Here is a 70,691-nt window from a genome sequence, read left to right as displayed (position 1 = left end):
CAAACCCCGATTAATACTTCGACCATAAGACCCCAGCTTTCCACGAAAAGTGTTGTTTCAAATCAAGAAATACGCAGGGGCAAATTGTATGTCTCAGAAATAGATTTCATTGTGGTAGTGAGGGAGAAATGCTCTGTTTTCTCCTATGCATCTTCTATTTGATAAAACTATTGCATTCTTACCAGCCAGCGTGTGTGTTGCTGCTATTGTGCCAAACAATAATCTTCCAAGAGTTCAGAAAATAAATGAAAAGGTCAGAGAAGTATAGTTTCCTTGCACTTAAATCTTCAAAGGCAAGAGGCAGCTAATCACCAGGGATGTAGTCTAGCATAGTACAAAGAGCATGAAACAGCTTATTCTAAGAATGGTTTAATAATCAGAGCATTTAGAATGGGGGGACGGCAGCAGGCACACAATGGCAAGCTTTTGTCTAAGAGCATCAATCAGAGAATGTGGCATTTCCATATCCTGAACAACCGTTATACCACAAGGTCCAAAAACAAGAGTTAGCATTAGCATTGCCAGTCAAGCAGCTATAGATCTTGCACTGGAGCCTTTGGAAATAATTATTCCCAGTTTTTAAAAAATGTGCTGGTTTTCTCTGCACGATACAAAAGCATTTATGAGGACATTTCCTCACACCGCCACCACATTTGCAGCTCTCCAGGCAGGGCCGTAGCTAGGGGCGCAGGAGATTGGGGGGTGCAAAACTAGCTAAAATATATGTCCATAAATATAAATTATTGCCTTATAAGAAATTGTTTTAAATAGAGGGTGGATTGATTGATTGAATGGATGGATGGATGGATGGATGGAGGAGGGGGAGGGGGTGGAGGAGAGGCAGAAAGAAGAGCTAATTTGTTCATGGCTAGGGGGTGCAACCTGGACGGTTCTGCCAGGGGTGCAAGATCATCTAGCTATGGCTCTGTCTCCAAGTAACTTACAGGATTCTGCCTTTTAAAGAACAACTAAAATGACCTAGTATCATCACACGGATGCATGCTGTCTCAATATTTCTCCATCGTATTCTAAAGTGGGAGGCAGACAGTTCTGAACTGAAAAAAGATATTGAATGCCTTTGTGGCAGCAATAAATGGCAACAGGTTTAGGTAGGCTTTTTCAGCAATAACTGCTGTTTTATCTCTTGAGTAGCTATGCTTGCTTGCTTGCTTAAATGTATAACATTTTTCTATTACATTGAAGTGCATTGTGGCCCTGTTATTGGCTTATATGCTGCTGCAGAAGGGCATGGGATGGGCTAGAAAGTGGAATAGAAATTTTATAAACAAGCATCTTGGGATACATAGCTATGCAGAGTACTCCAGTCATGAGTCTAGTCCTTAGTATTTTATGCACAAGCAATCATTGGGGGTGGGGGTCAAAAGGGTTAATTGGCTGGAATTCTCCTCTGCTGTATGTCAAATTTAAACTAAAAATAAAGTCCACTTCTCTTATTTTGGGTCGGAGGGCCCCCTTTCTCCAAGTTGCCCTCAGTATTTGTTCACAAACTCTGGCATCTGACAGTTACACATTCATAATCCCTCCAGGACTTCCGTTACTCCTCTGTTTTCATGGTGAGATAAACTTCATTCCACAGCCCTTTGGTAACTATAATTAACTCTCCAAGATTAGTGGAAGAAAAAAAGGGCTGATGGAGAAGATCTGGAGTTTGCCTGTTCTGTAATGCGAACAAGCTTCTGTTCAGCGTTCCTCATTTGATTACTGTTGAGTGCAAAAATTCTGATGCAATTGAAAGAAGAGGGCTCTTCTGACTGTTATACACTGTCTTGCTGAGGCTCATCTGCCCTATAAAAATATTCAGCACTCCAGACATTACCATCACCCACATGAATGGACACAATGGCTAAGAACTGAAGTTGCACCTCTGCTTGCCTACCTAGGTAGATCTGTGTAGATCTGTACCCATAGCACCATATCCTTCGTGGTTCCCAAAGGGGCTGCAGAGGTAATGGAGTACTGGAAAGTCTGCTCCACAGGGTGGTGAAATTTTCCATAAGGGAATTGTCAGGGCCAGAGGCACCAGCATGTGAGGGCAGCGGTGTGGGCAATGTCGCATGTGAGCATTGCACCTCCCTTTCAGAAGGAGGCGTCAGGCCTCTGACAGGATGTTGGCTTGCTTCCCAAAGCTGGGCGAGCTTTGGGAAGATGTAAGAAGGGCTCTTGGACCCTGTTGGAGAATCATGCCTCCCTCCCTAAGCCAGGCAGAAGGTTCCCGGGCTTTGGGAAGGAGGCGCCAGGCTTTAAGAAGCATCTGAAACAGCGTCTCCACCCCCATTGTTCAGCCCGGACACTGACGTCCACCTCTGAGGGCATTCTGGCGGTTCCCTCACTGTCAGATGTGAGATTAGGGCCCACCCTGTGGAATGCCCTCCCATCAGATATCAAGGGAATAAACAACTATCTGACTTTTGGAAGACATCTGAAGGCAGCCCTGTTTAGGGAAGTTTTTAGCGTTTGGTGTTTTATCATGTTTTTAATAATCTGTTGGGAGTCGCCCAGAGTGGCTGGGGAAACCCAGCCAGATGGGCTGGGTATAAATAAATTATTGTTGCTGCTGCTGCTGCTGCTGCTGTTGTTGTTAAATACTTTCTCTAATTTGCCAGGAACATTTAGGGAACTAGCCTAGTTTCCCTGGTCCACTGACTGCATACCACTGCTGCTCCATAAATGTGAAGAAGAAATGCTGTTCCTTTCATGAAAGGAAAGTGAGGATTGGGATCCTGCCACCTGAGGTGGCTGCCTCACTCTGTCTCATGGCTGAGACGGCCTGCTGAGGTGGACAGGGCCCGATGCAACAGTGGGCAGAGGAGGAACAAATGGTAACTCTTACTTTTGTACCACAGATTTCATTCCAGTCATGCAAAAGTCAGAGGTTTGTATATACCACGTATCTCCTGTTAGAATTCCTGCTCCATGATTGCAGTCATGGGATTGTTGTCTATCGCATGGCGGTATATGTTTTGACTCCACAGAGTGGGAAGTGACGGAGACAGGATGTTTGTATTACTGTGTTCCATGAAGTGGGACTATTGTCTTTTGTTTGTTTTTCTCTTTGCTGTCTGTTGCTAGAGAGAGAGGAAGCCATGTCGCAGTGCTCCATGTGTGTTTATATGTAAATAAAGTAGATTAGCCAAAATGCTGAGTTGCTGAGGTCTGTTACACAAGCTGCGAAGACTCTGCGGATCCCTAAGTGTGCCGATGTCTGTTGGCATCGGTCGCTGTGATGTTCGGGCAGAAGAAAGCTTTTGAAGCTCCCGAATGATCAACCAGGAGGGAGATAACATGCCAGTTGGGCATGTGTCTTTGCCAAGGTCCTATTCGAGAGTAGGACGAGCTCCTGACATCTCCATCCTCTTTCCAGGCAACCAGCAGTCATGATCACAGGTCCAGCCAAGCAAAGACACTCGAGGGGTGTGTGGTGTGGGACAGGGGTGCCAATTTGAACAAAATATTGAGGGGGTCCAGCTAAGACCCAGCCTGCAGAATTGATCACAAGATGCAGTGCACACACACCATTTGAATGGCAATGCCCATCAACTGGGGGGGAGCCTCAAATAGGTTATTGGGGGGCCAAAGTGACCTTGGTCCCTAGGAGTTGGTTTCTATGGCCTGGGGAGAGTCCCAAGGGACAAATAAAGAAACTGGGGTCCCATTTGGCCTAGTCTAGTGCTTGATAAAATAATCCCAGAGATTTACTAGGTGGTGATCTAGCAATGGTTAATTACTATGGTCTTGAATGCTAAAATAGAAATGTCATTATTGTATACAATTAGTAAACTGTCCAGAATTTTTGTAAAGGGATTGTTTCATTTCCTTAAAAAGTAATCTTAAACATACTGCCCACTTATGTTAAAAAAAAACTAAAACCCAACAACGACCCCTATGTTTTTAATTCTATATGGAACCTTTTCCTTTTTTTCAGAGATAAAACGATTGATAGGAAATTAATACTGAAGAATAAAAGAATAAGACACCCAACCTGTTACAATCAGGTTGCAGAGAGGTTTCGCCTTAAAAGCTTAAGTGATAACATGGAATAAAAACTGCTAATGTTGTTGACATGAGGCACTCATATTAACATCATTGGTGGTACAAGTGTGTGGTCTTCTGTGTTTTTAAAAATTATGTAACAAAACATGGTGCTGTCAAGTGATTAATCTACCCTTGTTTATTATTTTTCTTTCCATCTCACTTCTTTTCATCCCTGTGGCTTTCTTTTATGTCAACTAATACCTTAATTGGCATTAAAAAAAAAGTAAAACAACACGGGCCTAGCAGACAAAAAGATTTAACATTGTTTTCATAAGCAGGGATTTTCCCCCCATCTGCTGCTTAATTAAGTATCTCCTACTTTCAATAGGTCCGGTGATCTTCTTTTACCACTCATGGTTCTGCTTGACCAGCCTATGGGTGTTGGTTCAGAAGATCATAAATCAACCCGTGGCCTAGAGAACATTACCTTCAAATGAAAATTGCTTCTGTTAGCCACTTTTCACTCGCCATTTGCCAGAGTGGACTACCAATAAAAACATTTATGATAGGAATATACATTCTATCTTGTGGGCTGGATGCTTTCATATGCAAGAAATGGAAGATACATATAACCACCCGTTACATGGACAGTGCTTTAAAACTGCCTCTGTGGCGGTTCTTACTCCATAATGCGATAAACCAAGGGTGGGGAATCTGCAGCCTGACCTTCAGCTGGACTCATCATCCTGACCATTGGCCTTTCTGGCCAGGCTGATGGTAGTCCAATGAAATCTGGTCCACAGGTTCCCCAGTTCTGCACCATTTCAAATTCTGAGTAGGCAAAGGACAAAGTGCAATGCAGGGAGTTGGACTAGATGACCCTTGAGGTCCCTTTACAGCTCTTCGATTCTGTGAAAGTGATGCATATATAGCTCACTGTACAACTGTAGCCCATGTATATTTCTTCACATGGGCATGGGACTTTTCAAGCAGGCACTATGCTGTAGGTGGAGATTGCGTCTGGAAAAATGACGCTATCCATTTTCAGTGGTTACACAGAGGAAAGTGCCTTATACGGAGCCAGAACATTGGTTTACCTGGCTCAATATTGTCCACATGAAGAGTGTGGAACCTCAAGTCAAAGGCCAACTGTTGCCCTCAGGTCTCTCTGTCTGGCACCTGGGACTCTCTCCATTCGGCCCCAGTGCTCCACCTCCTTAGCTACTGTCCCTTCCTCCAGGTCACACCCCTCACCAGTCTACTGTTGTTGTTTTTTACATTTACTCTACTCCTTTTTGAGTGTTTTTGCTTGGCTGGAACATGTTCTGGAACTCTGATCATGCCTCTTGCTTTCCAGGATGAAAGATAGAGAGGGGTGCATGAGTAAGTGTAAAACTAGCCTACTGTATGTTTGAATCGGGGGATGAAAAGCCAGCAGGCTCAGCCCCAGTGGAAGCGTCTCCCCTCTCAGCCTTGCTGCTGTGGAGATCCATCAGTCATCCTCCCTGACATGCATCTGTGACTCAAGCTGCCGTGCAGGCTTGAGCACACATTACTCAGCAGTGTAAACTGCACAACAGATCAGGCTTGAGGCGTGGATACAATACTAAACTACACATTTATTCTACATAAATCAGGACAAAGAAAACATAGCTTCTCTCCTTGCTGTTCTTCTTGGAGAGAGAGAAAACAAAAGCAATACAGAGTGGAAGTTCTGCTCACGCCAGCAATCTGTGCTGGAATGTAAAACAGACATGTGACATGTAACAATCCACATATCTGCAGCAAAGGGTGGAATGGAATTCCCAACACTGTACAACATTTTGTCTCCGCCCTCCAGCAGCTTGTGGTCCCAGGAAGCTTGCCTCGAAGGTAACATGTGTCTTGGTTTTAAAAACCCACCCCTGGTCCATACCCTCCAACATTTCTCTGATGAAATAGGGATGTCCTATTACATCATCACCATCATCATTTTATTTTTTTATATCCCGCCCACTGGACTGGGTTGCCCCAACCACTCTGAGTGGCTTCCAACAAATTTAAAAACATAATAAAACATTAAAAATTCAAAAAAACAACAACAAACCTTCCCTATACAAGGCTGCCTTCAGATGTCTTCTAAAGGTTGTATACTTTCTTATCTTCTTGGCTCAGGGGTTGCATAACTCCATATCCTCCAACATTTCTCCCATGGAAACAGGGACAGCCTACCATACCCTCCAACATTTCTCCATCCAAGGTGGATGCATTCTGATCTGAAAGGAGTAAACAAGCATTAGATGCATCTGATTGTCTTGGGAATTTCCATGGAAAGGGCGGGGTATTTTATATTTGAGTTAACAGTTTTACAAAGATCCTTGGATTTTGTCCTCAAGTATTATCAGCTGGTCCAAGACCCTAAAACAGGGTTTTAGCCATTTATTACATTATTGTTTACATTTCTCCCCACTCCCTTTTCAAGAACTTCAGCGCAGTGTTATGCCCTCCTCCCCCATCATATTATCACAACAATGGACAGTCCCGTGAATTATGTTAGGTAGAGAGATAGTGAGTAGACCGAGGTCACACCATGACCTTTATGGCTGAGCAGGGGTTTAAATATAAATTTCCCTATTTCAAATCCAATACTGTATCTTTTACGCCACTCTCGCTCAAAACTGCTCGGGGAATTCCTTAACCTCTGGTGGAATCGGGGCCCCTTCCCCTTGGTGTGTTGACATCATACCAGTCATTTGTCAAAGACATTTAGGCATGGATCATTTCCTGGTTGACAGCTCTCTGCCTGAGGTTGAATACTTAGAGCTGTGCAGGCCAGTCTTTTGTATCGTACTTCCTTTCTTATTAATACGCATTTTAGACTGCCCAGTGGGCAAAGCTCCCTCATGACTGCAAAACTATATCACTATACAAACGGTATCAGATAGATGTTTCATGTATATCATTCAAGCTGTCTGCATTTTATTTTACTTTGATATTTGATTTCCATATTTATATACTGCCCAATGACAAAGGAGGGTGGGGTTGTTTTAAATTGTTAAATATTACACGTTAATTTAGAGTTCTGTATTTGTGGGCTGGAGTATTGTTTAGGAGCTTTCATTGGGGAGTTTATTCTTTATTAGCGCATATACATTAGTATTGTTAATTGTTTTGATTATTTTGATTATGTTTTGATTATTTTTATTTTTTTTATGTATTGTGTTCTTTGACTACTTATGTATTTTGTGCTTCATATATTGCAATTTTTTGTTGTTATGAACTGCCAGAGACCTATGGGTATAGGGTGGTACACCAATTTAATAAATAGAAAATAGAAATAGAAAGGTTTCTCTGGGTGGCTTACAGAGAAAAATTAAAGCCATATGATGATAAAACATAGGTATGAAATCTAGAATCAGATAAAGCCAGCATCAGAGAACAGTATCAGTAAAATGATATGAAGAAAGATTGTAAGATTAAAAATCTTGGGGGAATAAAGCAGTCTTCATCTCATGCCAAAATGCTACAGTGTAGGTGTTAGGCAAGCCTCTCTGGGGAGGACACTCCACAGCCAGGGTGCCATCGTTGAGAAGGCCCTGTCTAGTGGTCACCTTCCCATTTGTCAGGGAACTCAAAGAAGGGCTTCAGAACCTGATCTTACCTTCCGGTAACTGGATCTAAGTTGTTTAGGGTTTTAAAGATTAACAACAGCACTTGAATTGGTCCCAGAGCTGACCAGTTTAATTTTCCGGCCATATGCATAACCTTTTGCAGTAATCCAAATGAGAGGTTACTACAGAACATGGATAACTGTAGCAATGCTATCTCTGTCCAGACAGGGTCACACTTTATCAACCTAAGCTAATAAAAGGCACTCTGAGCTACTGAGGCCACCTGTGCTTCCAGGGTGAATTCAAAAAACACCTCCAAACGATGAACCTGGTCCTTTATGGGGAATGCAGCCTCCTCCGGAACAGGTTGAATAACAGCTAGGTAGACAAAACACAGATCATTACCTGTCTTACCTAGATTGAGACTGAGTTTATTGGCCCACTTCCAGACCAGATCATTACCATGCCCAGACATGGATTCAGGCTACTACCTCACCTGAATTTGATAAAAATGAGAGATAGAGCTGGATGGGTAGAAACCTATTAGACAAAATACAAGCTATGAAAAAGAAAACTCCAGTGTTTTTCAATACCTTTTTGCCCCCTTCTCATGTCCGGTTTCAGAACATTAATCTAGCAGATGCTCTAACTTGTGCCAAGTACAGTGGTACCTCGGGTTACATACGCTTCAGGTTACATACACTTCAGGTTACAGACTCCACTAACCCAGAAATAGTACCTCGGGTTAAGAACTTTGCTTCAGGATGAGAACAGAAATCGTGCTCCAACTGTGCAGCGGCAACAGGAGGCCCCATTAGCTAAAGTGGTGCTTCAGGTTAAGAACAGTTTCAGGTTAAGAACAGACCTCCGGAACAAATTAAGTACTTTACCCGAGGTACCACTGTATCTGCTGTGAAACAATAGACAAGGATGGCACTGCTGTGACATTTAATTCCAGTGTTCATTAACAGGGTACCTTGAACACTTATGGTTCCAACCTTATATCCACTTTCCTGGGAACAAACCCCGTTGAACTCAATGGGGTTTTCCTGGAAGCGATTAACATGGAAATGAGCACTAAACATTCTACTATATTTCCACAAGTGGCTTTTATGGCATGTGAAAGCTAAAACAGAACGCAGAGATTAGCAGTTGCTGAAATGTCAGATTTAAATGGAATGAACTACCATGTGAATGCAGATTTACTGTCTTATTCATGGATTGGGAAAATCTGGATTAAATTGGGGACGGGGCATGCAGACTGCCAAGTGGACGAGGACAATGTCATGTGGGTGAAATTGCAGAGATCGGACACATCCACTCCACTTTCCCTGCGTACACAGGTCTAGAATATGGAAGAGGGATTGGAACCAAAATAAAAAACAGCCACCCTTAAGTCTCATCTGTAGACCAGCTGACTTGCCCCAGTCAAATACTCAACAGGTTTTTCAGCACAGCTGCCAATTCCTATCATTGTCAAGACCTGTGTAAACTCTACAGCAGACCTTCTTGCAGACCAGCAAGAAACCTCAAATGCTGGGTGCGTTTGCAGAACTGACCTCAGGAAACGTAATACTCTGTCTCAAAGTGAAAGCTGCTCTTGTCTATATGGCTGTACAGTGGTACCTCAGGTTAAGTACTTAATTCGTTCCAGAGGTCCATTCTTAACCTGAAACTGTTCTTAACCTGAAGCACCACTTTAGCTAATGGGGCCTCCTGCTGCTGCCGTGCCACCAGAGCACAATTTCTATTCTCATCCTGAAGCAAAGTTCTTAACCTGAGGTACTATTTCTGGGTTAGCGGAGTCTGTAACCAGAAGTGTATGTAACCTGAAGCGTATATAACCCAAGGTACCACCGTATAGGTCCTTTGGCCACTGTGAGAGGAAACACAAAGTCACACACACACCCCTTGTTTATGGGGATACTTTGCCAAAGAACCCCAACCTGAGCTATACCGCTTAATAGATGCAAGGAGAACTCAGGGGAAGTTCACACTGAAACCAGAGACGTCTGCAGTATGGAGGAGCGTGACAGGGAACGCGAAGCAGGATGGCCGACATTAAAGGTCACATTTTTTGCCTAGCAACCACAGTACTATTTACAGGCTCCTAAGGTGAGGGCACTGAAGGGTGTATAAGGAGATGGCTTTGAGGGAAAGGAGCAAAGCTGGAGTTAAACAAAACAGAAGGAAAAACTAATGCTTCATTCAGACAAACTTGTTTGGCTGAAAGAGGCCAAAGGGGAGGAAAAAAGCCAACACCTTCCTCTTTATAGAGTATGAACTGAAAATCCATGATATAAAGGCCAGAATGACATGCCACCACAAGATGGTCTTGCAGTAACAAGCCAAAGAGTTGAGGTCATTCTCTCCTCCCCTTTTTTCTTCTTCTCTCACTACCACGCTTGCTTTTCCTCTCATGGCAGCTTTTTCTAGGGGCTCCTCCACGTGACCCATTTATCGAGCATTGTCCTGATTTGCTTGCACAAAGCTTATGGTTAGACGACGGAAAGGTTAGACCAGTCTTTACTGAGCCTTTGTTCCAATTTGTTTATGGAGACGCTATATGACAATGGGCATTCATCCTGGTTTGCTTACTGAGTGTTTTAAGAATTCCCATTAATTCCCCCCACCCCTTTCAATGCAATTCTATGTGAGTCCCATAACCACAAAAGTCTGTTTTTTTGGTTTTTAAAGCAGATTTGTATTTTCCAGGGACACCCCTGATTTAGAGAAGCCATCCTGGTTTCAGATTTGATCCCAGAATGTCCCACTTTCCCTTAGGATGTCCCTATTTTCATTGAAAAAATGTTGGAGGGTATGGAGTTCTCTGACCCTCAGAGTAATTTTATATAAAAGTAATTTTATATAGGGAAGTTTTGGGGTTTTTTTAAAGTGTTTAATGTTTTATTATGTTTTTGTATATGTTGGAAGCTGCCCAGAGTGCTGGGGCAACCCAATAAGATGTGTGGGTATAAGTAGTAAAATTATCATTATGCAAAGGGATGTCACTATTTTCATCGGAGAAATGTTGGAGGGTATGGTACAGCTCTAGTGCCACTGTTAGATAAATAGGTACCACAGCATCGGGAAGGTAAACGGCGTTTCCGTGCGCTGCTCTGGTTTTGCCAGAAGCAGCTTAGTCATGCTGGCCACATGACCCGGAAAAACTGTCTGAGGACAAACACCGGCTCCCTTGGCCTGTAAAGCGAGATGAGCACCACAACCCCAGAGTTGTCTGCAACTGGACTTCACTGTCAGGGGTCCTTTACCTTTTTATGAAATATCACAAACTGAAACCAACCCCAATTTCTGCAGAAATGCATCCTGAAAATAAAATAAAATACTAGAATGGTTTTAGAGGCCTTTTCCTAAGTCAAGGCCCTTTTCCTCCTAAACAACATTTAACTAATGAAGAGAAAGAGATACTTTGTGGGGAAATTTAACTGAGTAGGCGACTTACGAAATCTTGCACAACAGTGGAAATCTTACTTGTCAGAGGCCCCTTTCACTTAAATGGCCTTTTTTGTAATTCCTATGCAAATAAAAGGATGAAGACAGTGAAGTCAAGAAAACGTATTTGCCATTTCTCTCTCACACTAGAGCAACAGTAATTCAAAAAGTGCAGCGTAATATGTAGTTGAATGAGTTCTGTCACTGGCAGACCTACTTTTGGGGGCCCTGAAGACTGAAGAGTTGTGAGGGGCCCTTCACAACCAGCAATGAGGTCTGGGTAGCCACAGTTATCTTCTTCAGTCGGCTTGTTCACAACACCCTTTACAACATCTGTGCTACTGTCTCTTAAACTTTGGGATCGTTGACATATATTATACAACAACAACACCAAAACGAATCAATTTGAGTTGTGCAACTCAACTTGCGTCGGCTCGTCCCTAATTCAATTTCATTAGTTTCTTAATTGCTGCTGAGAGCTCTGCTTAAGAAGGCTGAAGCCAGCTAGTTCTCATCAGCACCTTCTCCTCTGCCTCCTTGGAGCCTGATCAGCTGCAGATGGAGTCACTCCCCCTTCAGGCTGCTGTTCAACAGGCAAAGCTGACTCCTGACCCATGACACCCCATTCCTGATGTAGAACTTCCCTGACACCTTCTTCACTGAAGGGGAATGGGGGGGGGTGCTCTTTTGGGACCCGTCTCAAGTGCCAAAATGTATTCTGCTAGTCCTCCCCCCCTTTGTATTGGGAATTAGAAACTACCTTTCATTCCTTGACACCAACCTGAGAAGTGACACCTCTCATAGCACAGTGTGTGTGTGTGGCCAGATTTAGGTTTGAGGAGGCCCTAAGCTACTGAAGGTAATGGGGCCCTTTATATTTCCAGCTGTCCTTTGTCAACAACAAATTGTTGCTGTTTTTTGTGTTGAATATATGCTATATGGTAATTTATGGACCTACCGGTAATAGGTATCTAAAGCCATTTGCACGTGTTGCCATGCAATCAGTCCATGCAGAATGTAGGCACCCTATATATAGAAAGGGGCAAACCAGTGATATTTTAGGGAGCAGGTGGGGCCCATTACTTACATCATAGGAGCCTACACAACACAAAACACTGTTGCTGTATGTAGGTTTTATTTTATTTGTTTTTTATCTTATATTTTGGAAATGTACATCCAGGTTTTTTCCCCTTTAAATTTTTTTAGGGGCCCCAAGAGAGTGGGGCCCTAAGCTATAGCTTGTTTAGCTTATATGTAAATCCGGCACAGTGTTTGTGTGTGTGTGTGTGTGTGTGTGTGGAGGACCAGACTACTGGCAGTGGCCCAGAGGCGACCAATGGCCATACCTGCTTTAAATTATACTGACATAACCTCCCCAAATTCCACTTCCATTCTGTTTTCTTCTCTATTTTTGGATCTTTTAAAAATGTCCGCATTTTCAATATGCTTACACTATGCTAAATCACCGGAGGAAGAGCTTGTATTAACTCACATTCCAGGCTCATACTAAAATACAATACAGTCAATAGAAGCATCTCTTAGAAATATATATATTAAAAAATGGATACTCAGATGTGAATTCCTCTTGCCATTTTTGAAGGGGAGGGTTGGCACGTATGTCATTCCAAATTAAGTTTTCCTAGGTTGCTCTGAATTTCTCAGATATGACCTATGAACTTGAAGTCACAAGTTATTAATGGTTTCTACAGCAAAAAGAACTGAGGAAAGAGGCCGGGGTAGGGGTGGGAAAGAGTTATTTGCTGTCTTTATTTTTGAGTGCATTTTTTTAAAATGGCCATTAAGGAAATAAGGAGTAAAGGCATAATTCATGCCTTTGCTATTATTTAAGAACAAAGTCACTTGCTAGAAATAAATCTTTCATATGCAATGAATATTATAGTCAAATAGTACCACAGGGCAGTTGTGCTCCATATTTAAATGGGCATAAAGTATCTGTTTTAAAGATGATGGAACTGCATGAATCTGAACATGTTTTATTATTATTATTATTTGAATTTATATCCTGCCCTATACCCGGAGGTTACACACCAATAACATTTACTTGTTAATATTACTAACGTTATATTTATTTCATCAAGGAGATAATCATTAGCTGCATGTGCAAGTCTGGATTTGCAATCTGTATAGAAAAGGTTCACTAGATGCAAGCTGACTGCAATGTAGTTACACTAATTTAGGATCTAGCTGTAAATTACATATATATACCCTTAGCCTCTGAAAATCTGTAATGTATACCATATGTCACGATCAGAGGAATAGGAAGAGCAGGGAACAGCCAAATTGAACTAAATCTATCAACATGTGCAGGAGTAATCAGAACTTCAAGCTTGAGGTTGCCAAACAGAGGTTACATTCACAGCAAGGAATGGTCTATATAGTCAGTTTGTGAAAACAGTACTGGGCCATAAGTGAAAAAGCAGGCAGAGATTGAAGCAGGGTTAGCCTGGAGTAGCAAATCAATGGCTTAAAGACATCTCATCAGGTGCATTTCCCTGGTGGGTTATGTTCAACTTGCAATGGGCCAAGCTGAACTTAACCCACTAGGTGGATTTATAACCAACCCTGCTGGGGTAGCTCAGTCAGTAGAGCATGAGACTCTTAATCTCAGGGTCATTGGTTTGATCCCCACATGGGCAAAAGATTCCTGCATTTCAGGCGGTTGGACTAGATCACCCATGGTCACCTTCAACACCACAACCTGGAAAGATTCTTGGACAGAGGATTCAGAAGAATTGGGAGAGCCTCACACATGCATCCATTCTTCAGGCTGTTGTGCAGAAGGGAGCTGCACATATCTCCTGCTGTGAGCAATTTTATATTCCATGCAAGGAAGAACATCATTTACATGGAGATTTCTGTGTGATTCCCACTTCACGCAAGTGAAGCCACTATTGGGCAATGAGATTGTTCACACGTTATCTGTACATATGCTGAACTCTTCCTAAGAAAAAGTGTATCGAAGCTGATTTGTAGAATGACTAAGTGAAGTGGTTTCCGGAATACAGTTATGTTTTGCTCATGCGTACATGCAATCTGTCCACACAGCTGTGGTTGTGAGCACACAATGGGGAATGGAGAAGCTTGTAGACTCCAGAACATGTACCAGCGCCCATTGAGCTTTGGCTCAGACTAGCATAGCTTTAGCATTAGTATTTCCTGATCCGAAACTCAATAATGACTGATCTGAAGCTCAAGAATTGCAACTTTCACATATCACTACTATATGCTGAACAAGACAATTCAAGTTTAGGGTGGATTCATAGTTGCACAAGAATGGTGTAATAAAACAAGTAACAATGCCCTGGGAGATTTGCCTCGTCAAGGATTAAATAGCCTAGGATTGTATATAAAACAAACAGAATTTATTTTCCAGGACTTAATGCAATATATTTTTCATCTACAAAAAATGTTGTAATTCCCAAAGAATTAAACAAAAACTTCTGTAAGGCAATTCCTTTGACTGGACCAATTTCTTTTGCTGGTAAAAGGATGCAAGCTTTGTGAGTTCACAGATTGGTTTCATCGGGCTGAAGAGATTGGCAATTTAAATTCTCAGATGTATGATGAATAAAAAAATAAAAAAATTTTATGTAATACAAATAGCGGCATACCAACTCTTTTAGCCTAACACAAATGCCTATGATAAAATCTAAACAGCATCTGTATATAGACGGTTATTGTCCAAAGGCAAATGGTCAGCCATGGTTTATTATTTGATAGTTACAAACCTGCATTTCTGAAGGACTATTAAAATACAAAATGCTCCATCTCCATTCATCTTCTATCCAGAACCCCTCTGACACATTGTCCAGTACCGTAACTCAAATTTGGTGGGGATGTAATGGGTAAAGTCTGTGCTTCCAAAACTCACTTCTTGCTCTCAGGTAATCCTATAGCCTTTAGAAATAGAATCAGAGGCTGAACCCCTTAGAATAAGATGCATCAACCCAGGAAAAATCTTAAATAATACCAACAGCATTCTACACGTCATTTAAATAAATGGCTGGCGTTGCTTCCCTCCCCCATTAGTTCCTGCAAAGTTACAGCGCCACCTGCAGATGAAGCAGAATGCATGCAACTAATGTCTATATGCTGCCTTGCATCATATTTTTAATCTTTTTGCAACTGGTTAAGATTCCAAATCATCCTGCTTGTGATTTGTGGCTGCATCTCCCCCCATTTTTTTGCAGGGATTCATACACTGCACAATGACATCCTTCCCCTCTCTGATATGCTCTGAAACACTGGGAATGCAGCTAACTGTTGTGCCTTTTAAGAACAGGTTGTGTATTCCCATTTTTTATAAAAGAAAAGGTTCGCAATGAGTAGTCGTTTAAAAGGCTCATCTTTTTGGTTGCTGATTTAAGATAACTGTAAGGCAGCTCGCAGAGGGGGCCACAGTGTTGTTGTTGCTTCTTAAACTGTAATGGAGAATCCACTTGTGGGAATGAAGGAACTCAGTCTCCTCCCCATATAGGCGCTGACGCAGTAGGTTGAGTTAAGGATTGCTATAAGGCAAATTACGCAGTATTACGTAACTGGAGATCATGTTCTGCAAGTATGTGAACTCCATTCACTCTACTGCACTATAGTTTATATCAGAGGTGGGTGGATTTCAAGCTAGCGGGTTTTATTTTGATTTTTGTGTACAACAGCCCTAACGCCTACCAGCTGGAACCAAGTGCAATGCAGTGACTTTCATGGAATTGCATAATTAGAAGGGACCCTGAGGATCATCTAGTGCAAACCCCTGCAATGCAGGAATATGCAGTTGTCCCATACAGGGATCGAACCTGCAACCGTTGCATTATCAGCACCACGCTCTAGCCCACTGAGCTATCCAGCTCTTTGAAAGAGGGGTGAACATATACTTAGAATAAGGGGAAAGGGAACCTCAGAATACATCTCAACCCAGAAATTTCATTTTCAGTGGCAGACCTGACCTAGAAGTCCTTTAAACACAAAAACCCAGTCCTGGTTTAGATTATATTTTCATTCCATTATACAACAGTTTAGTATTCACATAGGCTAACATGGCAGCGCAGCCTGTGTTGAAGCGTCAGAGCCTATTAATATAACACAACTGCCCACTTGGAACAATGCAATTCTCTGATGTGTCATTCTGGAGCCAGGCCCCAAAGCCTTATCTTAATAGCTGTTACTCCAGTCCATATAGGGCTTCTTCATTTACTCGCACTAGAAGAATCTCAGGGCATAGCAACAGTTTGTGGATAAACAAACACAGGAGGTCTCTTAGGACGATATGCTGAACCGTAGTCAATTCAAACCCAACAACCCCACGTGTTCCCTGTGCCTTATGCAAAAAGAGCTGCATGATCTGGGGTCAAACCCAATGGCTCCATTTTCCTGACTTGCAGAAGGCGGTATTGAACTGGAAGTATAAAGGAAGGGCAGAGCAGGCAATGGAGTGAGGGGAGCAAAGACCTTAGCTATGGATGGAAGAACCAAAGACCTAAAAAAGAGAAAGAGAAGAGAAACAAGCAGCTGAGGAAAAGAGGAGCCAAAGGAAAGGGGGCTGGGAACAGGAAGGAGAGTGTGGTTTTGACAGGAAAGAGGGGGCTTGGTATATGAAGGATAGTTAGTTCTGACAGGCTGCAGCAGCAGGAAAGACTAGGGAACTTAAGTCCAAAAGGCAGAGGGTCAGGAGGACAATATGCTCCTACCTAATGATGCTATGTCAGAAGGTAGCGCTGAGTGACCACTGCATTTCCACCCCCATCGTTCTGCCAGGACACTGAGGTCCAGCTCCGAGGACCTTCTGGTGGTTCCCTCACTGCGAGAAGCCAAGTTACAGGGAACCAGGCAAGAAGGCCTTCTCGGTGATGGCGCCCGCCCTGTGGAATGCTCTCCCATCAGATGTCAAGGAGATAAACAACTATCTGACTTTTAGAAGGCATCTAAAGCCCTGTTTAGGGAAGTTTTTAATGTGTGATATTTTATTGTGTTTTTAATATTCTGTTGGGAGGTGCCCAGGGTGACCAGTCAGATGGGCGGGGTATAAATAATAAATTATTATTATTGTTATTATTTACCATGCGGGATTTGTCCAGGGTACTTCAAATATTTTTCCTAGCACTACGATGCAATGGCTGGGACAGAATAAGTTCAGAGTTAGTATAATCAACTTGCAGGTGACACACACAGTTCTGCTCAGGGCCATTTTACCCATAGGTGCTAGAGGTGTGGAGCACCCGGGCGCTGGACTCTCAGGGGTGCCAGGCCGAATGTCCAGGGCCTGAGAGTTGAGTTCGGGGAAGAGCCTGCTCGTCGGTCGGAGCGGCGCTGCGGGCTCTTCGGCTGTGGCTCTTCTTCTGCGAGTTGGGGGGCGACCGAGCCAGTGAGATGTTGAGGCGGCCGGCTGCCTCCGCCCTCCTGCGCACCTGGGACTGGGCAACCTGGGGGGGGTGTGCCGGGCGGATCTTTGCACCCCGGCGCCACATATGCTTAAGCCCTGGTTCTGTTTTTCATTCCATTTCATTATCTGCACTTTCACCCTGCTCTTCGGCCCCAAACAAGTCCCAAGACCAGGCTGCCATAATGGCCAATAAAAACAAAGCAATCTGAAAGCAGAGTGGAGCGGGGGGGGGGGGGGAATCAGTGTCAAAAGAACAGTGAAAGCCAGATTTCAAAAATCAGACACAAACGGTTTTCACCCAGTGCCAAAGAGAAATTGGAGAGCTCCAGAGAGTTGCATGAAATGTAGGGCCTGTGGTACGAATACCCGGATGCAGGCTAGGTGAGCAATAACAACCTGGAACTTAATGTGTGGATAAGGCAAAGAATTAGATGCAGGTTCAATTTAGGAGCACAGGGATGTTGGGTTTACCTGTTCGGGAAGCATAAGCCTGGCAGCTTGGCAGTACTCCTGCACTGTCTTGTTACAGTAGATCCAAGGTGGGATGATCTGGTCCAATACATTTTGCAGCCTGAGGAGCAGCCCCCACCTCCCCCAAGCCAAGGTACAGCACCATTTATTTTCTACGCAGCCCCATGCCATTTTTATTGAGCGTGTCGTATTTCTATACAGCGAAGCTCTGCCTTTTCTTTTTAAAGATTGCACTTCATTATTTCCCCCAAACAAACAGTTGCGTAACACGAAGGATCGAGCCAAAACGACAGCGAAAGAGAAGTTTCGGGATCTTTGGGGGAATTGTCCCCAGTTCCCACCGGTTCTTCGCCGCTTTTTAAAAAACTATACGACAGATCACGCGGATACTTCAGGAGATGTCGATAGCATCCAGGAACGTTCAGCTGTAACGAAGGAAGCCTAAACTGGTACAGCTGCAGTCCATCATGAGCAAGTCTTTTGCGATACCACTCCCCGACTTTGTTAGTGGGATAGCGGACGTTGTAGCCAGCCATTGGGATAATCACCTTTGGGAAGAAAAAAGTAAGGTGACCGTATCTGTGGAAGGGGAGCGGGTTTGTATAAAAGCACATGTATGAATGCCCAGGGACGTGGGTGGCGCTGTGGGTTAAACCACAGAGCCTAGGACTTGCCGATCAGAAGGTCGGTGGTTCGAATCCCCGCGACGGGGTGAGCTTCCGTTGCTCGGTCCCTGCTCCTGCCAACCTAGCAGTTCAAAAGCACGTCAAAGTGCAAGTAGATAAATAGGTACCACTCCGGCGAGAAGGTAAACGGCATTTCCGTGTGCTGCTCTGGTTCACCAGAAGCGGCTTAGTCATGTTGGCCACATGACCCGGAAGCTGTCTACAGACAAACGCCAGCTCCCTCGGCCTATAGAGCGAGATGAGCGCGCAACCCCAGAGTTGGTCACGACTGGACCTAATGGTCAGGGGTCCCTTTACCTATACGCATGCCCAGGAGATGTCATAACAAAGGAACACAAAGGAATTGCTGATCGCGGGGGGGGGGGGAGATGGAGGAAGTGTGGTAGCGAGAAAACCCTGCAAAATGCACAAAGATCTGGATTTTTGGTTTGGGTTGGCATTTCCTTCTACAGTCATACCTTGCATCTCAAACGCCTTGGCTCCCAAACAAATCGGCTCCCGAACGATCAAAACCCGGAAGTGAGTGTTTCAGTTTTCAAACGATTTCCGGAAGCCGAACGTCCGCCGTGGCTTCCGATTGGTTGCAGGAGCTTCCTGCAGCCAATCAGAAGCCATGCTTTGGTTTCCAAACGTTTTGGAAGCTGAACGGAATGCCAGAACGGATTCCGTTCAACTTCCAAGGTACGACTGTATTTATATTTTCCAGTGATCAAGCTATGCCTGTAACTTACAAGTGTATGTCATAAGCCTAGTGCTCCTTTAATACTTCAAAGAAATGCATTTTCCCCAAACGTACCTGATTTATTGCATATTCATTGGCCTCTTCTTCTGCAGCTGTTACTATGTGGACCTGGTATAAAAAATGGGGGAAGTATGTAACATGTTTTTATTGACTTATTCTAGAGATTTCTATTACCATCCTTCAAATAAGTCCCAGGCCAGTTTGCAATGCAGTATTGAAGGTTAAAAACATAAATGCAAGGATTCAGGCTGCAATCCTAACCCCAGCTACCAGGCATTAAGCCCCAGCGGGTCTTGCTCAGAGTAGACATGGCTAGGCTAGGCTTGTGCTGTTAGAACTCTGCTAGTAAAGGGAGGGAAGAGACTGTGTTAGCCATCAAGGTATAGCGGCTTCTACCTACTTGTTCCCCAAGAGGGAACAGCTGCCCAAAAAACTGTGTCTGGTCTTTAGATCTTATATTAGTTTTAGGGCTACTTTGGGATATTAACTGGCATGCTCGCTTCATTTTTTGTGATATATTTCTAAAGAAAAATGAATTGTTGAACTGTTAGTACTGCAGCGATGCTCTATCATTTTGATGGCAATTTTGATTACAGTGGTACCTCGGGTTAATTACTTAATTTGTTCCGGAGGTCTGTACTTAACCTGAAACTGTTCTTAACCTGAAGCACCACTTTAGCTAATGGGGCTTCCCGCTGCTGCCGTGCTGCCGGAGCACTATTTCTGTTCTCATCCTGAAGCAAAGTTCTTAACCCGAGGTAATCTTTCTGGGTTAGCGGAGTCTGTAACCCGAAGCGTATGTAACCTGAAGCGTATGTAACCTGAGGTACCACTGTAAAGGTAAAGGGACCCCTGACAATTAAGTCCAGTCGTGAATGACTCGGGTTGGGGCGCTCATCTCGCTTTACAGGCCGAGGGAGCCGGTGTTTGTCCGCTTCCACAGACAGTTTTTCCGGGTCATGTGGCCAGCCTGACTAAGCCGCTTCTGGTGAAACCAGAGCAGCACACGGAAATGCTGTTTATCTTTCCGCTGGAGAGGTACCTATTTATCTACCTGCACTGTGTGCATTCGAACTGCTAGGTGGGCAGGAGCTGGGACCAAACAACAGGAGCTCACCCCATTGCAGGGATTCGAACCGCCGACCTTTCAATCGGCAAGCCCAAGCGGCACAGTGGCTTAACCCATAGGAGCTTCTCGAGTGGAACTTCACTACTTGGACATTGCCACGAGTGAGAGGCAGTGGAATTTCTGTAGAATGTGAACCAATCATATACCTACTGTACGCCTACAATGCAGTTCTATGCACGCTTACTCAGAATTCAATTCCATTGATTCAATGGAGCTTACTTTCAGGTGAATTGGTATAAGATTGCAACCCTTGCCATCCTTTAAGAGAAAACATTTCCAAGTTATTTATTGCAAAGTCAAATGGTTGGCTTCAACCAACACAAAATTAGAAACAACTGTTTGACTTGGCTGTGTACTTATCTCATTCGTAATCACAGAACACACCACTTTAAATGGTAAAGAATGTGAAATTAATGTTAGCCATGCTGAAATAACTTCATGATTAAAGAGTACATGGGCTTCCAACTGGATGACGTCTTCTGATTTTTATTTTTCTGAAATAGCATTTTGAATAATCCAGAGTTTATGTTTTTAACCTATCTAAATATCTCTACCCTGCTTTTCAGCCCAGGTGAAATATAGCTGTGTTCTGGGCAGTGCTGTTTCTTCTGAGATGCCATCCACATACAATTTCATTGGCTCCCTAGCCATTATTTTTGAGAAGAACCTATTAAACTAAGCAACAACAACAAAACAAAACCAAAGACACAGTTCTAGTCCTCATAATAGCGATGAGTTTGAAAGCAAGCTGGTAGTATCTACAGAAGACATTATGTACATGGGTAAAGGTTTTTTATAGGTTTATTATTATTTTTTGCAAAATATATATATATAATTATAGGATGATCTGATTTATAAGGGGGTATGTTACCTGAACTTGCACCAATTAATTTCCTGAACTCATTGACATCATGAATTGACATCCATTCATCTTATTCCAAAAGGAGCACTATCCCATTTCATGCATGCGACATCCTGGACCACATTATAGTTCACACAAAAAAGGCTTGGTTCTCATAAACATGCATAGCAAAATAATCTATATCTGACTGGTTCTGCCAAACCAGACTGCACCTTTTGTAAACACAGCATGTTTATTTATGGAGTACCAGGAAGATGAAAGGCCTCGCTCGAATTTTAATGAAATTTAACAGACCCAGAGAGGATCAGATTTGCTATCCGTGCCTTTCAAGCTCCTGTTTACCTTGTCATTCAGCGAACAGCTTTCAGAACGTGTTGCCGAAAAGATGAGGTCGCCAGCCACAACTCTTGTCCCGTAGATCTTAATCCGGTAGTAAGCGGCTTCGTTCCAAATCTTACTGCAATATGCATGGACGTAGAAAATACGCATGGAGTGAGGAATACTGAGCCACCCTCGAGCACATCCCTCGTGATTTATACCGTAGCGGTTCAAGGCACGCAGTAGCATCGTCTCTCTGACTTTGAAGTCAGGCAGCATTGCGAGGGTACCTTTGGCGTCCTCTGAAAAACAGAGAAAACTGATCATGAGCTTCTTTCTACACATTCTGCTTCTAAGGTGCACCTTCGTAGCACAACTTCTGTTTCTCCTCCACATATCATATGAGAAGCAGTGGGTGGTTGAAAGGTGCTGGTCGCTTCTTTTGCCCACTGATTTCCCCCCTTTTGAGTCCTCTCCACCACGTGCATTATGCTCTGTGTTTGTTCCCGGTTGAGACTGTGCCCTCTTGGCTTCGCAAAGATGCTTGGACTTCCAAGAGTCAAGGAGCCCCAACTCTAAGCTGTCGGATTTATTCATTCATTAGTTTGAAAAAACTGAAAGGATCCCTTTTAAAAGCAAAGGAGGCTAATGTGCAGATTTGCTCTCCACTTTTCCATGTCAAAAATAGCACTTTTGGGGCAGATAAATATTTATCTCAACTACTATGATGATGATGATGATGATGATGATGATGATGTTTTACTTGTTTCATTTCCTCCTCCCCCCCGCCCAGTTTACTTAACAACAACAACAACAACAATTTATTATTTCTACCCTACCCATCCGGCTGGGTTTCTCCAGCCACTCTGGCATGCTCCCAACAGAATATTAAAAACCCGATAAATACATCAAACATTAAAAACTTCCCTAAACAGGGCTGCCTTCAGACGTTTTTTAAAAGTCAGATAGTTGTTTATTTCCTTGAAACCTGATGGGAGGGCGTTCCACAGGGCGGGTGCAGCCACCGAGAAGGCTCTCTGCCTGGTTCCCTGTAACCCTACTTTTCGCAGTGAGGGAACTGCCAGAAGACCCTCGGAGCTGGACCTCAGTGTTCGGGCTGAGCGGTGGGGGGTGGAGATGCTTCTTCAAGTATACTGGGCCAAGGCTGTTTAGGGCTTTAAACAGGCATAGGCAAACTCAGCCCTCCAGATGTTTTGGGACTACAACTCCCATCATCCCTAGCTAACAGGACCAGTGGTCAGGGATGATGAGAGTTGTAGTCCCAAAACATCTGGAGGACCGAGTTTGCCTATGCCTGGCTTTAAAGGTCAGCACCAACACTTTGAATTGTGCTCGGAAACGTATTGTGAGCCAATGTAGGTTTTCAGGACCGGTGTTATGTGGTCTTGGCAGCCACTCCCAGTCACCAGTCTACCTGCCTTGCTCTAGACAAACCATAAGTGGTAGCCAAGGTTTGTTCCTGGCTTGCTGTTCATGGTTGTCTGGGGAAGACAAACAATGAGCCTGGGTTAGGACACAATACTAACACAAACCATGGCTTAGCTTCAGGAGACCCAGGTGAGAAGCAAAGCGGCCATGATTTCTGCTGCAGCTACCTGCATGCAGATTCATTAGCTCAGCCATGGTTTAGCTTAGTGTCACGTACAAACTGGCTCACTGTTTCCTTTCCACTTTCTGCACTATTTCTTCCTGCTACTTCTTTCTTCTTATCCCATTAGCCACCTTGGCAATTTCAGGTGATCTGGGATCACACAGGGAATGGGGTATCATCCTGGCGCTATGCAGCCCATGTGATTTGACTACATCACGGCATCGTTAAGGACAAGCGAAGTCAATGGAAAGTGAGAGCCAGAGAAGGCAATGAGAATGAAAAGAATTGCATTTCCATAAGGAAAGCAGGAAAATCGTTAAGAAAAAGAAGTGGTCTTTTTGGCGTGGGTGGTAACATTTGTAGGAAAAGAGGGAGTATTTCAGATTTCAAACTTAGAGAAAACTAATATTTCTGTTTCCAATTCATCACCCACACACATCCCTTAATTCCTCTAACCAAGGAATGTTAGGTAAATGTGCTTTTGCTTCAAGTTAATGCTGAGAGAGTCCACTCTTCTGAATGTGTTAGAGGCAAGGGGAATACTAAATGTGTCCATCAACTCAGCTCAAAGGGGGAAATGATGTATCAAAAAATAGTTTTTCCTTATTTTGCTTGATTTTCATCGCTGAAGAACAGCATCTTTACAGCAGAATCTGAAACGACATTTTCAGAAAACCCCTTTCCCAGGAAAAAACAGCAACACTCGCACCTGCAAATCTTATCAGGCACGTCCATTCCCCTCAGTTACTCACTTCCTTTCTGCTAACCTCCTAACATGGGCAAATGTATAATCTTGTGAGGAGGGGGGGGTCCTTTCTGCAAATAGTGCCCCCCCCATTAAAAAGGTGCTGAAAATGATGTCATGCTGTGGTCTATATTCTGCAGCTCACTGCTCAATTAGGTGATGATTACTTCCCTTTTTCTATGTAGCTCTTCAGGGCATGGGAAAGCAATTAATTCCTGGCAGTTTGAAGAAAAGGTTAGTTACATCACTGAAGCAGCCAACTCTCTAGGGAGCTCCAGTTACACTGGAAGCGGCAAAGAAAAGCCCCGTGGAGGAAAGGGCAATATGGAAAGGAAACTTTGCAGCGAACGTTCAGAAATGAAAGCAAGAGTGTTTAAAATTACAGGAGAGATTTTCGTGGGCAAAGACCTAAGGTGGGTCACTGCAGGGTGACAGTAATCGCCGCAGTCACGTAAAAGGGCACCATGCCCATATAATAGCTTGTCAAAGCAACTAAGGCATATCTTGACATTGTAGCTCTACTACTTCAACTTGTAAAAGGCGAAAGGTTTATACGATCTGAGGTGAGACCAGGGTTTTAATAGGCCATAAGATTATACGGTAACTATATTTGCAATGTATTTTTGACGGTGTTTGTCCTTTGATGCTATGGCCTGTTGGCTACGCAAATAAAGTCCTTGTTGTTGATGTCCTTCAACTTGTATTTTTAAATAAATAAATAAGGTCTGGTGGAGACAGACGTGGGAGATGTGCTAACTCAAGACATGGGCCAAGTATTGTGTGATGTAACCCATTGTTCACAATGGAGAGCAGAAAAAGACACACAAACACACTGCCCTCCAAGGAACTTCAGACATCTAACAAAGACTTTCCTATTTCAACAGGCATTCTGAGGGAGTTTTCCGCCTTTAAATAAATGAATTGAATTGATCTTATTCCTTGTACCTTTAAATACAGTCGTACCTTGGTTGTCAAATGCCCTGGAACTCATACGTTTTGGCTCCCGAAGCGACTGTTCCGGTTTGCAAATGTTCTTTAGGAACCTGAATGTCCGACAGGGCTTCTACAGCCTCTGATTGGCTGCAGGAGCTTCCTGCAGCCAATCAGAAGCCACAGTTTGGTTTTCAAACATTTTGTAAGTCAATCAGACTTCTGGAACAGATTCTGTTCGACTTCCAAGGTACGACTGTATATATTTTATATATCTTTATATATACATTATGAAATGCTGAATGTTAAGCAGTACTGTATATCAATATCTTTTAAAAAGCAAATACTGAGAATCTTTTAAGATACACATACACACACGAGTGCATAACTATTTACTGACTTCCACTGATTTTAATATTGCTTCTGTTAATAAACCCAAACGTTTCTTCCTCACTACGCAGCAAGGTTTTCTTCCTGCGATATGTTTCATAGGAGATGGCATATTTACCGGTCTGAAGGAAGTATTTCTTCGCTTTATTTACAGGATCATCTGAATCTTCTGGCGTGAAAAACAATTTCACCGCCTTGACCTTTAAGGCAAGTAAACACAAATGCCATGTTGCTTTACGTGTTCTTAAAAGTTTCTTAAGTTAGCACCAGCTTTGATTCTGAATGATTGGACTTTTACAAGGGCGACCTATGTCCAAATGTGGCACACACTTAGCCCTCATGGACTGTTTCGGGTTCCTTCCCCTCCCACTTTACATTTTCTAAAGATTTTTATGTACTTCTGCAAACCTTGGGAGTCCCCCTAAGTCTGCACAGTGGGTGCTGTTTTGGCTACATAAGGAACAACACTCACAGTGTAAACAATGGAAATTGAGGGAATGATAATCCGATTTTTAAAAAAGACCCTGTTCTCACACGCACCGCCATAAAGCTCACTGAGTGATCATGGGCCAGTGCATCTCTTTCAGACTAACCTAGCTCACAAAATTGTTGCAATGTTAGAATAGGGAAGGAAAACTATGTGTAACCCCACCCCACCCCAATAGCTCTTAGGAGGAAGGGAAGTATAAAATTGTGTGTGTGCGTGTGTGTACCAGTTCTTCATTCAGCAAAGCCAATCCAATTTGATCTGTCTGTATAGTCTGCCTTTGTCCAAATCGCTGAGGTCCATAGAAATTTATAAAACCATTTTTCTGCAAAGCAGAAGAGGAAAAGTTAAACAGACGAAGAATCGTAGCATTTTAGAGTTAGAAGGGACCTAGGTGGCTGTGTAGCCCACCCCCATGTTCAATACAAGAATCTTGCAACTACGCCTGACCATTCTGCATCGGCTTGAATACCTTCAGTGAAGGAGACCCATCTGCTCTTACTGTTAGGAAGTTTCTGCTAAGGTTTCACTGGAATCTGCTTCCCTGCAATTTCTCTAGGTCCTGCCATCTGGAGCAACAGAGAAGAAGTCTGCTCCATCCTATTTATTACTATTCATTTTCTTACATTTATATATCACCTCTTCCTTCCATATATACAGCTCCCAGGTGGTTTCCCATCCAAGCACTGACCAGATCCATTGCTGCTTAGCTTCAGCAAGATGGTGGCCCCACGTGCCTTCTGGCCATCCCCTAGATAGCCCTTCAGATATCTGAAGAAAATGAATCATGGCTCCCTTTAACCTTCTCCAGCCTTCAACCATTCCTCATAGGGCTTGTTCTCTAGACCACTTGGCTACCCCTCTCTGGATATACTCCAATTTATCAATATCCTTCTTCAAATGTAGCACCCAGAACTGTACACACTGTTCCCCAGATGCAGAATAGCATGGAGCTATTACTTCTTGTGTTATTGTTACTATTACTACTACTACTACTACTACTACAGTAGTTTATTTCCCACCCTTCATCCTAAGGTTCTGGGACAGATTAGGACTATTAAAACACAACATTAATATTAATATACAATGTTAAAGGTAAAGGTAAAGGGACCCCTGACCATTAGGTCCAGTCGTGGCTGACTCTGGGGTTGAGGCGCTCATCTCGCTTTATTGGCCGAAGGAGCCGGCGTACAGCTTCCGGGTCATGTGGCCAGAATGACTAAGCCGCTTCTGGCGAACCAGAGCAGCACACTGAAACGCCGTTTACCTTCCCACTGGAGAGGTACCTATTTATCTACTTGCACTTTGACATGCTTTTGAACTGCTAGGTTGGCAGGAGCAGGGGCTGAGAAACAGGAGCTCACCCCGTTGCAGGGATTCGAACAACCGACCTTCTGATCGGCAAGTCCTAGGCTCTGTGGTTTAACCCACAGCGCCACCTGCGTCCAATATACAATGTTACATAGTATTAAACACAGTTTAGACTTACAAAAATAAGGTGGATCCAAAAATACACACCTCAGGTGCCCAAAGCTAAGGCAAAGAGGTGCATCTTTAGCTTGCAATGCTGATCTGGACACTATGTAGTATTTTAAAATCACAGAGGCATGAAAGCTAGAGGCAGCATCTTTTGAAATGTACTACTGCTTTACCTTGACGTTCTCAGTTGCTTCATATACTCTCTCCTTTAGGCTCGCAGAACAGTCATCGCTTTTAAGTTTTAAATCTCTTACAATTATATCAAAATGGTTTCCTTGCAACTGACCAAGTCTCAGTGGCTGACTGGCAGAGTGTACATTAGACACACCAATTCCTTTTTTCCCAATGGTGTTTCCAAGTTCTTTCAATCTGCAGAAAGCAAACGTTGGAAATGCCGTGTCATTTTCTAGACACTGAATATTTTAACAAGGAAGCAGTTTTCAAAAAATGAGCTTCCTATAGCATTTTACTGGCAATGGTTTTGCTGGGGCCGGGGGGAAGCATGCCCTTGCTTGGACCTTCAACTTTTGATATTTCGTTGCTACCACTTAACACTGCTGCAAAATATGCATTAGCAGAAATTCTGCAATAATGTGCTCTCGGCCCCACAATGTGCTAAGATTGTGGCCTGATTTTTGCAGGAGGGAGGCTAAACAAAAAGTACTTATTGATAAAAGCATTGCACACAAACCTTGCCACTTTTTAATGCACATACCATATGTGTCCATATGAAGACCACCCAACCATCAATTTTTAGAGTGATAATGTTGTATATGTATTACCCAGCTCATGATAAGTGCATAAAGGTCCAGTCGTGACCGACTCTGGGGTTGCGGCGCTCATCTCGCTTTATTGTCCGAGGGAGCCGGTGTACAGCTTCCAGGTCATGTGGCCAGCATGACTAAGCCACTTCTGGCGAACCAGAGCAGCGCACGGAAATGCCGTTTACCTTCCCGCTGGAGCGGTCCCTATTTATCTACTTGCACTTTGACATGCTTTCAAACTGCTAGGTTGGCAGGAGCAGGGACCGAGCAACGGGAGCTCACCCCGTCGCGGGGATTCGAACTGCCGACCTTCTGATCGGAAAGTCCTAAGCTCTGTGGTTTAACCCACAGCGCCACCCACGTCCCAATAAGTGCATAGGAGCATAGTTCATAGGAGATAAGTGCATAGGAGCAGGCAAAGCATGGGCGTAGTCAGGGAGCAGGCTGTGTGCGGTGGTCGAAACTACAGAACTCCATTTGGTTTCTCTCCCTGTTGACATTCCTATGCCACTTGAAAATATTACTGTTTTTGCTCTTTGGGCTGATTCTACTACCTATTTTTGTCTCTCAGCTCAAACTGTGTTTTTAATTGCTGTTGTATATTTGCACAGTCGTATCCTACTTTCCCATTTTTAATTTTTGCAAAATGTCCTGGACAACTAACAACCACAAAGAAGTAAAAACAACCAGTGTGCAGATTATTGGAAATGAGAGAGTAAGACTTTCTCAAGCTGTGGAAGACAAGCTAAAGAAGATACTGTATTCAAGTTTTGTTTGTTTATTTGTTCACTATATAGGGACATGCATTATAAGCAATATGCATGATGACTAAATAAAAGTAGTGCAACTGATACATAGAAAGATATCCTTGCGCTGAGGAATAAGAATTTAGCCAAGACTGGCGGGGCAAAGTTGGGGAGTGAGAACAGCGTAGTATTCAATAAAAAAGTATAAGCAGAAATGGCTTAAGAAAAAAAGGGAGGGCTAACTAGTAACAGACTCTACAGAATACTTCTGCGAGAGAGAGAGAAAGGGACTTAATCGACATTGCATTTTCAACGTGTTGCCCCAATCTCACACACAATTCTGTGGCAGTTCTACTTGGAAAAACATTTCCTCGGCTTGAATGGGGATTTCATGTGTGTTAGAAGTAAAAGATTAAATGAACACTTCAGGGTCAGATATTTGAACTGTCAGCTGTGTTTTCAATTACAAGCATGTACATTACACACCCAAGGAGAGAAATGGTCCTGCGAGTTTATTTTTGTAAGGCCGACAAGGAAAGAGTCATTATGCTTTAGAGAGCGTTGCAGACAAAGTTTCCCTTTGATGAACAACAGATTCTTGGGGATCAGAACGATGAGAAAGCAAGTGAAAGGTTCAGCCGATTAACCGTGAAAATTGCTTTAAGACAAGTAACATTACACCATTTTGCTACATGTGCAGCTGTAGAAATAAACACCCAAATCAACATGTTTCTCATGTACTAAATGAGCAATGCTTTGAAAAGAAGGGAAATTATTTCTATCTTAATGGTACTCAAGAACACAGCTTATTAATCAAGAGTCCAGAGAGCCGGACAGAAAAGCTGGGAGGATCACATTTGGCTCCTGGGTTCCTACCCCTGTTCTAGATGCGAAGCATACCAAAGGACTTTTAACTTTCCATATTGCTTCAAGTGTTAAGAACTCAAAACAAAATGGAGCTCCTTTCTAACCAGCAAAATTAAATACTAGATCTGAATTTAAAAAGAGTGCTAGAGTCTAATTCAAACCATGATGTTAAAGTGCGACCACAAATCTCTCATTACCTTTCAGGCGTCACCTTCTTCACAACCATAGCTTGGTACGTAATGGCCTTCTTGTCTTTAATGCCTGTGTAACTGAAGTCTGAAGGGAGCACGCCAAGTTCAGCAGACAAGAAGCTAATTGCTTCAAGCGTTTCCAGGTTCTCTTTCCGGAGAGTAAAAGCTGAAACCACATTATTGCAGAGTCAGTGCACCCAAGTGGATGGCGTTGCTCAGAAAACATGAATGGTGTCCCCCTCAAACGACTGAGCTAATGGAAGATCTGTTAATAGGATAGTGTAGGCATCGGCGAAGCAATTGAGAAAAATGGGTCTTTTACTGACTAATCCTTGTTCTACGGAAATCAGTAAAACTAAAACTAAGCTGGAGTAGAAATACCTAGCTTTAAGCCGTTTCTAAATGTTAGCAAATGCAGTATCAAAGTTATTTGATAAAAATCAATTTTTTTAAACTTTTATTTTTAAAAAATGATTTTTTAAATTTAAATCACTTTTTAATTTAAATTGGATTTTGAAAATAAAATGCTTTTGGAGGAAAATTCTTTCTAAAGATAGTTTTCTTTTTAAGTTACATTATAGTCCAAAGGCTATTCATCAGGAAATAAGGATTTGTTTTAAGTTTTTCGTGTTTGAGGAATGAAGTAATGTGGTTTTAGCAGAAATGCTATAAAGGATTAAGAAAAAACAAATTGTTAAATGGTGAAAGGAGGGAAAGTAAAGTTACATTATATTAAGACAAAATATAGGACAAAAACTGGAAAAGATGGAAAGGACTTGCTGAAATAGCTAACTGAACTAGAATACAAAAAAGGGAGGTGTGAGGAGGTCAAGGAAACAAGTAAACGAAAGATAAGTTATGGGAAGACTCATTGTATATATTTTTCTTTTTTCTTTTTCTTTTTTTTCTTCTTCTTTTTCTTATTGTGATGTGATGTTCTGTTTTTGCTTGATATGCTGTTCACTATTTTTTCTTTTTGTAACCTTTCAAATCTTAATAAATATTATTTAAAAAAAAAAATAAGTTTTTCATGTTTGCTAAAACTCAGTCTGTTGGGGTTTTTTTGAAAAAAAAAATTATTTAACCACATCAGTTAACAAACATGGATACATATGGATACATAATGTTATTGTTTTAGTTAAATAAATTGTTTAAATTGTTATTAAGGAAATGATTATTTTTCTCTTTCCAATAAAGTACAGCAGAAATGCTGTCCAAATATAAACAGGTAACTCATTAAACCTCACAATAATTTCATAATTACCTGTCTAGGTATTTCTAATAGTATATCCAAATCAGTAATTTCTGATATAATTGTAAAAACTACTCTGAAAATTTATTATTCCTAAAATGAAACCTTCATCTGGTTGTAAATATTAAGATTATACCAGAAAGAACGAGTCTTTCTGTAAAAAAAAGAAAAAAAGATTTAAATCAAGTCTTACTGACTAGTGCTTTAAATCAATTTGATTTAAATCAACTCCACCCTGTAGGTAAGCATACCTCTCACATAAACTAGTAACATATTTTACTCCATGCTACACGGCAATTATTTGCAGAAATTATATTCTTGCCTGTGCATCACTGGTTCTACCTAGTGCCCTCCCAATGCTGCTAGACTACAACTCTCATCAGTTCCAGCCTGGCTCACATGCAACATGAAACCATAGTTTAAAACAAACCATAGTTTAATCAAAACAAGGACTTTACTCCTCTCCCAGTTCATGACTTTGCCACTAGGGGGGCAGAAGCAAGCCAGGAACAAGCAGGTTTGATTTCTTGTGGCATGTGAACCTGGGCGCATTGTTTGTTTTCCTCCAAACAAACCTACAAGCGGAAGCCGAGGCGTCTGAGGCATGAGCCCGCTCAATTCCTGATTGTACACATCACAACAAACCAAACTCTGGCTTGTTTCCTCCCCGATACAGCACAGTCAGGCGTAGGGGAGGAGCAAAGTGCTTGTTAAACCATAGTTAATTTAAGCAATGGTTTAACCTTAAGAGTGAACCAGCTTATTGTGGTGTGGCTCTTTTTAACAAGTGCTGACTTCATTCAAGCAAGGCCGATCTTATACCTTAATAATGACTGACATTTACTATTGTTGTACTGTGTATTTTGGGTCTATGGACCGCAATAAAGCTGTCTCTGTGTGACTTCATTCATGTAGATTTCATTAAGACAGTGATAAAGGTAAAGGGTAAAGGGACCCCTGACCATTAGGTCCAGTCGTGACCGACTCTGGGGTTGCTGCGCTCATCTCACTTTACAAGCCGAGGGAGCCAGAGTACAGCTTCTGGCTCATGTGGCCAGCATGACTATGCCGCTTCTGGCGAACCAGAGCAGCGCACGGAAACGCCGTTTACCTTCCCGCCGGAGTGGTACCTATTTATCTACTTGCACTTTGACATGCTTTTGAACTGCTAGGTTGGCAGGAGCAGGGACCGAGCAACGGGAGCTCACCCTGTTGCGGGGATTTGAATCACCGACCTTCTGATCGGCAAGTCCTAGGCTCTGTGGTTTAACCCACAGCACCACCCATGTCCCATAAGACAGTGATACATTAGTCTATGATAGGCTGATGGATTTTCAAAGTACATATAAACCCTTCCAAGGAAGTGACAAAATTGTTGTTGCATACTTACCTGTGTAAATTTCTTTTCTCATCCCACTGTCAACAGCAGCCCTTTTCCTTGAACCACTTTTGTCACGAAACCTTACTATAATGACCACCTTTTGTTGAGCGTCGGTGAAAGACTTGGTTTCTACAAGCTTCCCAAATTTTTTACTGATAAAGTGGTGAACTATCTTCCGGTGTTCCTTATCTTCATCCGGGCTGAAAGCAAACTTTGATTTTTCTAGTTTGGCATCTAAAAATTTCATAAAGCCACATGCTTCCTCTTCAGACACCAGCTGGCAAAGATCTTGGTAGTCCTGATTTGCTTTTACAATAATCTCACCACATTTTGTCACCGTGGCTAAGAAAGGGTATTCCTGTCTGATGGCACCATGCAAGCTGGCTCGATTCTTCTTGTCAAGGACTGGACCAAGAGAAAATTCATCTGGAGGAACCCCTAGTTCAGATTTAGACTCCCACATGTCTTTCACACGGCAAGCAAACTGACCGAGTTGCTCCCTTAAGGGCTTATCTAATAAGGAGTCCAGGGGAACAGCTTTGGCAAGGTGGTTTTCAGGTACAATATCAGCTTTATATTCTTCACTTTGTCCAACAGAGAAAGAAAGAAATTTTGGGGAACAGTGAACATCATCATCCCGAATGTTGCAATATTCCTCATCTGTGCACAGTTCTGGACGACTCAGTCTCAGCCTTTTGGGATCCTGTTGACAGAACCCAGCTTGTTCTGACAGGCTCTCACAGGATTTATTAGAAGAATCTGCTATGATCTCATTAACTAACTGCCCAAATGCATTAATTTCTGTTACTACAAAGTCCTTTGGGAACGTTTTTAAGCTGCCGCAGAAGCCAATGTGATCATTCACGTAAGTGCAAGAGTGGCATGCCACTGCCCTGTCAGAATCTTCTTCCATTCCAATATTATACAGCCTGGAAAAATGAAGATAAGATGGAGCCAAGTCTTAGAAAATCATACACAATCACTCTCTATTAAATTAAATTTGGAGGAAGTAGCTTATATTCCTTTTCTTTTTTCTTTACACAAATCAGCACAATTTTAACATCTGTATACTGTACAAAGGCCAAAATCTTAAGCACATAACCGTTTCAAAGGATGGTCGAATAAACAGGATCTTTTGCTTAGCACTGAAGACTTGGTATTCATGCTCACTGTTGCCCTCTGCTGCAACATACCCATAATTCAGTGGGTATATAAGGAATGGATAGAAGGAAGTGCTTTGATCAGGGCTGACATCAGGGGTCAACAGCTTGGGGCAGCTGCTGATGGGCCAGGATCTCAGCAGAACCCATTAGTTCTGACCCATTAGTTCTATAGCAGTATCACCTCCTCCTTAGACAGCAGGTCCCCCAGAGCAGATGCTGCCCCTGTTGCCTGCAAAAGGAGACATAAATGAGTTGCAATTGCATGGAACAGCTACCACTGTCTTCGGTTGCTCACTTGCCATCTCACTTGCTATTGTGGTAAGGACTGGGTCCATCACGCTGTGTCCAGAGAGTAGAGGTGAATAGGCAGGAAAGCTTCTGCCTCCTCTTTCCACTTGCCTTCTCTCTTTGGGTGAAATACTGGGGAGCAGAGCTGGACTGGACCTACACAGACTGGTCAGACAGAAAGAGAGCAGTACAGTGGTACCTCAGGTTAAGTACTTAATTCGTTCCGGAGGTCTGTTCTTAACCTGAAGCACCACTTTAGCTAATGGGGCCTCCTGTTGCTGCCGCGCCGCCAGAGCACGATTTCTGTTCTCATCCTGAAGCAAAGTTCTTAACCCGAGGTAATATTTCTGGGTTAGCGGAGTCTGTAACCTGAAGCGTATGTAACCCGAGGTACCACTGTACTTTCCCCACTCCTTTGCTCCCTTTAGACATTTAAAGCACGCTGCTTCTCCCAAAGAATCCTGGGAACTGTATTTTACCCACCATGAAGCCAAAATCCCCAGCATCTGTAACTCTAGGTTGCTACCTTTCATGCAGCTCAGTTGGTAGAGCATGAGACTGATAATGTCAGGGCTCGAGCCCCACATTGGACAAAATATTCCTGCATTGCATATCCTATGCCCTTTTAAAATATGGCTCTTTATTTTGTGTGGGGAAGGGGGTGTTATTGGGTTGTTGTTTTTATTTTGATTACATATACTGTGGTTTTAAATTTTGATTTTGTTCTGTGAACCGCCCTGAGACCTCTGGGTATAGGACGGTGTATAAATTCAATCCACAACAACAACAATAATATCCTTGTGGTGCCTTCCAAATCTATGATTCCATATTTTCCAGCAGTGATGTATGGAAGTGAGAGCTGGACCATAAAGAAGGCTGATCGCCGAAGAATTGATGCTTTTGAATTACCGTATTTTTCGCACCATAGGACGCACCGGACAATAGGACGCACTTTGTTTTAGAGGGGGGAGAACAAGAAAAAAAAATTCTCCCCCTCTCTGCCCAGCGCCCCTTCAGCGAAGTGGCAGGAGGCGCTGCGCAGAGAGGGGGAGAACTTTCCCCCTCTTGTTTTCCCGCTCTAAAACAAGGTGCCGTTTAAGGTGCATTCAGGCGGCTACCTTGGAAGCCTGGAGAGCGAGAGGGGGCGGTGTGCACTGACCCCTCTCGCTCTCCAGGCTTCAGGTTCATTTCGACCTGCTCTTTGGGGCTGGCGGGGGGAAGCCCACCACCAGCCCCAAAGAGCAGGTCAGGGAGCAGCGGAAAGGCGCAGCAGAGAGGCTCCTGCCATAGCCGCCCGTCACCTCTCCAGCCGGGAGAGCGCGCGCGGGGCTAAAGCAGCCCCCCGCGACCCTCTCCCGGCTGGAGAGGTGACGGGCGGCTATGGCAGGAGCTTCTATAGCCGCCCATCACCTCTCCAGCAGCCCCACGCGCGCTCTCCCGGCTGGAGAGGTGACGGGCGGCTATGGCAGGAGCTTCTATAGCTGCCGGTCACCTCTCCAGCAGCCCCACGCGCGCTCTCCCGGCTGGAGAGGTGACGGGCGGCTATGGCAGGAGCTTCTATAGCCGCTGGTCACCTCTCCAGCAGCCCCGCGCGCGCTCTCCCGGCTGGAGAGGTGACGGGCGGCTATGGCAAGAGCCTCAATAGCCGCCCGTCACCTCTCCAGCCAGGAGAGCGCGCGCAGGGCTAAAGCAGCCCCCCGCGACCCTCTCCTGGCTGGAGAGGTGACGGGCGGCTATTGAGGCTCTTGCCATAGCCGCCCGTCACCTCTCCAGCCGGGAGAGCGTGCGCGGGGCTAAAGCAGCCCCCCACGACCCTCTCCCGGCTGGAGAGGTGACGGGCGGCTATGGCAGGAGCTTCTATAGCCGCCCATCACCTCTCCAGCAGCCCTGCGACCCTCTCCCGGCTGGAGAGGTGACGGGCGGCTATGGCAAGAGCCTCAATAGCCGCCCGTCACCTCTCCAGCCGGGAGAGGGTCGCGGGGTGCCCGCGCGCGCTCTCCCGGCTGGAGAGGTGACGGGCGGCTATAGAAGCTCCTGCCATAGCCGCCCGTCACCTCTCCAGCCGGGAGAGCGCGCGCAGGGCTAAAGCAGCCCCCCGCGACCCTCTCCCGGCTGGAGAGGTGACGGGCGGCTATTGAGGCTCTTGCCATAGCCGCCCGTCACCTCTCCAGCTGGGAGAGCGTGCGCGGGGCTAAAGCAGCCCCCCACGACCATCTCCCGGCTGGAGAGGTGACGGGCGGCTATTGAGGCTCTTGCCATAGCCGCCCGTCACCTCTCCAGCCGGGAGAGGGTCGCGGGGCTATGGCGTCTTCGCTCCATAGGACGCCCACACATTTTCCCTTCATTTTTGAAGGGAAAAAAGTGCGTCCTATAGAGCGAAAAATACGGTATGGTGCTGGAGGAGACTCTTGAGAGTCCCATGGACTGCAAGAAGATCAAACCTATCCATTCTTAAGGAAATCAGCCCTGAGTGCTCACTGGAAGGACAGATCCTGAAGCTGAGGCTCCAATACTTTGGCCACCTCATGAGAAGAGAAGACTCCCTGGAAAAAACCCTGATGTTGGGAAAGATGGAGGGCACAAGGAGAAGGGGACGACAGAGGACGAGATGGTTGGACAGTGTTCTCGAAGCTACAAACATGAGTCTGACCAAACTGTGGGAGGCAGTGGAAAACAGGAGTGCCTGGCGTGCTCTGGTCCATGGGGTCACGAAGAGTCGGACTCGACTAAACAACAACAAATGATCTCACAGTGATCAAGCCAGACCCACATTACTTCTCTTTCTCTGAGAAAGAGAGAGAGAAGGGGGCTCAGCGATCCTTGCAAGAGCAGCCCCATTTCCTACGGTTGCAGGAAGATGCTGCTAGTTGCTTCCTATTGCTAGCCAGGCTCTACTTCAGTTGTGGACTAATGCGTAGACCTCCAAATGCTACTGGAGAGCAGCTCGCATTAGCCACACTGGTTGGGATTTGCAGCACGAGAACATCTGGAGGACCACGTGTCTCCTTGATCTTAAGGTCTCTCTACCTTGCAGGCAGAAGCTCCCAGGTTCAATCCAGGTAGGCCTGGGAATGCCCCCCCCCCCGCTTTCTGACCCCCTTGGGGAGCCGCTGCCAGTCAGAGTAGGCAACACCAGCGGTCTCTGACCTGCTGTCAAGGCTCTTTTGCGGGCTCGCACAACGCCGACTCCCCACCGCCGGCGCAACGTCCCAATTGCAATTGTATCCAATTGCACGGAAATCCCCCTGCGAACACTTAGGACGATCCGCGCGGCGCAGGAGGACCCCTGGCGGCAATAGCGCTGGAGCGACTGGAAGGAATCTTCCATCTAGTAGAGGGGGGGAATAAAGAGGCGGAGCCAAGGAAGTCAGAGCATACCACTTTCATCAAAGTAGGGGTGGAGCCAGCGGCAAGGAAGGAGAAAGAGTAGAGGAGGAGGAGGAGATAGGATTGTCTAACCAAAGATAGACCAAAACCCCGCGCAGGGTAGCTGATTAAAACATTTGGGTCGGAGATAAAGCGTGCCGAAACGCCAAGCCACCCTCCCGCCCACCGCCTCCTTGGTACCTCCCGCATAGGTTTGTAGATCCTTTCTCGATGGGGCCCGAGCCTGTTTAACGGAGCGCATGCGCACAACTCCGAAGGCGAGATGGGCGGGGCTTGCTTCAAAGGAAGCGAGAGCGGTGGAAGTTCCCGGGTGACGTCGGTGGGCGGGGCGAGGGAAGGCGCGCGTCTGCATCTCCGGGCTCAGAAGCAGAGCCTTCGCTCGGCGGGTGAGAGATAGCTTGTTTTCTCGCTTTTCTCTTTCTTTCTTCTGAAGCGGTGCTGGGCTTATCTTTTATTCTTTAAAAATAGTTTTTATTGAGTTTTACATTTTTATATTCAATACGATCATCCTTATCACAGAAAAAAAGAGAGAGAGAAAAACAAATCCCCTGCTACCCCCCGGACTTCCCTCAACTTCCTCCTCTGGTTCTTTAAATATTTGTTTCTTCTGCTTATTCTACCTTAATTTGTAATCGTTTAGCTAAATATTATTGCATTTCTATCATTTTTATCCCCTGTTTCCCAAATAACATCTTACATTTTCTTATTTACCCAATTGGTACCTCTTAACCTTTATACTTGTTTTCTTAATCGTCAGTGTTTAGTCAAACCCTGCAAGCGAGTCTACTTCTTTACGGTGTTTCTGTATATACATCATATACGGTTCCCAGTCTTTTTAAAAGTCTCTGTTGTCTTTATGTGCTGGGCTTATTTGAGTCAGGTGCAATGCAGGGTAACTACCACTGTTTGGGTCTCTGACAGCTATGAACTCCCACCTAAAAACACTGATCCGGAAACGTCAAAAAGATAGGAACCTTCCTCGTTCTGTCCTCTCCTCACAACTTGCGCACAGGAAATGTTTTCTCATAATGCACCACAAGTTGGTAATGCCTTCATTCTACCACCTCTGCCCCCATTGCACACTTCCACAGGCTAGTTTATTATGGATGTGTGCACATCTAAAGCAGTGTCTCCCAAACTTGGGTCTCCAGCTGTTTCTGGACTACAGCTCCCATCATCCCTAGCTAGCAAGACCAGTGGTCAGGGATGATGGGAATCGCAGTCCGGGAGAACCCCAGCTTTGGGAAATGCCGAAGGAAAGCATGTCACTTCCCCACAAAAGAGTCCCGAGAACTGTAATTTAAGGGAGCTGAAGATGGTAGTTTTGTGAGTCTTTTTTAAAAAGTAACTGAGAGGGAAAAGAGTGTGATTTCATTGTCATAGGTGCCCAGCGAAGTTGGACACAAATATGACAGGTGGGTTTTAAACCCCCATGAAAACTCTACCATGCTGCCAGCTTTACATCTTCTAATAAGTCGTACGGTATTTGAAAGCAATCTCTTTCACATTTGTTAGGAATCGGAGATGAGCGACTGCCCTATAACGCCTTCAATGTGTGTGCGTTGCCTTGGCTATGGCATGATGAGGCAACTGGCTGATTTTATTGATCCGCAGGATGGATGGAAAAAATTAGCAGCAGATATAAAAGATCCCTCTGGCGCAAACATATACAGCCAACTGCACATAAGGTAGTGTACTGGTGACAAGGGTGTCTGTGTGTGCTTTTTTATCCTTATCTTGCAAAGCTAAGTAGGGTTTCAAATTGGATGGGGGACCGTGTGTTGAGATTCCTTCATTGCAGGGGGTTGGACTAGATGATCCTTGAGGTTCTTTTCAACTCTACAAGTTCTGTGATTGTATGGGTGTTGTCTTTTGACATGGAAAGTTTTAATATATGATATTGCACACTTTGCTGTTGACATATTTAGATTTTCTAACCCACCAGAAATTGGTTCAAGTGTCTACCAAGAGGGCCATTTTAGGGAGGGAAAGCTCCATTTGTGTAGCTTGTTCCAACTCCTTAAAAAATATTAGATATGCCGCATAAAGACAGATTAATATAGCTACAGAAAACAACTATATTAATCTGTCCATATATGCAATATCTAATACTTTAAGGAACCATTCTCTGGTAGTTAGGATTGAAGCATTCTTCAATGCTTTTGGCATTGAAGAATAACAATTCTAGCTGTTGAAATATTTCCCATCAAGTTTTTGCATTCTTTGTTTCATATATCTTTTGCTACAATTTAGCGTCATTATTTCATCACATCTTAAACTGATACTTGGTATATGCTATTTGTATAGCTTGAACCCAATAACTTTGACAGCTTACTTGATGGAGCATGTAACCATCATCTTTTAAGGCCAGCACCCTCACTGTAGTTAGAGTTTTTCATTGCAGTCACAGCTGAGTTCTTAATGTGGTGGCCCTGTTCATCCCATATACTGCCAGACATCCTTTTGGATGTCAGAGCATCCAGCTCTTCATGCACTAATGTGTCTATCAACTGAGCTATCCAGCTATCGTATCATAAGCTTGCACCAAAGCCATATTTGAAGTGAAATATATCATGCAAGCTACATTGCTGTTGACATATTAGCTTTTGAACTTTGTGGCTAAAAATTAATATTCTGTGTATCATTTTTTGCAATCTTTTTTCAAAATTAATTTGATTTTTCTCTTCTTTTTTAAAAAGGCGTTTCGAAGCATTAAAACAAGTAGGAAAGAGCCCCACTTGTGAATTGCTTTTTGACTGGGGGACACAAAATTGCACTGTTGGTGATCTAGTAGACTTGCTAATCAGGAATCACTTCTTCGCAGCAGCCAAACTTTTGATTCCAGGTAATTTTGGTCTTCACGGTGTCTCTGGCATGTATTCAAAGGGGAGGTATGGTGGTGTTCTTATGTCTTTTAGATGGTGGCTTTTAATAATTGTCTTTCAGGTGAGCATCTTTTCATGTAGCCATTTGTGAAATCCTTAATTTGGTTAATAGCTGAGAAAGACGTATAAAGCACTCCTCTTTTCTGAAAAGGATCTTCAACTTGGGTCAGGAGGAACTCTGGTAGAAATCCAAGTAGGCCTGTAGCCACACCAGAAACACAGTTGGAGCTATGGATATGTAGCACCACCAGAAAACTATTAAAAATCTGACAAACATATATCCCACTTATTTATATCATGCAAGCCAAATTGTGATGACTGGGCCCTGAAAGGCATTCTAAAATACGCTGAATCATGTCACAAAAACTTAGTCTCCTTGTGCTCCTGAAATGCAAGGTTTTTCTGGGATATTCCAACTTTTTACATATTGGCATAACCCTAGATTGTTTCACACGGGCAACCACCACAAGGGAAGGCACTTTTTATTGATGCACAACATTATTGCTGCAGGTGAAGCTGGAACATGGTGCATTGCCTTCCTTACTAGTCCAAAACTGATACAGAAATTGGATTCTGTGTTGTTTTTGGTGATGTCTCTGTGCCCCAAAGTGTGAACAGATGCAACCTTAAGACATTGTGGAGATAAAGGAGTCCAGTGCACTATTAAGCCGTGACTCTTCTGTTTGTTGGTACAGAACAGCTTTCAGCAAGCTGTTTCCCACCTAAAACCTGTTTTGACTGTTTTATATTTTATGGCAGATTCCATGAGGACAACAGACACTACAGTGCCCTTATCTTTACAAGAAACTACGTGTTTGAATGAAAAAGAAAATCAAGTGGCACCTGTATTGCCTCTCTTGGTTCCAGATAAAGGGAGCCTAACTTCAGTTTCTTGCAGCCCAAGTACAAAAGAGAGTTGCTTGCCTCTTAATGATTCAGGTAGGCAATTATTCCTTCTATCACTCCCCTCCTGCCTTTCAGTCCAGTCCATTATGTATTGTAGAACATGATATTAAAGGGACCCCTGACCATTAGGTCCAGTCGTGGCCGACTCTGGGGTTGTGGCGCTCATCTCGCTTTATTGGCCGAGGGAGCCAGCGTACAACTTCCAGGTCATGTGGCCAGCATGACTAAGCCGCTTCTGGTGAACCAGAGCAGCGCACGAAAACACCGTTTACCTTCCCGCTGGAGTGGTACCTATTTATCTACTTCCACTTGATGTGCTTTCGAACTGCTAGGTTGGCAGGAGCAGGGACTGAGCAACGGGAGCTCACCCCGTCGCGGGGATTTGAACCGCCGACCTTCTGATCGGCAAGTCCTAGGCTCTGTGGTTTAACCCACAGTGCCACCCGTGTCCCTGAACGCGATATTAGGGGACGTAACATCAACGACATGCAAAGCTGAGGTGAAGATTAGGGTTGCCATATGACCTGAATTTCCCAGACATAGCCGAGATTTAGCTGGAAACAGTGTCCTGGCAGAAATCACTGGAATGTTTGGGAAAATCTGGACGTATGGCAACCCATGTCGGAAGTGTAGATTTTGGTGAATTTCCTTAAAAATAGCTCCAAAAAACCCTTAAAAATAAAGCACAGCAATTGTTTTGTCCAGATTTTCACTTTTTGAAATATGGCAACCAATATTTAAACCAGATTAAGGGACATTGAAGAGTAAAACAACAAGTTATCTGTAAATAAAATTTTCTCCCCCAAGTTCTATGGTTTGAATACAACAGATAACAGGGTCATTTATATTTCAAAATTAATAATTCCAGTCCCACGCAGGGACTTTATGTTAGCCCGACTGAATGTTTTTTTCCTCATCTTTTGTCAAGGATAGATATTTAAACATCCCCAGAAACGATAGACACTGTGGATGTTCTTTGAATGTGCCAGAAACTGTAGAACATTCTTTACTACTGTCCATTGTACAACCAGCTATGCAAACCCTTTTTGGGTAGACTTAATATCACAGGACAATGAAAATATCAGATTCTATCTGTCTGACATTAACCCGGAAGTAACTGCAAGGGTGGCTGAGTTTTTGTCAATAGTATCTCTTAGAGTGGTGAATGGCACTATTTAGCAGAAAGAAACCCCAATGAAAATCCTCGTTATTGCGTATTTTACATGGCTGTTTTTGTATATAAAATTTTATATATGGATGTTTTATGATGGCCTATATAAACCAAATAAAGGTTTGGTGAAGTAAGTAAATATGGCAGCTGTAACAGACTAGGCAGGTATATAAATCCAGAGTAGTTTACTCAAGATGATTGCCTCCTAGGCAGTTCCAGGGAGGAGGGGCAAGGGGCAAGTGGTCTCTTTACCGGCTGGATCTTAACGTTTTAACTACTACTATAGCATTGTTTTAAGCAACCTGCTGTCAAAATATGCCAAATTTCCATTCTGAAATAAAATGTTGGAATTTTTTTTCCCCACCTTCCTTTGCTAACCAACCTATTTGCTTAAAGATATCTTTACTCATGGCCAGTGAGGTTGGGTGGCAAATCGCTCCCCCCCCCCCATGGAAAAGTTTTTGTTTCAGAAGCAAATTAGAAGCAGCAAGCAGAAGCGAGTTGCAAATTCAGTATTTGGCAAGCATGGCAGTTTTCAGGTGTTTATCTTTTGTTTACTAAATACAAGTAAAACAAACACATTAAACTAGATCACTTTCTGGGGCATCAGAAATTCTTCCAGTGTGAGCAGAAGAGTTTCCGATTTTAAAAAAACCCCTCTGGTCACTGCTTGTAGCTAGCGAGTTGCAAACTTTTTCTGGGGTGGAAAACTGTTTTTCTGTCGAGGAGCACATATGCCTGGGGCTAATCTGTTTGGGGCTGCATGCTGAAGCAGGTGGGGCACCTGTGGTCTCTCTGCTACTTTCTTTGCCGCCTATTTCTCCCTTGTTCCTACCTGCATGAAACCAGGCTGAGCGTTTCATAAAGCCCTGAGTCACAGATTGCTCTCCTTTGACTTATACAGCCTTGCATAAGAATAGCTAACTGATCTTCATCTTGCTTTCTCTCCACCTTTTGCTGGCATCTCCTGAAAAGCAAAGACAAATCTCTGTAAGGTAAATAAATCATGGCAAGATTTGTGGTGCTGGGATTTGAATTTTTTTCTTTTTTTAAAATCCTGCTGGGTCCCCACCCCCATAAAAATTTGAATTTGAGATCTCCACTCACATTTCTTCTCTTTCAGTATTGCAGAGCTTTTCGTTTGATAAACTGAGAAGTCTTACGAATAACTTTGATGATCGAACTGTGTCGGCTGGTGGCAACAAGATTGGCGAAGGAGGTTTTGGAGTGGTGTACAAAGGATGCATTAATGGCAGAACAGTGGCAGTGAAAAAACTTACTTCTGTAGGTTTCCTGTTACTATGTATATCATCATTTGCACTGTGAATTATCTTTTCTCTCTCTCTCTCAAAGTGTAAGCAAAATTGAGGCATGAAAATGGCCAGAAAACCATGCGATGAGGCACCCTATGTATCACACATCTATCATATAACATTTAAGAGCAGAGCAGAGGAAGTATTGCAAATTTGGGGGCTTATTATGCATTTTTTGTCATAAATCCGATAAAGAATAATATTTTACTGTGAAATCCTACTCACAAGCAAGCCCTATTGAATTCAGTGGGGCTTACTCATATGCAGTCTAAACATGCCCCTTCGTGTAAACTTGTTGTTATCACTTGCACCCCAGAGTATTTTTCTTTTCTTTTTTGGCCCCTTGGTGTCCTGGACTCATTTGGGAGGAAGGTGTGAGATAGAAATAGGAAACAAATAACTATTGCATAAAAGTGATGGTGGAATAACTCCCAGCACACTCTAGATCCTTGAGGGTAGGGAGATTGCTTGTGTATTTTCCCCCCATTGTGGCTCCTTGCTTGTGGAATTCTCCCACCGGTCAGTTAGCTTCTAGGTTGCTTGTTAACAAAGATGCTAATGAGTTCACTTGCAGTTGGGTTTCAAAGGCTCAGAGCTAGCTTTCCCTACTGCTGTATTTCTATTGATGCACCTCATTGAATATCTCTGAGCAATACCTGGAAGATACAGAAAACCTTGAGGGCCTGGCTCTGGATACCACCCTATTTGCCACTGTTAAGTACAAAGCTCATTATGTGGTTGGCCTAGAACCGGTCTGCTTCCCATTAACCTCCCATTATTTTAAATGTCATTATAGGTGACCGATGTAAGTATCGAAGACCTGAAAAAGCAGTTCGAACAAGAAATCAGCATTATGGCAGAGTAAGTTGTGAGCGGTTTCCCCCCCTCTATACAACCACAACCAAAATCTTAGCACAAGATCCAGCTCCCTACCATTCCCCAGTTCTGACTGCTTATTTTACAGAAAAAATAATAATGCATTCTGGGGTTAAAGATGTGCATAGCGCCTCGTGTACTTTGATCCTCACTATTTTGAGCACTGTCTGGCAGTGGCCCTCCAGGATTTTGGAAAGGAATTTTTCCCATCCGTGCGCGGAAATTCCAAGGATCAAACCCAGAAGCTTTTGCATGCCTGTGCTCTGCCACTGAATTGTGCATGAAAGCAAACTATTGGCATCAAATAAACTTACCGTATGTAGTTTGTGTTACTGAAATCGTTGATCAAGATTATGTCTAGGTTCATTGGAGCCCTCTAATTCCTAACCTTTCAGAACAGTAAATACGAAAACCCAGACTAATAAGGCCGTTGGTTTGTTTTTGTCACAGATGTCAGCACGAGAACCTAGTAGAATTGCTTGGATTCTCAAATGACTCCGATCAGCCTTGCCTTGTTTATGCTTATATGCCTAATGGCTCATTGCTTGACAGACTAGCTTGCCTGGTAAGTGAAATACTTGCTTATTGTCGATGCCTCTTTGAAACTGCTAAACTGAGAGGGGGAAACTGAAATATCTGGAATCTATTGTAGATGTGAAGTATCTGATCACAAGGACCTCTTTCCCTTGCAGGCCTCTCCTATTGATTGTGATGAAGGATAGCTCTGAATGTGCAAAGATATTTGTGTACAGAGCTACGTTTTAATACAGTGGCAAGGGCAGCCTTTGTAGACAGAAGCTTTGTAGACAGTATAAACTGGAGCACATGATATTTCACATTTTGCAAAGCTGGTTACTTGAAACAAGAACATCAGGCAAATATTATTTGGTGGCACTGATTGGTTTTCCTCTTATCACTGTGTATATCACTGGTATGATGTCAATCATCTTTTCATTGTTTACTTTGGCACAATATTATTCCATTTTGAGGGGCGATCAGCTTCATTTTCTTAAGAAGGTTATGGTGTTAGCTTTAAAGAGGAAAACTTCTGTGTTTTGGTCTGGTTTGGATAGTTTTATACTGCATTGGGTTCAGGGTTATGTGAATGAGCCTGCTTGGGCTTATGCTCCTCCTTTTCATCTGAGATGGCCACAGTGAGCAGGTCAGAAGCTTTGACTTCCTGTTTTAAACTAACCTAGAATTTATGGTTGTGTCCAAACTAAGGAGAAGTCTGATTAATTCAAACCATGGTTTGTTGAACAAAGCCATGGCTCAGTGAACCATAGTGCTAACTAGTCTGGTCACAATTCTAGTTTATTTAACACAAACCTTGAAAGTGTCCAATTTCCTTCCAGCAGTACTGAACAAGGATGAGAGAGGGAGGGGCATGGGAGCCCCATTAGGCTCTTTCATGCGATAGATGAATGCAAAGGCCCAGGAGATGAATGTGATATTATTATTATTATTATTATTATTATTATTATTATTTGTTGTTGTTGTTGTTCACTCGTAGCCGAGTAAGATTGTCTTCCATGAACACGGTCTTAACAGTGAGTCCATAAGTGACTGTGAAAGGCAATTCTGGATCCACACAACCTTCCACAGTGGGGACATAGGTTTCCGGGTGGGAGTCATTTTGCGGTGAGGGTTTGCCAAATGTGCCTTCCTCGTAGCACGTTTCTCCCTTTCATCCTGAGTTTGAGCGTCTTCAAAACCCATGCCACCTTTGGTAAAGGCTGTTCTCCAATTGGAGCGCTTGCAGGCCAGTGTTTCCCAATTGTTGGTGTTTATACTACATTTTTAAAGATTTGCCTTGAGAGAGTCCTTGAACCTCTTTTGTTGACCACCAGCATTAAGCTTGCCATTTTTAAGTTCAGAATAGAGTAGTTGCTTTGGAAGGCAATAATCAGGTATCCACATAACATGACCAGTCCAGCGAAGTTGAAGAATCATTGCTTCAACACTTCGATATTCTAGGCCTCTCTGCCTTGAAATATTGACTCACTTCCACTCTCCACTTGTTTTTAAGGATAACACGGCACCAATTCCTTGGGAAACAAGATGTAAGATTGCTTATGGGGCATCCAATGGAATCTGTTTTTTACATGAAAATAACCACATTCACCGGGATGTTAAAAGGTAAAATCTAAAAAAACTAATTATTGCACTAAGGACAGATAGTTCCATCTTTGTTTTGTCAGTATTCTTCAAACATGCTTTTTAAATTAAAAAAAAACACAAAAACATTTATGGTGATTTGCGGACAGGGCAATATTTGTGTTCTACATTTATCTTGACACTGAATAGAAGAAGGCAACAGTGTAAAGATAATTGTTGCTGGGTGTGTGGTTGTTTATGTCAGAGGCTTAGTGCTGTCCAGCTGGCCATAGATAAGACTCCGGGCTCCCAGCCAGTTCCAAACAATTGATTTATTTGACAAAGTTCAAACGTACATCTCCAGCGTTTCCATTAACCTCCTTCCCCTTGTGTGCAGTTGCTCCCTCTAATGTTACTTCCTCCTTTTCCGCACCCAGCATGCAAGTCTGCGAAAACTCCTCCCCTTACTTCCTCTGTGTACAGCATGACTTGTCCCAGGCTCATCCTCCTCCCCCTCTACGTCAGACTGACTCTCAGACGACAAGCTGCTGATAATCTCTTTAGGCTCTCTATAACTGCTGGTTTCTGTCCTTTCATCTTTTCCCGTTTGCCTCTTCCTGACAGTTTAGTAGAGAAAAGCGTTTTGGATGTGGCCATAATTCTCTTTTATCCCGCAAACTACAAGCATGGAATAACAATGAAACCTGGAGCATTAGCTAAAAATACAGCTCCCACCTTACTTTTCATTTGATTATTGCAGCACCATCTCCTTGAGAAGGAGTGTTGAAGAACCTAACAGAATTCAGTCCCCTTTTTCTGTTTATGTTTTTCAGTGCAAATATCTTACTTACTGAGAACTTTGTGGCGAAACTGTCTGACTTCGGACTTGCAAGGGCTTCAGTAAGGTTGACGCACACTATCCTAACGGACAGAATTGTCGGAACAGCAGCCTACATGGCCCCAGAAGCTTTGCGTGGGGAGATAACCCCGAAATCTGATATCTTCAGCTTTGGCGTGGTGAGTGAAAAAACACCGAAAAGTTATTTGGAAGCTAATATATATGAGAGTAGTGCTATTAATATATGCAAGGCTAGTAGTCTGATAATAGGCAGGTTCAGCAAAGGGAGTATCAGCTGCCTTGGGATCAATTGTTGAAGGAAGGCATAACAACCCTTTCTTTAAAACCTTTCCTTGCACAAGGTTTTTCATTGAGTGGTTCTGTGCACTGGTTTCTTATAGTAGTTCATGATGTGCATTTCACTTTTTTTGTTTTTTGTTCTTGTTTTCTGATTATCTTTCTTTTAGGTGTTACTTGAAATAATAACTGGACTTACTCCTGTGGACGAAAACCGGGACCCCCAATTATTGGTAATTTCTTCTTCTAGAAATACGTTTAGAATAAATACACATTGCATTTTTCAGCAAACTAGAAGTTAGCTGCTGTGTCAAGTCTGTCTACAGCATCAAAAGACCGTGACTTAGGTTAAAACAAGAATTCTGGCAGGAGCTGACATTGACTAGAATGTCAGTGAATCTACCACCATTGTCTTGTTGTAATTAAAGTGTGTTACTACAACATCTGCATGAGCATGCAACTAGAGCCAAGGACTACACGTTGGGATCTCTTTAACTAAAGTCATGTAGCACTAGGGCAAAACACTTGTTTTTTCCAGGAGAGGGATTAAGCAACAGAACAACAAGCCAGAGTTGGTTACAGAATATGGGCAGCATTCAGATCAAACTGATGGGAGGAGAAGTATATAAAGAGGAACCATTGATATGGGGCGGGGGGGGGGGGGCGGAATAAAAAGTGACTACCCTCTCTTTCTGTCTTGGCTTGTGTGAATGTGGCAGAGACTTTATGGTTCCTCCTCCTTGGGCTTATCTTCCCTCCCAGCCTTCATAGTCCTGCTCTTCCTCTGATGCTATTTCTGCTTCCAAACAGCTGTCTATCAAAGAGGAAATTGAAGATGAAGAAAAGACGATTCAAGATTACGTTGATGAAAAGATGAGCAGCTGGAATATTGCATCAATTGAACAGATGTATTCAGTTGCATGCCAGTGTCTGCACGAAAAAAAGAACAGGAGGCCAGATAGTAAGACGGTACCAGGATATTTTTATGCTCTTGTCCTTTGTATGGCTTTTGAGAGTGTGTTTACATTTGGCGAGTGTGAATTTATATTTCTGCTTCCCTTGCAGGTCAGACAACACTTGCAAGACCTGCTGGCTGAGTAAGGTCTCTCCTGTGCTGTGACTTAAAAGCAAGTCCATTGACGTACTGAGGCCTTGTGACCACTCTGTTCCCTAAGGTGTAAAAAACTAGACACAACACAGGATATTGGTTTGGGATCAAATAAGGCCACAACTTTATTGGTTACAGATGTGAGGTTTGTCCATAGGCATTGGGATAAGCAACTGCACGTCACTCCCACTCGCTGGGAGTGTTTCTAAGGGTGAAGCTGGGGGGGGTGCCCTAGGACCTAGGTCAAATCAGGGTACCCCCCAAGCACTTCCCGTTGGAGGAGTGGTATGACCTATGCCCCCGCCTGGGCATCGGGCAGGAGCTCTTCCTTCTGGATCCTTTTAACAGGATACCCTTACCTGTGGAGGGGTAGGCAGAGGCTACAGCCTCCCCTCCAAACAATACTAGGTTTACCCAATGCCTATCCGCCTTACGAAGTTGTGACGCTTCCTATGAGGTGGGCGAAAACCCAAATGGTGATGCCAATTAGCTAAGTGGGGGAAATTCCTGCCCGGCCCTTGAAAATTAGGCCACTGATATTGTCCATAGCAAGGTCAAACCATCCCTGAAAAACCCTAATCTGAGAGAGGGAGGGTGGGAGGACCGGTGCGGCAAGAGAAAGGCTGAAAGGCCCCACCAGCCAGACATTTAAACTTCCCCTGGGCACAGCACAAAGGGTCATGATTGGTCGGTTGGTCCTACGCCCAGGGGAATGCCCATTAACACCTACCGCCATGGGTCCATTTGGCAGGGATACGATCTGGCCTGCGATAGGCCAGTTTTCCAGGGCCTGCCTGCAAAGCCGCCCACCTGATAAGGGGGCAAATGGATTAGATGCTAATTTTACATTTGTGTTCCTGTGCCGTTGCTTACAATTCCATAGAATTCTTTAAAAAGGGAATGTTATTTTGAGGCCCGGTTACTTTGTCATGGATCTTGGACTGTACAAGAGGGACACCTTTTTGACAACCTTATGTGTATGCTGTTGTCCTTGCAAACTTATTGCCCTCAATTCTGCCTGCCTGCAGCTTGGAGAACACCACTGTAGGTTTGGCTCCTTCTCACTCGGTGGCCATACCCCATAGCAGAAATCCAGGAGTCGATACATTCCTTAAGCATCTCTGCTACAAATCTGAAATGTTTCTGTATGAGCAGCTTTCTGATCCACCTTGTTCTAAGCTCTTGTGTGACACTCCAATAACAAGAAGGTGCAAGAGCTGCACTATTACATGAAAATCCACGCTAGCAGTTTCCTGGTTTCCTGTTGGCCTCTATTTGACTAAAACTGCTTAAGAAAGTTGTCTGCAGCCAACTTGTCAATCTTGATTCCCCCCCCCCCCCTTGAAAACTATAGCTGTTGGAGCCCATCTTCCAGACTTGCCAGTGTGCCTAATCAAAAGTAAATGGAATCAAAGAGGAATTGGGTATACTTGCTGCTTCTGTAATTGATTTCTGAAATAATAGCTTAACACATGCAAACAACTAATAATAAAAATGAACAGCTGGGATGGTCAAACAGCTTGATGCTGGGATGGTACTGTAGCTTCCCAGTCCCCACTTTCAAACTATATAAAAACAATTGCTGATGGTTTTAATTGGGCAACTTATTCCGATTTGTGCCAGATGCAGAAACGAGGCCATTTTTAGCAGTTCTACCAATGGCAATTGCAGTCTGACTTTAAAAGGGAGCAAAGCAAACTTGGTGAGATGAAACAGAATAAGCAAAAGCTGCCTGTAGCGCGGGCAAGTAGATCTCTAAGCTGTTCTCCTGTGGAAAAAAGCAGCAGCTAATGAGGCTGCCGTTCGCATAGCTCAAGCCATATAAAAGCAAGTGAAACAGGGGTGCCTAGAGCAACAGTTTAGCGAGAGCTAGGACTGCATGGTCCAACACACTCGGCATCCCGTGCCAGGTGAAAAATCCATTTTGTAAGCTGCACAAATGTGCTTGAGCCTTTGCCAACCTTGTTAAGTGGAGGAAGTGGCAATGATACGTGTCTGCTATGAACAATCCAGATTTGTATATACCTGTGCTTCTGGTTCGGGGATTTTTACCAGGCTTGCAAGCATGCAGGCTATACTGAATTCATGGTCTAAAAGATATTTTTGAAAAGGCTATGCTAATATTCAGGAAGTGCTAAGCTCCTTGCCAAATTACGTGCTCCAGCTGTGACCTAAACGGCACTGTTGGCTCATGAAGCCAAAGCCAATCTTTCTCAAGAAGTATATTTTGCAGTTCTCATGGGAACCATGAAACTCTGAACCTGTTCCGCCATTGTATTTTTGCCAGCATAAAGCCACATAGGCATACAAAGATAACCGCAGAGTATGTGAATTGCCCTCTTTTTCTTCTTCTTCTTTTTTGCACCATTGTGCCTTCTGAAGAGTGCTAGAGAATCAATCCTACTTATGATGGCACGTCAACTTGGACTATCAAACAACCATTTTGTGCTGTCAAACAACGCTGCTACCCTTTTCTAAGATGGAAGACACCATCCGCACCATGGACATTGTATTTTCTTTTTCAGATCCTGTATTTTCTTTTTCAGCTCTTGTTTCTACTTAATGCATATGATGAGTTTGAGATACAGTATATTCATGAGACAATGACTCGAGAGCCTTTATAAATTCAAAGTAGGTGGTGAAATAATTCATTTATTCAGCCAGAAGATAACATCTAAAAGATGAACATAAGTACCTATAATCAAAATCAGTTTATTCAGTACATTAGTCTAACTGCATATATCTTTTTCCAAGTAAGTTTTTTTCATAAATTATTTTGCTAAATTTTTCTAATATATTCACTGCCCATCTCCTAGTATGTTAATATTTAATTAACAGACACTCAGGGTTGATCAGTGTAGAATAAATTTCATCCCTGGCATGCTTTCCTAGTAGATTTTATTTTGGTCTGGCGACTCATTGATTATAGCATGATGATGTGTCTGCCTATAACCCCACTTCTGAAGATACATCAGGTGAGAAATTACAGGGCAGAAACTCAACATTGCAGTGGGTGAAATGATGCACTTATCGTGCCTTTGTAAATACATGCAGGCAGTGGAGAACAGCACAGAGAAGAGCAGAAGCCTCATAAAGAGAACTGCAAGACCTCAAGGAACGACACTCTCCATATGAACCTACCTGGACCCTGAGATCATCTTCTGAGGCCCTTCTTCATGTGCCTCCTTCATAAGAGGTCCAGCGGGTGGCAACACAAGAACTGGCCTTCTCTGCAGTGGCTTCCTGTTTGTGGAATGATCTCCCCAAGGAGGTTTGCCTGTTGCCTTCGTTATACACCTTGAGATGCCAGGCAGAAACATTCCTTTTTATCCAGGTCTATCCTTTTAAATATGCTTGGGGGAGGGAAGATTGGGGAGTTATTGTTTTGTTTTTTTCTTGTTCTTGTTGTGTATTTTTGTCTTGTATTTCTGTGCTGTGCACTGCCCTGGGATCTACAGATGAAGGGTGGTATACAAGTTTAATAAATGATAATAATGTATTTGGGGCCAGAGAGGAAGGTGAGTTTTTTTCATCACTGGACTAGCCTAGAACACACGTCACAAGGGGTAGTGCAGCAGTGGGGAATCTGGGCCCATTTAGACCTGGCAGAAGTCCTGCATGAAGTGGCGCTGGTGTGGATTTTTGGGGCGAGGGCAAAGAGATGATCCTTTTCAGTAGTCAGGATCCACTGAAATGTTGTGCTTGGAAAGCAGTTCTCTTTGTTCCACTGTCACAGTGACAGGAAAGAGGAAAGGCCCTCACCCGACCCCTATCATATCGTGCAGTCACCTGGCCCTGCCCTTTGCAGTCTGACCCACTTGGCTATTTTCAGAATAACGTTTCCCTAATGGTTAACTGCAGCCACATTTCATGCACTCCATGCTCCTGCTAAAACAGCCTCTTAGATTCCTTGAATTACCCTTCTACAGCAGTTTTCTTGGTGCAAGAATGCTAACGCCTGCTTATCTTGAGAAGATAAGAACTAAGAACAATGTGCTATTTGTCACGGGCTGCAAAAGACAAAAGTATTAGGGTTCGACGTGGGATGCTCAGTTACAAATCATCTCCTTTGTACACCGTTTGTTCCATGGAAAAGATTAGCAATAGTTATGCAGTTAAAATATGTCTGCTTAATCTGCAGCAATACACTATGCAAAACTGTCTAGTGATGCATGTGTTAAAATATGCAATAGAAGGCACATTTCGGGGGTTTTCCCATTCTGTTTTAAACCAAGGAGCCTATGCCATTTTTCATTTGCGGCAGTTCCATGTTGCCGAAAGAGCATAGCCGCAATCTCATCGTTCCAGCCAATGCCATTTTAGGACAGGAAGTGAAGTTCTGAAGTCCTTCCACCAGCTCCCCTGGGTTCAAATTTATTGGAGCGTTTTGGAAGAAGCAAGCTACTGTAAAGAGGGAACTATTCCCCTAGCAGAACCAAAGTAAAATGCAGTGTCTTCATTTCAGGGAGTAACCAACATGGCATGCTCCATGTGTTGTTGGAGTACAGTTCCCATCATCTCTCACTATTGGCTGGGGCTGGTAGGAGTTGGAGTCCCAACATCTGGTGGGCTATTCCTGCACTGAACCTGGAACAACCTACAGCAGGAATGGGGAATCTGTGGTCCTCTAGATTTCATTGGATTCCAACGCCCTTCAGCCCCATACAGCTTGGCTATAGGTCAGGGATACCCCAGCAGCACCATTCTTGATCTACAGCAGTGATGGCAGGTTGCCATCCAAATTAGCTTACAACTCAGTCCTTTTGTTATTCCAGTAAGGAAGTGTTTAGCCATGATCACAGTAGAGCGGCATTAATATGCTGACATTACAAGAGAGCCAAACGTTTGTGATTAACAGTGATCTGCGAAAGTTCCATGGAAAGGTGAAACGCTTTCTTTTCAGCAACCTTTTAAATTTAAACAAATTGTTTCCTTTAAAACAAGCTCTCGCCTACCATTTATACTGGGAAGGAGAGACAAAAAGCCACGGAAGCAGTTTAGTGATCTGAAGGTTAAGAAAGATCAACTTAAGGCAGGGAATGTCGGTTACATAAAGCCCTAGTGAATTCAATAGAATTTACTTCCAAAACAAACTGCTAAAAATGGCTAGGAGATAAACATTTGGGGACCTCAGTAAGAAGCACAGATTATTTAACGTAGAAAGCTGGGATGGTGACCATATGTGTACTTTAACTGTTCACTTACTGGGAAGCAGTTGTTCATGGTTTGCATCAGCTGCGGCTGTTGTTCAACAGAAACAGATAGTTTTTGCTTAATCCGATTGCATTAAATCAGCTGGGAAAGGCTTGCTTCCTCAACCTAAACATATTAGTTTGTTTCAAACTACAACCATTTTATTATTTCATACCTGCTGCCTGGAGAACATCTTTACTTAGATACAAGAAACACATGAGGATACGCTTAATGGTTTGCTCATGAACCGGGCCAGAACTGAGAGTCAATCACATCACAGCAGTTTTCATAATTTAATTAGATCAGAATGATTTGGATGGTGAAAACTCTTATTTCATAGCACTTGGTGTTGCTTACAGAATCACATTTTTTAAACATGTAGTGCTTAACTTTATTGCCAAACATGATTTATGTAAAAAATAATAGTGTTATTCTCTCAGAAGACCAGAAATGTATTGTTAGAAGGCTACAAAGAATATAATTTTGGGTCCCTGTATCAAATGAGTCAGGTTTCAGTCTTGCGACAGCCAGATCTTAAACATCTAGTTGGAATAAAGGCCCATGAATCTCCGCGGAATTTGCTTCCAAATAAATGTTTAGGATCATGGTATGAAAACAGTGGAATAAAATATTGCACTGTTAGTTTGTAGAAGGACAGGGGAAGTACAATGGAGAAAAACAGGGCCCAGTCCTGCCAATTTTTATTCTAAAGCAGCAGCCCCCTAAAAAGTAGATAATGCGAGAGAAAAAAATTCAATATCTAGCTAATGATCCATTTTATGTTGTCACTAAACTGACTTCAGACCTATATATGTTACATATAGAGTAGTGTTGAACTGTAAGGCTATGATATTAATTCATATTAGAATTAACCTTATACAAGCTTCTAGTTTTAGTTTAACCCAAGTCATTACAACCACAGGCTGTGGACCTTGTAACATCTAAGGTGGCGTCTCAAGTGCAGCGAAAAATCACAGGTCACCTTATTCTCCTGGAAAAAGAGGGGTGTGGAATGCTTTCAGTTCATTTCTAAAGGCTAGGGTGGGTTCCCTACCCCACACCGTAACGCTTCTGTTCCCGGCGCTGCATTTAGTCAGTAGGTGTTTCGGCTTCTGCCGGGCCCCTGATCAGCCTTCGGATTCCCCTTTTGCCTGCGGGTCCTTTCGGCTTAGCAAAACTCTGCTTGTGTGCATGTTGCTTGGGATGAACTTCTTCATAAAGGAAGTCGGCAGTTAACTCTTCCCCATCGCCGATTTCAATCTAAGTGATTTGGAGAAGAAGCGTAAGGATAAATGCGAAGGATATGGTTCCTGCACTGCTGACAGTTTCATACGCCTTATGACTCTCATCCAAAGAAACACATGAGAGTCAGTATCAGTGTAACATCTTTGCATGGCTGAGTGTTTTATGAAGAATGGTTGCTTTTTCCAGACTATTTAAAGAAATATTATAGTATGATGAACTGGCAAGCAAGATTTGAGCTATGAGCAACCAAAGTACTTAGATTATAATCCAGTGGTACCTCGGGTTACATACGCTTCAGGTTACATACATTTCAGGTTACAGACTCTGCTAATCCAGAAATAGTGCTTCAGGTTAAGAACTTTGCTTCAGGATGAGAACAGAAATTGTGCTCTGGCGGCGCAGCAGCAGGAGGAGTCCCCATTAGCTAAAGTGGTGCTTCAGGTTAAGAACAGTTTCAGGTTAAGAACGGACCTCTGAAGCGAATTAAGTACTTAACCTGAGGTACCACTGTATTATGGTTATTATTTGATAGATAGAAGATAGGGTGCAGCAGAAGTAGAGAAACAACAACTCCATGGGAAAAGAGGTGGGAAGTCAACAAAAATGAGAGAAAATGCAAATGTGTGTTTTGACTGTATATGTTTAAAATGTTGAAATTTAATAAAATATAATCGATTTCCCCCCCCTGCATGGCTATAAAGCACCACGCACTCTGATGGCGCTGTATGAAATAGCATGCAGAACCATCTGTTGGTGGATCAGAGTTAACTAGTGGTTATTTTATATTGGTTAAACTTGGCTAACAGAATAGAAAGGATAATATTTTTTAAAAATGCAGTCCAATCCTCTGCAGGGTTAGGTACACCTAAGCATAATGAAATCAATGGACATAGGTCCACCTAGTTATCCATAGGAAAAATGGATCGCCTTGCATCATAGTGATGGCAGCTCATTGGCAGCTGAGGAGGCCCAGCCTGCTGGTGAAATGGTATGCCAAAAATGGGGGAACCCAAGATTTGGCAGGCCATCCAAATTTGCGTTCCAAACCCCTGCACTTCTGTACGTGCACAGTATTTTTGCAACAGTGCTCAGCACTGTCTGTTCCATCCATCTCTCAGGTAAAAATAAATGAGAAGAACAAGCATGCAGGGACCTACATCTGTGGGATGGTGCAGCACAAAAATTACGCAACCCCATTACCTTTCTGATGATCTGCATCCACAGTTGTCTTTCTACAATTTCTAGAAGAGGACTCTTGCAGCTAGAGTAGAGCATCCGTTCTCGTATACTGCACATATAGCCCGGCATGGAGTAGATAAAAACTGCAGAATGTTTCAAGCGGTGAGAGATTATTCCAAATATAATCCTTTAATAAGACTTGTTGCAAAGGTTGAATGATTAAGCACTTCCTTTCTAAGATTGGAAGACCATATATATATATATATATATATATATATATATATACACATACATATATATATATATATATATATACACGCACACACACACATACAGTCACACAGTGGTACCTCAGGTTACATACGCTTCAGGTTATAAACTCTGCTAACCCAGAAATAGTACCTCGGGTTGAGAATTTTGCTTCAGGATGAGAACAGAAATCGTGCTCCAGCGGTGCGGCAGCAGCAGGAGGCCCCATTAGCTAAAGTGGTGCTTCAGGTTAAGAACAGTTTCAGGTAAAGAACGGACCTCCAGAATGAATTAAGTACTTAACCTGAGGTACCACTGTGTGCATATATATATATATATATATATATAGGATAATAAGCTGGGAAAAAACCCTAAATCAATCTTGCTGCTATAAAGACCTAATCAAGTTCATACACAGAAATACTTGCATACCTATTGATTCCAAGTAGTCTCCTTCGTGGGAATGTTTGTAGAGGAAAAAATGGTACCGTGCTGAGTCCTTTGGAATTCTTTTCGGCAAGTCCTTCAGCTCCGTTGGGAGTGTACTAGCCAGTTCGATCGTTTCATTTTTCATATCAATTTGCTGTTAGCACACATAATATTGGTTGGAATTAAGATGCGTAGCAAAAGCCGTTCTGATTCAAGCAAAATACTACTAGAGCAGGAGCGGGGGAAATCTTGTTGGCCGATCGTGGCCCAAAGATTCTCTGAAGCAACCCACCTCCTCCTTCACTGAAAGAAGAAGTGGGGAATGCTTCAAATAGCGCTTTTGGAATCCACAGCTAGGCGGGATTCTACCCCTGGCTTCAGCAGATGAGAAGGGAGAGCTTTATTGCACAACTGAACTCAGCCCTAAGCAGGATTGCCCATCTTCCTCCACCCCCCAATCAGCTGATGAAAAGAGAGGCTGAACCTGCTTGCTGTGGATGTTTACAAGTGACAGCAATACAGTGGCACCTCAGGTTACACACGCTTCAGGTTACAGACTCCGCTAACCCAGAAATAGTGCTTCAGGTTAAGAACTTTGCTTCAGGATGAGAACAGAAATCATGCTCTAGCGGTGCGGCGGCAGCAGGAGGCCCCATTAGCTAAAGTGGTGCTTCAGGTTAAGAACAATTTCAGGTTAAGTACGGACCTCCGGAATGAATTAAGTGCTTAACCTGAGGTACCACTGTAGTGGGGCTTCTCTGCTGCTTTTGCTTTCAAAACGCAGGTTTTTCTCTCACCCCTGTCACACGGTGCGGAGGAGAGAAATAAAACTACATTTTGTATGCAAAAGCAGGAAAATGGAAGAGCCCAGCTTACTGCTGTCACTTGCAAACTCCAACCTTGTTTCCCCGCCCCCTCCATTTCCATGGGAGGGAGGAGAGAAGCAATTTGACAATAGGTCTCACAATGTGATTCCCAAGCGGGAATCGCACAAAGAGGAATTGTGGCAGGTGGGCAGCCCCGCCCACCTGTCAATTATGTGATGGCAAAATGACCCTCACCGGTGAAATTTGATCCTGATAAGGATCTGGCCCATTGAGGCAAACTGTTCACCACCCAGACTTGTAATAAGAAATCCGGCTTGTAATAAGATGTGGAATTTTAAGAACAGAGTCCCTTTTCTATTTCCACAAACAACAATGAGAAACCTGTACGCTCATAACGTTCAGGATTACCTTCAAAGGATGAAACTGCGTACTCACCAATTGCACATAGTTAAGCTGCTTGTTTTTCAGTTTTTCCAGTGCCTGAAGGGCTTCTTTAGCTATAGGGAATGCTACACCTTGTAGAGTCTGGTGCTTAGTGTCAACACTGACGTCAGTTTGTACCTGAAAAGAAAAACAAGAGAGCAACGCAGCTTGAAAAAGGTGACAGCTTAGAGAATCCTGTTTGTGCTCCACACAAAGTAGAGCCATGTGGAAAATTTATATGCAAAAGAGGAGGAGGATCCTCGTGGTAGAATTTCAAATCTTGAACTTTAAACTGTTCCGTACTCATCAAAACCTTTATTTCTTAATGAGGCTTTAAGAGGGTTTTCTTCACAAAAAGGAAACGGCAGCGTGCCAAATAAGGCTCACACAGGAGAGTGGAAAGTTTGTCTCTCTTTCTGTGTGAGAGTCAGACAGAAAAAAAGGGGATTTGTTTCAATGCAAATAATTTATGTGGAATAATAAGTGGATGGGCTGGTAAAAGGTAAAGGGACCCCTGACCATTAGGTCCAGTCGTGGCAGACTCTGGGGTTGCGGCGCTCATCTCGCTTTATTGGCCGAGGGAGCCGACGTACAGCTTCTGGGTCATGTGGCCAGCATGAATAAGCTGCTTCTGGCGAACCAGAGCAGTGTGCGGAAACACCATTTATCTTCCCGCTGGAGTGGTACCTATTTATCTACTTGCAATTTGACGTGCTTTTGAACTGCTAGGTTGGCAGGAGCAGGGACCGAGCAATGGGAGCTCACCCCGTCGCGGGGATTCGAACCGCCGACCTTCTGATCAGCAGGTCCTAGGCTCTGTGGTTTAACCCACAGCGCCACCCACGTCCCGGATGGGCTGGTAGACACCAGAAAAACATTTTAAAAAAACTTTTGGAGGAGAGATTCTAGAGCTACTGTAAGATCCTCATTTTGCTTTCTTCACCAACTAAACGAATGTATGCAGGATATAGTGTGGCAAATTTTAATTCCTGAAATTAGTGCTCGTGGCTACTGTTTTATAGCGGGCCTTGGAAGAAATTCTTCCCCTCAAAGCATAAACAGTCACAGATATTCAAAACCAAACCTGGGAGATGCATTATTTGTGCTGATGTTTATGCACAAGGTAATTAGGACTAGAAGCAGCCCCCACCCACCCTGGTAGGCTCTCGGAAGCTATTTCACAATTTGGCCTACAATATACTTCTGTCGTTCCTTCAGCGTTGCAGAAATGCCTGGCTCCCAAGCCTAAGTGCAATACCTCGTTAATCTTGATCTGTCGAAGTTCTTCTTCGGCTGCGGTCAGAGGGGCAGGCGAGGACTGAGTTACCAAGTACTTTCGGTAACCGTTCAGCGAAACATCCTCCTGTGAACACAAAAAACCCAGCCATTTCCCCCAAGTTTCCAAATTCTTCTCTGAAGCTTCCCAACTTGGGATCTTCTGACTATAAGAACACCTTCATGACAGTGCTATGTGGGCCTTTTGGCTCCTGTGTTAAGAATGTGGGATAAGCCTGCTGCATTAGACCAAGGACCCATTGAGTGCAACAGTTACTCCCTTACCTTTCTTGCCCTAATCTGGCCACAGTGATCCATGCGACGGTCACCTCCACGCTTGATTATTGTAACTTGCTGTATGTGGGGCTGCCCTTGAAGCTGACCCAGAAACTCCAGCGGGTGCAGAATGCCGTGACGAGACTCCTTATGGGGTCCTCGCCCCGGGACCACATTCATCCAGTGCTTTATGAGCTGTACTAGCTCCCGGTGAGGTACAGGGTCAGGTTTAAGGTGCTGGTTTTGACCTTTAAAGCCCTATGCAGCCTAGGACCCTTGTACCTATGGGACTGCCTCTCCTGGTATGCCCCGAGGAGGACCTTAAGGTCCATAAACACTTTGGAGGTCCCGAGCCGCAAGGAGGTTAGATTGGTCTCAACTAGGGCCAGGGCCTTTTCAGCACTGGCCCTGACTTGGTGGAATGCTCTGTCACAAGAGACCAGGGCCCTGTGGGATTTGACATCTTTCCGCAGGGCCTTCAAGACGGAGCTGTTCCGCCTGGCCTTCAGCTTGGACTCACTCTGACTCCTTATATGGGATTTGGTATATAAATTTTCCCTTGCCTTTTTTACTGGCCCATGTAGGACCATCATGGATAGCTGGCTCGGGTGAATATCTGATGTTTCCTCCCTTTATGGTCTTGATTTATGGGCTACTACTAAAATGAGGCTGCATTTTAAGATGTGTTTTAAGCCGTATTTTAATTAACTGGGTTTTTTTCCCTATTACGTTTTATTGGAATTTATATTCGATGTTAGCCGCCCTAAGCCCAGCCCTGGCCGGAGAGGGTGGGGTATAAATTTATTCTTATTCTTATTCTTATCATCATCCTGTTTTCACAGTGGGCAACCAGATACCCGCAGGAAGCTTAAAGGCTGGACCTGAGTGGAGCAGCATTTTGCCCACCTGTGGTTCCCAGAAACTGGCATTCCGACACATAATGCATCTGACCGTGGAGGCAGAACATAGTCATCATGGCTATTGATAACTTTGATCTCCATGAATTTATCTAATGCTCTTTTAAAGCTATCCTGTGGTGAACATAGGAGTGGCACTGTTACGGTGTAGTCCCAACACAACAGACTATTTTCCTGATGTCCATGCACGCAGCACAGACATCTGTAAGGAGGAGGCTTTGGTGCAACCAGCTGTATGTACAGCTAGAGATGCAAAGACCCCTTCCTGATGGACGTCCATGCTGCACACACCGATAGCTCAGTTGGCTAGAGCATGGTGCTGATAACGCCAAGGTTGCAGGTTCAATCCCAGTATGGGGCAGCTGCATATTCCTGCATTGCAGTGGGTTGGACTGGATGATCCTCAGGGTCCCCTCCAATGCTACAATTCTATGGTCTATGTCAGGGGGGCGCATGATGCTGAGAGCAGAGTTCTGCAGCACAGCCCTGCTTCTTAAAGGTAAAGGGAACTCTGACCATTAGGTGCAGTTGTGACTCACTCTGGGGTTGCGGCGCTCATCTCGCTTTATTGGCCGAGGGAGCCAGTGTACAGCTTCCGGGTCATGTGGCCAGCATGACTAAGCCGTTTCTGGCGAACCAGAGCAGCGCACGGAAACGCTGTTTACCTTCCCGCCAGAGTGGTACCTATTTATCGACTTGTACTTTGACGTGCTTTCGAACTGCTAGGTGGGCAGGAGCAGGGACCAAGAAATGGGAGCTCATCCCGTTGCAGGGATTCGAACCACCGACCTTCTGATGGGCAAATCCTAGGCTCTGTGGTTTAACCCACAGCGCCACCCGCGTCCCACCCTGCTTCTTACTCCCTTGTTAAACCAACAAGGGGCCTATAACGCCGGCACAGGACTTCAGTGGACTTCAGTTGCCACATAGAAATGGAAGAGAGATTGCTTCCAAGGTGTCGCTCAGAAGCAAATCCCTCTGCAGAATACGCACCTTGTTGGTTCCAAACACTTCGTCTTTAATATGTCCGCCTCCGAATTCTTTCTTCAGGGTTGCCCGGGTAGCTGCATACAACATTTTCTGACGAACCTGCCAAGAGTAGATTGAGTTTTTGCCTTGGAAGCCAGATAAGTGGATGTTTCAGGCAAAAGTGACTCCCCAAAGGCATAAAACCACTGGGCCTTGCTTTCTGCTATGACAAGCTACAGCCACAGCTCATGTAGAAGGTTTCAGATTCAATCCCTGGCATCTCCAAGTATAGCTGGGACTGCTCCGCCTGAAACCCTGGAGAACTACTGCCTGCCAGCGCACTGCAGAATCTGCTCAGCTGGCTCTGGGTACAACCCAGTGAACCTTCACCAACAAGCTCAGTTCACCATTTGTGACCGAAGTACTGGCCATCTTACTGCTCATAAAAGCTCTATGAGCACTGAACCCTGTATCACTGGAGGAACCAAACAGCAAAGGTTACCAGCTTCATTCCCTAGATGTATTTGTTGTGCTTTAAGATATCGTTCCTTCAACCACTAGCCCAATACAGCAGCCCCACATAGTGGCATAGAAGAAGTCATGGTAATAATAATAATAATAATAATAATAGTAAATTATTTATACCCCACCCATCTGGCTGGGCTTCTCCAGCCACTCTGGGCGGCTTCCAACAAAATATTAAAATACAGTAATGCATCAAACATTAAAAGCTTCCCTAAACAAGACTGCCTTCAGATCAGTAGCGTAGCGTGGGGGGTGCAGGGGGGGCCGGCCGCACCGGGCGCAACATCTGGGGGGGGGCGCGCTCGTGCTCGCAGCTCTCTGCCCCTACCTGGCTCACTCACTCTCTCTCACTTAGGGGGCGCAAATTACTTGCCTTGCCCCGGGTGCTGACAACCCACGCTACACCACTGCTTCAGATGTTTTCTAAAAGTCTGGTAGCTGTTGTTCTCTTTGACATCTGGTGGGAGGGCGTTCCACAGGGCTGGTGCCACTACCGAGAAGGCCCTCTGCCTGGTTCCCTGTAGCCTGGTGCCAGAATGTTATTCCACTGTAAGAGTTGTGGCTGCCACAATTACATTCAAGGGATTGACTGTGTTCTCCAACCTAATTGGTTGTCTCTTAGCCAGGACTTGTAAGTCTGGCTTCATTCATACAGTTAAAGTATTTCCATACTGGCCACAGCCATGTGAGAGAGCACTATGGGGCTACATGGGTGTGTAGGGGAAGGAGAGGCTCAAACACTTGCTGTGAGAGCAAATAACTGTTACAGATGTTGCCAGGCTACAACTCGCATCATCCCTAACCATTTATCATACTGGCTGGGGATGATGGGAGGTGGAAGCCAAACAATATCTGGAGGAGCACACATTGCCCAGTTCTCTATTAATATAATATAGTCGTACCTTGGAAGTTGAACAGAATCTGTTCCGCAAGTCCATTCGACTTCCAAAATGTTTGAAAACCAAATCACGGCTTCCGATTGGCTGCAGGAAGCTCCTGCAGCCAATCAGAAACCGCGGAAGCCCCGTCGGACATTTGCCTTCCAAAAATAGTTCACAAACCGGAACAGTCACTTCCAGGTTTGCGACGTTCAGGAGCCGATTTGTTCGGGAACTAGGCTGTTCACAAACCAAGGTACAGAGTTTGGTCAACATTGCTGGCTGACCTTTGATACCAGTTGGGTTTTTTAAGTTGCCCACCCCTGGATTAAAAGGAAGTCAATAGTTCGCTTAAAAACAAAACACAAAACCAGTCAATCATGGCTTGGAAGTTCAACTTGTGTTTTTAAGTCACTTGATATTTCATTCCATTACTTACAGGAGAATGGTCTGGTGACCATGCAATAAAGATCCACTCATATCCTTGGGCATTTTGAGAATCTAATCTATAAAGAATATAACATGGCTGCTTTTCTTCAAGGAGTGGGAGAACAAAGGAATCATAATCCGCTTCCCAGGATCCAACAGCTTGTCTTGCTGATCCCACAGTCAGCTGTTCTGTGAAGACAGAGTTGGTACATGGCAGGCAAAAACTGATACTGTACTTTGTTTTGAAATCTGCTGAATGTACACTAAGTCAGTGCTTAAGTACAAGAGGGTAAAGAAGTAGTACAAAGAGTAATTCACTCCATTAACAGAATGATAGGAAGCCAGAAGTTTAATCTTTTCATAAAAAATTACTCTGGAATGTTAGGTGTCTAAAGACAGAAGGCCAAGATTGTATATTTCTCTAATACATATGAATATTCATCATTTTTTAAAAAAGGGATATTTGAAATGCAATTTTGCATTTAGAAATTGAGAACGGATTGAAGAAGAAATCGAGCATTTATCCTTGGAGATATAAAACTTTTAAAAATAATTATAATAATCATAATCATGGAAACACTTTAAATTCTGAACCAGGGTTACCCATCAAAGAAACAAACTTCAGATTGACAGCTGAGGAAAACACAGGCCTATAAGGTCTCAATAATATTTTAAATTGCATTTTAACCTGTATTTTAAATTGGTTGTTTTTTTCCTATTATGTTTTTACTGTAATCTTACTGGTGTTAGCTGCCCTGAGCCCGGCTCTGGCCGGGGAGGGTGGGGTATAAATGAAATTTCTTCTTATTATTATTAATATGGCTATAGATTATTTATTATGTGGTATTGACCTGAGCAGCTCTGCAGAATTTCAGGTAGGGTTCTTTCCCAGCCTTGGACCTAGAGATATTGGTGGGGGGCTGAACCTGAGATCTTCTTCATGCAAAGCAGATGACTACCACTAAGCTACAGACCCTCCTCTTTCAGGTAAGAGGAGTAAGTGGTCCTTAATTAAGGTGGTCCTTAATTTCAGTGGATCTACTCTGAGTAGAACTTGCACTGGATACAACCCAAAGCAACCAGTATACTGGGAGATATTGGTCAATGCTGGTTTTCCTTGACTCTGATGGGAAGAACAATGAATCTTACATGAACCATTGTAAAAAAGTACTCTAAACCTGAAGTCCGATGCTCACTTACTTTGGAGTAAGCCGTACTGAACGCAGGGGGAATTGCTTCCGAGTAGACATGTGTTGGTTTACACTGTTAATTATGTTTATGATTTTATTTAATCACAAAATTAATATTAAGGTGGCGAACATTTAAGCAAATCTTATTGACAAGCAGCCCTTGGTTCAAGAAATGGTATATTCAAGATGGGAAGCGATGCTTCTTTGCAAATGAAAACCGAAGGTTAGGAAAGTAACCACTTACCATTTTCAATAACTATTTTCAAAAACCTGTATTGTCCGTTTCTGGCTCTAGCAAAGGTTTCTTGGACTTCGCCGCTAGCTGCAAAAATATAAAAGGAAAGAAGATTGACCCCATTCGCTTTGTACAAAGTGGTACAATAGAGCACAGTTGAACATTATGAAATGTTAAAGTAAGGGCATCATCTATATTACTCTTTTTTTGGCAAATGTTTGAAAGGAAATGCTCTCAGCTGTTCTATGTACCTTTACTGGCATCAGCAGAAGAGGGGGTTATCATAAATATTGACTTTTTTCTCGAGATATGTAAACCTCTTAGGAGGCGATAAATTGGTATACAAGTCAAAGAAATGTGGACTTCATTAGGTGTACATCAAGATAGTGGTTCAGGCAAGAAATTGTGCCACCTAAATTCCCTTTGGTGTTAGTAAGTTTCTTTTGCTGACATGCAACAAAGTTACATTGTTTTATATGATGTTACTCTAAGCCTGCTTTAACCTAAAGCTTTAACCACAATATCTGATGTGTTTGGACGATGTTTTTCTGGAGGATTTTTTTTAGCGTATTGGCTGTGGACACTGGTAAATCTACAATTCACAGCAGATTGGTGACAGGTGAATGCTTTCTATCAAACAGACTAATCAACAAAGGTCACAAGGGGACCTGCACAAATATGAGCAATTTTTACCGATATCCCCAGGATGGTTTTGTAACAGAGATCCCTGCAAGTAAACTAACTTTCCTGATGAAAAGCTCCATGTAATTAAAAGGTTTTATTTATTTTTAACACCAAGTGGTTTAACCAATAAAATATATTGTTCATTTTTTAAAATAAGCATCCTTTTGATCAACAAACTAAGTGGTATCTGCCTTAAAGTGTTCATCTGAACTTCAAACAATGCAACATTATACTTACAGTACAATCCTTTGCATGCTTACTCAGAAGTAAACCCCACTATCTTCAGTGCAGTTTATTCTCTAGTGTGCTGTGGATTGTGTCCAAGTAAGCAAGCACAGAATTGCAGCTGACAAACACTATCTTAACCATGTCTATTCAGAAGTAAATTCCCAGGTAAATAGGGTTAGGATTACAGTCTCAATTTCTGATGCCACAACCCATCACTTCAAATTTCCTAGGGGTTTTTAAATGTGTGTGTGTGTGTGTGTGTGTGTGTGTGTGTGTGTATAATGTGCTTTTAACTGCCCAGGTATGACAATCAATAGATGAGTCATGCATAGCAACTTAAAAACATTTTCCTACAGGAACTAACATACAAAAAGAGTCACGTGAATGTTACTGAGCTACAACCGCTGTAAATTGATCTTTTGCCTCCTTAGGCTAAGGAAAGCAAAAGCACTGAATTGTGTCAGCTCCACAAAGCCACTTTGGGCAGGGATAAGTCCTCCCCTTTTGAATGTTTTGAAGAACATTCTAGGAAGCGAAAGAATTTTTTCAGAAGACCCATTAAAAACCATGCCTAATCCTAATCACGCAGCCCAAATGACACGTCTTTATCTGATCACTGATACACAATAGCCTTTCAAAAGATGCAACTAGTCTCTTTTGCGCGTTTATACGGCAGTAATTTCCCCCGGCACTATTTAATTTTCCTATCTAAAAAAGGAGCAATTTAACTGGCAAAGCTTCTCTCCACACTGCAGCAAGACAATACACAGCAATTAATAACCAGCAGTTGCTGATTTTTTCTGCCTGTGCATCCAAACTCCATCTCACCCAGCTATGCTTTGATCTCACCACCACAACCTGGGAACTCCCTGATCCTGTTAGGTATTACGGGATTTCAAGGGGATTTGCATCAGGCTCCTCTTTGGGGGAAGTTAAGTCCCACAGTGGGTTTTCCTTCCAGTTTGACGTATGCATATACTGTACGCTGTACCAGGCTGTGATATATTCCTATACTGTATATGGTATTCTGGAGCGCAAAGCAAGCAGGAGAGAGTTGAAGAACTTTGCAGCACCGTCGCTCCTCGCTTTGCAGCACAGGCTTTTGCAACGCCAGTCGTCAAGTCTGCGGGCAGGTGCAGGTCGAAGGAGGCTAGCGGCAGCCTGCTCCGCCCCCTCCGGCTTTAACGGGAAGAGGACATCTGCTCACGTCGCCCGCGCGCCCTCGCCTCGGCGGCAACTGAGCACGTTGCACTGGGCAAAAACTCCGCTTTGCAGGATGGCTTTTGTGTGTGTGTGTGTGTGTGTGTGTGTGTGTTGACTTGTGATTTTCTAGCTCAAGAGGCCGCCTTAGATTTGGATCAAACTATCAGACTCAGTCGCCCGGACCTTGGAGTTGAGTCCGCAGCAAACAAACAATTAAAAAAAAAACAACAACTAAGGTGAATCAGGGATGCCAACTTAAATCTGATAAATTGGGTGGGCTGCGTAATGCATCACAAGACGCGGGGCATTTGAATGGCAATGCCCATCCACTTATGGGGGGGCAGCCCCTTCAAATATTTTACGGGGGGGGGGCAAAGCAACACCAGCCCCAGGAGTTGCTCCCATACGGTATCTTAAAAGAGGGAACGTGTGCATGCACAAGCCGGGGTTCAAATTTGACCGTCTGAAATCCACACCCACTGACTTGGACCCTCTTCCCCTAGTGGGTGGGTGGAGGGTGAATCACGGCTGTGGCTCAGTCTGTAGTCTCAGGGTCGCGGGTTCGAATCCCACGTTGGGTAGGATTCCCGCAGTGCTGGGGGTTGGGCTAGATGACCCTCGGGCCCTCTTGCCGCACTACAATTCTGGAGACGGTGAAAGGCATTCTGCGCGCGCTCAGAGGCTGAGCTGCCGCCGCCGCCCTTCCCCTTTCGGAACCGGCTTTAGGATGCCATGAAGTTGAGGGTGGAAAGGGAGAACCGGGTCCTTCCAAGTTACTTTTGCATTCAGACGCCGGAAGTTTGGCCCGATCTCCGTGCAGGGCAGAGAGAGAGAGAGAGAGAGAGGTGGGGAGCCATTCATTGGGAAGGATCCAGCGCCAAGGGAGGGGCGCCGGGGGAAGCCGCGGGTGCTGCTGCCCGAGAAGGGGGTCGGTACCTTGGATGCCGGTCTGGTGGGACATGACGCCGAGCAGCCGCCGCCGGGAACCGCCGCCTCTCGGGCCGGGGGCAAAGGCAGGAGGCGGCGCCGGGGAAAGAGAGCCAGCAGACCGGCCCGGGACGCGCACGTGACGCGCCGCCGCCACTCAGCGCCCAGCTCGCCTGGGCCCCGACGGAGGCTCCTTCCGGCGAAGCGGCAGCGCCGGGACTCGGGCTGGAGGCGCCGGGGAAGCGGCGGAGTCGCCGCTGCCATGTGCTCTTCCTGCGCCCCGGAGCTGCTGGAAACCGGCATCCCCCGGTCCCTGTGCAAGTTGCACCGCCAGCTGACGTATAGAAACCCACGTCGGATGTCTAGATTTTGGCGGATTTCCCTAAAAGTAGCTCGAAAACTTTAGATTTTGCATTAAAAAGCTCCACAACTTTGCCCCCCCTTCACTTTTTGAATTATGGCAACCCTAGCTCCTCCAACTTTTCTCCGATGAAAATAGGCACGTTCTTTTCCATCACCAGTTCTTTTCCATAATAATCATCACCAGTGGGGGTTTTGTTGTTTGAAAAAGGTGGAGAAACTCACCACGAAGTTTGTTTGTTGCAGACCTGTCACAGTGCCGCCATCCCCCCCCCAACTAAATGTAAAATGTGATTAATAAACTCAAGCAGACAATCACCATCATTTTATTTGTATGCCGCCTTTCCACAGTTAAAAACCATGCTCAAGGCGGCTTACAATATGACAAGGTTACAAAAATCATAAACAATAAACCACATCAAAAAAATACACAACCAAATGGAAAACAATTTCCACATAAAATCTAAAACTAAGAATACAGCATTAATATCACAGTTTAAAACGACATACGTAAAAAAAAACAGACTTTATGGAGTCTGTCAGCCCTGCCCTAGGCCAGGTAGTGAGTAGCAGGACCGGGGCCCTCAGGCGCTCGGCAGGGGAGTCCTCCTGGGTTAGGAATGACCACGACTTTATTGATTACAGATATAGGGGATTTTTTTGGCTCAAGCATTGGGTGTATATCCATTCCAGCCCCCCATGACAAAAAACTTATTATTATTTTAAAAAGAGTTCCTGCTACAACAACAACAACAACAAACAACAACAACTAATAATAATAAGAATAAATAATTTTACTCTGTCCATCTGACTGGGTTGCCTCAGCCACTCTGGACAGCTTTCAACATATATACAACATAATAAAATATTACACATTCAGAAACTGCCCTACACAGGGCTGCCTTCAGGTGTCTTCTAATGGTTGCACAGTTACTTATCTCCTTGGTTCAGGCGTAGCATAACTCCATATCCTCCAACATTTCTCTAATGAAAATGGACGTCCTAAGGAAAAGTGGGACATTCCAGGATCAAATCAGAACTGAGATGACTTCTGTAAATCCGGGATTGTCCCTGGAAAATAGGGACACTTGGAGGGTCTGCTTTTGTACAGGAGGCTAGTTTCTCCACAGCAGTGGTCCTCAAGCTTTTTTCTCTGGGCCACACTGTAAAAATAAAAATTTGCTTGCTCCACACTGAATTTTTTTATTGGTGAGAAATGCATTGGAAAACAAAAAGAAACAACTCCAAACAGTGCTTGATTTATAACATAGAACAAGATGACTTTATAATATGATCACGGGGCATCCAGAAAGTAAAACAATGCAACTACATAAGAAGTTGAATGATTCCCAAAATATAATAATAAACAAGCCTCTTACATATGTACCTTATGTACTGTATATACAAACTCAGTGAGAGTCATGAGCTTGCTTTTGCCAGGTACTCTCATTTATATTAACTCTAAATTGAGACAGACAAATTAGATTGAAAAGAGATCTATCCATATTCTGCAAATTAAAAAAATAATAATTATGCTGTACTACACTGAAATGTTTAGATGCTTCTTTTATTGTCCTGCCACACTTGCCACCCTCTTCTGCCACACAAGTGTGGTGCACCCATACCCTTTGAGAACCCACACCACAGGCTTACTCGCCCTTCTTCTGCATCCAGACATGCAAGAGGATTGGTTGAGGGCACATTTCAGGCTGACAAAAATGTTCAAGGACATAGGAAGGGGTTAATGGATCCAGCCAGCAGCCCATCTAGTCTAGCATCCTGCTTTTGCAGTGGCCAGGCAGGAGATTCCAACTAAAGGACTAAACAGAGTACTACAGGACCATACTTGGCTGAGGTTCCCCACCCTTGCACTACAGATTTACTCAGAAATAAGCCCTGTTGAATCAATGGGAATTACAGTGGTGCCTCGCAAGACGAAATTAATTCGTTCCGTGAATTTTTTCGTCTAGCGAATTTTTCGTCTTGCGAAGCACGAAATCCCATAGGAATGCATTGAAAATCAATTAATGCGTTCCTATGGTCAAAAAAAGTCCAAACAAAGCCAAATTTGGTACAACAAGAGTTTATAAAGTGCTCTTTAAAGTCACACATACTGTAAAGAGCATTTCAAAATTCAAACCCAGAATTTTTTTAAAAAAACAGCAGAGTTGCCCAATGGTCACAGAAAATCATAAAAATGCAGAAAAACACACACAAGCTTCCAGATTCTTGCAAA

At 43.7% G+C, this 70,691-nt stretch overlaps 3 protein-coding genes across 12 annotated transcripts; 1 reads left to right on the top strand and 2 right to left on the bottom strand.

The window, feature by feature from the left end:
• Positions 1 to 18,117: 18,117 nt before the first annotated feature.
• PUS7L (pseudouridine synthase 7 like) lies at positions 18,118 to 37,587 on the bottom strand. Of its 4 annotated transcripts, none has more exons than XM_081022341.1 (9): positions 37,504 to 37,587; positions 32,495 to 33,414; positions 29,859 to 30,018; positions 27,458 to 27,653; positions 26,032 to 26,130; positions 25,437 to 25,518; positions 21,666 to 21,943; positions 19,387 to 19,440; positions 18,118 to 18,452 (listed from the first exon to the last, which is right to left on the bottom strand). In XM_081022341.1, the coding sequence occupies exons 2-9, from the start codon at positions 33,396 to 33,398 to the stop codon at positions 18,126 to 18,128; spliced, it is 2,100 nt and encodes a 699-aa protein (XP_080878467.1). In that variant the 5' UTR covers positions 33,399 to 33,414; positions 37,504 to 37,587; the 3' UTR covers positions 18,118 to 18,125. The 4 variants fall into 4 exon arrangements, with proteins under 4 accessions (XP_080878467.1, XP_080878466.1, XP_080878468.1 ...); XM_081022340.1 differs by lacking the exon at positions 37,504 to 37,587 and adding an exon at positions 37,084 to 37,264; XM_081022342.1 differs by lacking the exon at positions 37,504 to 37,587 and adding an exon at positions 36,964 to 36,985.
• Positions 37,588 to 37,626: 39 nt separating this feature from the next.
• On the top strand, positions 37,627 to 52,313 carry IRAK4 (interleukin 1 receptor associated kinase 4). Of its 6 annotated transcripts, XM_081022365.1 has the most exons (14): positions 37,627 to 37,709; positions 38,839 to 39,011; positions 40,023 to 40,168; positions 40,968 to 41,147; positions 43,409 to 43,569; positions 44,395 to 44,459; positions 44,925 to 45,039; positions 46,504 to 46,613; positions 47,405 to 47,588; positions 47,877 to 47,939; positions 48,517 to 48,675; positions 48,772 to 48,803; positions 50,169 to 50,213; positions 51,869 to 52,313. In XM_081022365.1, exons 2-14 carry the CDS (start codon positions 38,848 to 38,850, stop codon positions 51,906 to 51,908), a joined length of 1,464 nt encoding a protein of 487 aa, XP_080878491.1. In that variant the 5' UTR covers positions 37,627 to 37,709; positions 38,839 to 38,847; the 3' UTR covers positions 51,909 to 52,313. The 6 variants fall into 6 exon arrangements, 2 of the variants coding, with proteins under 2 accessions (XP_080878491.1, XP_080878492.1); XR_013990913.1 differs by having other exon boundaries at positions 48,517 to 48,881; XM_081022366.1 differs by lacking the exon at positions 50,169 to 50,213.
• Positions 52,314 to 54,286: 1,973 nt separating this feature from the next.
• Positions 54,287 to 68,232, bottom strand: TWF1 (twinfilin actin binding protein 1). 2 transcript variants are annotated; one of them, XM_081022406.1, is made up of 9 exons: positions 68,105 to 68,232; positions 65,063 to 65,140; positions 63,639 to 63,817; positions 61,821 to 61,916; positions 59,618 to 59,722; positions 58,372 to 58,497; positions 57,113 to 57,263; positions 56,453 to 56,574; positions 54,287 to 55,267 (listed from the first exon to the last, which is right to left on the bottom strand). In XM_081022406.1, the coding sequence occupies exons 1-9, from the start codon at positions 68,127 to 68,129 to the stop codon at positions 55,097 to 55,099; spliced, it is 1,053 nt and encodes a 350-aa protein (XP_080878532.1). In that variant the 5' UTR covers positions 68,130 to 68,232; the 3' UTR covers positions 54,287 to 55,096. The 2 variants fall into 2 exon arrangements, with proteins under 2 accessions (XP_080878532.1, XP_080878533.1); XM_081022407.1 differs by lacking the exon at positions 68,105 to 68,232 and having other exon boundaries at positions 63,639 to 63,812.
• Positions 68,233 to 70,691: the final 2,459 nt, after the last annotated feature.

This window comes from Podarcis pityusensis (genome assembly GCF_964106645.2).
Source record: "Podarcis pityusensis genome assembly, chromosome: 10".
NCBI lineage: Eukaryota > Metazoa > Chordata > Lepidosauria > Squamata > Lacertidae > Podarcis > Podarcis pityusensis.
This window is presented reverse-complemented; position numbering and strand designations above follow the sequence as displayed.

Bases quoted from the DNA above. Each gene is read 5' to 3' on its own strand.
- PUS7L (XM_081022339.1), bottom strand. From the start codon at position 34,523: ATGTGGGGCTCGAGCCCTGACATTATCAGTCTCATGCTCTACCAACTG. The intron at 27,654-29,858 runs GTAATGAGAGAT...TGCTTTCTGCAG, and splicing joins AAGAAGGTGACGCCTGAAAG to ATTGAAAGAACTTGGAAACA. The intron at 21,944-25,436 runs GTAAATATGCCA...TCTGTTTTTCAG, and splicing joins GAAATACTTCCTTCAGACCG to AGGACGCCAAAGGTACCCTC.
- IRAK4 (XM_081022365.1), top strand. From the start codon at position 38,848: ATGAGCGACTGCCCTATAACGCCTTCAATGTGTGTGCGTTGCCTTGGC. The intron at 45,040-46,503 runs GTAAGTGAAATA...CTTGTTTTTAAG, and splicing joins TTGACAGACTAGCTTGCCTG to GATAACACGGCACCAATTCC. The intron at 47,940-48,516 runs GTAATTTCTTCT...GCTTCCAAACAG, and splicing joins ACCGGGACCCCCAATTATTG to CTGTCTATCAAAGAGGAAAT.
- TWF1 (XM_081022406.1), bottom strand. From the start codon at position 68,129: ATGTCCCACCAGACCGGCATCCAAG. The intron at 59,723-61,820 runs GTGCGTATTCTG...TTGTGTTCACAG, and splicing joins AAGTGTTTGGAACCAACAAG to GAGGATGTTTCGCTGAACGG. The intron at 55,268-56,452 runs GTAATGGGGTTG...CAAATCACTTAG, and splicing joins GGATGCAGATCATCAGAAAG to ATTGAAATCGGCGATGGGGA.